Source organism: Melanostigma gelatinosum (assembly GCF_949748355.1).
Source record: "Melanostigma gelatinosum genome assembly, chromosome: 5".
Classification (NCBI taxonomy): domain Eukaryota; kingdom Metazoa; phylum Chordata; class Actinopteri; order Perciformes; family Zoarcidae; genus Melanostigma; species Melanostigma gelatinosum.
This window is the reverse complement of record NC_136638.1, coordinates 20,477,139-20,549,227: the sequence shown is the minus strand read 5'-3', so window position 1 is coordinate 20,549,227 and position 72,089 is coordinate 20,477,139. Positions and strand designations below refer to the sequence as shown.

Sequence of the window (72,089 nt, the reverse complement as noted above, 5' to 3'; positions counted from 1 at the left end):
TTGCGCTGAGCTGCCTGCTGCCATAAAACCAAAACAATGAGCTGAAAGTCACTAAAACCTTTCACAGAGCTGAGGTTTTTTCTTCTGTGGGTTTTGAGCATCACAATTTACATTATACAAAGTAATTTCATTCATTGTTTATTTACACATATTGATAAGTGCAGCTTTAAATCAATAACAGGGTCATGTTTTGCTTGTGACATTTCAGAGTCAATTTATTCACGTCAACCATTGACTTATTTGAGCACACAACCAATTCCTCTTCCTGGGCCTCTGAGGACTTGGAGCCAGAGCACCAGTAGTCCAAACTATCATCATTTGTGCTGGGAGTAAGAAATCACATGTGTCACAGTTTATGTTGGTAGTCGTAGCCCGGAGCAATGGCTGGTTTAGAATTTGGAACAAGCTACGAAATCATTTTCTTAGCGCAGCAGTCATTCATCTTTTTTCCCAGACACCCAGACATCTCAGGCCTGCTTCCTCTCAAACTGACGTGACCGGCAGGTAAGCAACATTTTCCATTCTTAGATCACATGTAGGTTTTTCTAATTGTATTTGAACATACATTAAAATGTAATCTACGCGTACGTTGACGTGATTTCAACATCTTGAACTTGAATCTGTCTTATTTGACAAAAACCTTTCTGTGTCATGTAAGGGACAACAACATATGGACCACATTGAGATTACTTTGTGTTAAGAAGGTTATCCACCAATTAAATGTCGGAATTGTCTACTGCATTATTTACAATGGGTAGGACAGCGCAAATACTCCCGATCTTTGTTGTGCTCCGACTGTGAAGTAGCTTCTTTGTTCATCTTGTCTCCTGAAACCTTTCTTCATAAGTGATCATTAAATGGCTGGTTGAGTGTTCAGCCACCAGTGAGCCTCAGTAGACGTGCTACAGGGCTAAACTGCCCCTGTGTCGTTTCACCTCAGAGGCTCAGCAGAGGACCTGTCAGGCCTGCGATGTTTTACAGCTCAGTTTGCAGACAAAACACCTCACAACCAAATCCCCTCAACAACATCTGCTGCCAATTTAGCCTAGGCATTCCTGCAGTCTGTGCTGTTTAATATTCACAGGGGTTAGGATCTGCCAGGACAGGGGTGGACGGGGACGGTAAGGGGGGTGGGACTGGCTTCTACAAGCCTTTGGTCCATAGTCCAGACACCATGAAAAATGAGGGGTTAACAAAGAGTGAGCTGGAGCAGGAGTGGGTTAACTGGGCTAATTTGCAGGGATAATAGTGGTGCTCATGGAAGGCCTTTGGGGAGCAGCGGTGTGGAGCACAGACCTGATGGTGCAACCACACAGGAAGTTTACAGCTTGGCCAAAAATGTATTTAATCATCAAACAAGGAGCTGGTGGCGTGGCCGGAGCCAGCAGCCATCCTGAAGATGAAGACAAATGTTTGGACAAGGGGACCAGACAGGGTACCAGATCCACACCTCTGAGGTTTCAGAGCATTGAAACCTCTGGTTTTATTGGCAAAGTCTGACAACAACATGTCAGAGGTGCATGTTTTCTGCTACTTTTGCCAGTAGGCTTGAGCAAGATATTAACATTATAGAGTACATTATATATATGTCAAATTATTCTCATGTGAATACCTCAAAATTATAAACAATGAACCTGGATTCATTGCAGTATCCTGCATACATAACGGCACATATGTGCTGCCTGTGTTAAGAGAGAGCATTAACCCAGTTATTTGATAATTAGACTCATGGCCTCCTTAAATATGGCCACACAACGTCCTTGTGAATTTCTATGGATGTATCCCAGGCACTGCTAACTTTAGACTGAAGAAATACAAACCAGTGTTCTTCCTTTTCGTCCAAGTTTATGTTTATTTCAACCGTATTTGTTTCAGTGGTATGCAGTTCTCATTTGTGGGAATATTTACTTTTCATCGTGTGTCGAGGCTATCAATAAGTCCCTCGATGTTTTGGGGTGAAATGGCATTTTATGTGAAAATAAATTCCCCCTATATTTTGCAGAACATGTCCTCGTTCCCAAAAGAATGCGCCCACCCTGTTGAGAGAACGGTATTTCAACTGGGGCTGTCTGATGACTCTCTGAAAGGGTGATGTGGATCGTGCGACACCTCCGCTGCTCTCTCACTAAAGGACACCCCTCGCCATGGCAACTGCATAAACATCTGTCTCCCCATTCAAGGGAAGGTCCTGAGGGAATATACAAGCCTGCAATTTATTACATGTAAGAAGAGACCCCGCTTGGTCCATATTGCTGCTTGGTGGACCGAGAGAGCTACATGTAATAATGTGGACATCAGATTTCACATTAATACAAAGTGAGCATCACATGAGCATGTGTGGAGGTAGGAACCGAACACAATGTGCCTTATAGTGAAAAAATGCTTATTCCTTGTCTTTGAGAGTTAGGCGTAACCGTTACGCCATAGCAATTTATACCACACTGTCCGTATGGTAAATACACCGCTAACTAGCAGCTGGTTAGCTTAGCTTATAGCATAATGAATGGGAACAGGGAGGGCAAATACATTTTCACTGTCTACATTTTGGTTTTTGTACGAATTAAACAAACATAACATGTTATTGACGTGTTGTTAAAGATATGTTGAACCTTTAAGGCAGGCTAGCTGTTTCCCTTTGCTTCCAGTCTTTATGCTAAGCTAACCAGCTGCTGGCTGTAGCATTCATTTGGTACAGACATGAGTTATCAATCTCCTCATCTTATTTTCTGAAAGAAAGCAAATAAGTTTATTTCAGACAAAATGGCACTCTTTCATTTCATTCACTAAAGTCTTCAGTTTATAATAAGACACCCATTACCAAGGGTTTATAAGTTCTAAAAATGGCTTTTTAATGTTATATTATATTATTCATAGTAAATGTAGTAGTAGTTCATAGTAACTGTTAATTACCCTTCATTAATGCCTTACGTACATCTTTAACTGTAGGATTATTAGAAAGTGGAAAATACCTGAGTCCTTTTCAGTGGTTTATTGATGACTAAACAGTCTGAGACAATATCTATTGTTACATATGGTAATTTATGTATTAACCCCTTTGTAAATGGTCTCGTTTTAGGACAATGGTACCTTAAAGTCAAGCAGTTTGTTATTTTATATAAAATTCATCATCCGTGTGTTGTTCATCCAGGGCCTTCATGTAACTTTCAGGATCCTGTCCGTTTCCCTCATCTTGTAGTTATGTCTAAACACATTTCAGGGATCTGTTGATACACGGCATCCAGGAGCCGTCCACACTCTTTAACATGTTTCGCATTCCCACCTCATGCCATGCGTTACATCGAGGAGCAGTCGGCTCAATGCTGACAGACTCCCTAAACATCGTCGTATGAGGAAGAGTTTCCTCATGCTGAAAATGAAATGGGGTGATTGAAAAAGCATGCAGGGGCCTCATTTTAAAAAAGTATTTATGACAATATGATGTATGGCCAAACACCACTATATACAGTAAATAGTGCAATTGATGTGCAGGACTTTAAAATGCTGATTATTTCTGTTACACGTGCACAATACTGATGAACATAACTTTGTATGACATATGGTCTTATGTCTAAGTTAAGGGCATAACCTTCCTAAGTCGTTTTTGTTGGGGAGTTGAGGAAAATGTAATTTTGAACCATTATTAGATATGTTGTATGTTAAGTCCCACAATCAAAGACACAGCCGTCTGATAAATACAAGAAGTATTTTTTTTATCACCAAATGGGAAGTCATTTTGATTGTCTGTTAGTATAAAAAACATTCAGTCCAATTATAAGTGACCATTAATAGGCTGAAAAACAAACTGGTTGGTTAAATCCACAGCCAGGAGCAGCTGATCTCTATCTCCAAGTCTCACTTGCGGTTGGCTTGTGCTTTCGAATATTATGTGGACTGCAAATGAAGCATATCTAATGGACTAATAACCGGGGGTCAGATATCCAGGTTGAGCACAGAGCTGCATTAAGGAGACACTGATCATGTCAAATTGTATTCCCTTTCTTTTCTTTTATGTGTTGTGTAATGTCTGTGGAGAGCTCCTGGTGGCTGAAGTCATTACAGAGTGAGTTTATAAGCTTTGACCGCAAAATTACTTTCACTGAATCAGACATGGCAGACAAACGATGCAACCAGTCCTCTGCTGTGGTTTAGACTGGAGCTGTTACTGCAACTTGAAAAGTGTTTCTAACTGTATTTAGACTATATACTGTGTAGCAGCTAAGAAGGATGGTCTACCTGCAGCAAAGGCTCTGGCGTGTACGGATACAAATGCCGGTCGGTCTGCCCCCTTTGGTCCAAACTGAAAACAACTGTTGTGTGGATTGTCATGACATTTAGTCCAGACATTCATGTCCACCTCAGGATGAATTGTAATCACTTTCATTAGACTCTGACTTTTCATCGTTCGCCTTCATCAAGTCCAAATTCCAATTGGGTTGATGATAAAATACCAAGAAAACTACTGACATTCCCATCAGCTGCACTTTGTGTTTAGTGCTATAATTAGCACGTTATCATGCTTACACACTAAACTAAGATGATGAACGTACTAAACATTATGACTGCTTAATATCCGCATACTAGCATTGTCATTGTGAGCATGTTAGCATGCAGATGAAGAAGAATCTCTCAGAACCACTAGCGTGGCTGTAGACTCTTAATCTTGTTCTATCAGCATAATGACCGAACCGTTTTAATATACATTTATACAAAGTCTTCACACGTGAACATATCTAGAAATTAAATCTTGAAATACAATATCTGCTCAAGGTAACAAAAGCATGATAAATGTTTTTTATGGTGATGTGCAGGTGGTGATCTTCATATTTCTTGAAGCATGAAACACTTTAGTTTGTTCGAATTAAACTGAAACCACAATCATCCCAAAACGTAAGCCCAACCAAAGTGCTTTTGTTTCGTTAATCCGACTGCATGTGTGACTCAGGATGTGCACCTCGGTCTCAGTGTCGTCTGCTTTCCACGACCATCCCAACCTCCGTCCCATGACGTCTGCAATATCACTAATAATAATAACCATGACAGAAATTAAGCTTCCTTTAAAACATATTTTGCAGAACACAATAGTAGTATACAAAGAGATTTTTTAGGAGACAGGGTTGTGGTTTCATCTTTCATTACTGTGTCAGCCGTGCTTGCAATTAATTGCTCTGCCGCAGAACAATAATTCCCTGAATAAAAATACATGAATGTGACAATAAAGTTTATCAACTGACATGTTTTTTATGAGATTATTTCGCTGACTGACAGCGACAGAAGTGTGGTATGATATGAAAACAGTCAACTCATTCACAGTGCAATGTTACACACAGACAAACTCAAATGTATCTTTTTTTTCTTGTGATGGATCACTGTGCTTGATATATTTTGTCACTGTTGTTTCCTGCAGCACAACATGAATAATAATGTGTTCTTTTTAGGGTTTGTCAACACACCGGAATAACGTAAAGAGAGCCCAAACATCGGTATTATCTGTTAAGGGAACCTCTGCTTCACTAGATAGTACTCAGTGGAACATGACAGGAAATTCTGGAAGGAAACAGATGATGTCTAGCAAAGGTCATGAGCTGGTTTTGAACCCGTGATGACAGGAACACATGGCGTTCACCTCCAGCCCGCTGAGCCACACAGACTCGTGATTTATCTTTAAGTTGAGAATGTGCCACTGAATTTCTCTCTCTATCTCCGCTAAGCCATGTGTTTGGCGCACACATACTTGGGGATTTTCAAAGTGCCTGGTCTGGTTTTATAGCAAGTCCCCTTGGAATGAGATTACTTTTTAAAATTTTCAGACTGTTGTTAGTTTAGCAGAGGTCATGTTTACATGAGTGGAGGAGCTGTTGAAGCGACGGCCCCATAGGCCAACTGAGCTACACGGCATGTCAGGACTTTAAATAGTCACAGTGATGTACATTTATTTTTATCACATTCAGGATCATTCAATGTAACTCCTCTGTTCAGATTAAAATAATTACAATTACTGTAAAATTACCCAATTTTCATAGAAAGCGCATGATATGAGGAATGTCATTAGCAAGGGGAGTCATGAAATATTCTTGTGAACTTATTTGTGGTTTTCCCTCGATGTTTATGTGTTACCTAATGTGTGTTGACGCCCACACATCTGACCTTTTGAGATCTGAGTCTTGTCAAAAAATCTCTAATCCAGGGTCGTCCTTATCAGTCTGTGTGTCCACTGAATACCACTGTGCCTTCCCCCGCTGTGGTTTCCTGACATGGTTGGCTGTGTGTTGTGTGGTCTGTAATGTTTTTTCCTGTTGCAGGCAGATGTTCTCCAGGAACAGTAGGAACACGTCCCGCCTGGACGTCAACTGCTCTGTGTACCGTACACCCACACTCAGTCACGTTAAACTACCTAAACACAAACGACAGCACGTTTAAGTCGGTCAGTTTGACAATGTATTATTATCTAGTTGGCTAGAGGATTTATATGGCATGTAACACATGTCATGTGTTCAAATAATTTAGTAATATGGTTCAGGTAATTGACGACTACGTCTGTTCCTTTCTGGGTCAGTTGTTGTAGGGTACAATAATTATTCTACTTGTACAACAATCTTTTTGCCTTTATTATATAGACGGGACAGCAAGACCTGAAAGGGGGAAAGAGAGGGGACTACATGCAGCAAAGCGGCGCGGGTTGGATTCAAACCCAAGCTGCTGCTAAGGACTGCAGCCTTGGTGCACGGGGGTATCATGTATTCGTTCATACCATTATAATACTGGTTATTTGTAAATATCAATACACAAAGGTTTTTTTTTTAATAAAATGTTGAAAACTTGGAAATAGTCTGAAGGTTGTAAATCGTTTTAATGCATCTAATCTATGATTTATATAATCTCTTAATTTCGGCTACATAATGCTGTTTTATTATGTGGTTGCAAAATATATATACTTTACACAAATGTGATTGTAAAAAAATAAAACAAACAAACATTAATATTGTGCTCTGGAATATTTTTCACTGTTTACAATCTGAATCTTGTTACTGTGGGAAATTGTGAAAAGCCGGGTCAGCATAAAAACTTCGCATGGCCGACCGTGTTCCCTGAGCTCTTTCCTAGCGTTAGCTGTTTCAATGCAGTTACCCTTTAACGTTAGCTGGGTGCTAATGACTAACTTGGTCTTCCTTTTTGTAAGGTAACCTTAAACTTAACCCTTCCAACGAGGTCATTTGTGATTGTTTGGTTTCTGTAAATCATACTTAAAGTTACAACATATTGTATTATATGTACATAAAGTAGAAAATATTTTATTATGCAGTCCAACCCAACTCAAATGTGAGCGTTGACGTTAGCTCACTAATATATTATCATTGAAAAGGAAGGTCAGTTACAACTAGACAGTACTTATAAATAAATACATTTTATTTAATCAGGCTGTACTAGGTTAAAGATAAATGTAAGACTGACACTAGCAGCTGGCTGTGGCTTTATGTATTATAATATTAATGGCATCACAGAACTAATTGTGTTGTTTTTTATTTATGTCCAGAGAACTCTCTTATAACGACTGTATTTTTTAAAAATTAAGTTAAAGTCTTATTGGTCTGCTATATTAATGTTATATTTATATACTTGGAAACACATTTCCAAGATGGTTGGAGGAGTCTCATAGTATTTTGGAATATGTGCCACAAATTTTATTACGTTTTTCAGGGATTTATCTTTCAGGAAAATGGATGCCTACCTCTGTGTCACAAACACGTTGACATGAGAGGGGAAGGGGACTGCCCGGCGTCTTTTGGAATAAAAAAAGTAGCATGAGACGAAGGTACAGAACACCAGTTATATAACATAACTACATTGTATTACCTTCATTTAGCAGCTTACAAGAAGTGCATTGAACCACATAAAAAAATTGTGAGTGCATCTCATATAAAAGCAGCGTCTGCTGTTTTCAGCATTAATCTGGCGGACCTTGATCATCTCCTCCAGCCCTCCTGACTCATCTCCGCTGTGTCTCCCTGTGGCACGGTCAGTGTGCTTTTGTATATTGCTGATGTCTGTGTTTACTAGCCTTATACGCAATGTTACAGTAATGTCACCTGCCGACATTACACATATACGCATACAATTCACACAACTATATGTACACACACACAGAGATTTACACAGAAACATTGTAGCATCGGAGAGAAAAGCCTTCAGGGTTTTTGTTTGATAAACAATCCAGTAGAGATAATTAGTTGATAAGACATCACTTTTCATTTACTGTGGGGACTAATCTGCATCTATTGCCTGCAAGCAGAGCCTCAGTCACAAGCTTTGAATTACCATCTGTTGAATTTTTAATAAATGAATGTCCTGAAGGAGAAATTGGAAAGTGCAGATTCGCTCTCGTGAGGATGTAGGGGCAAGGACAATTCTCTGATATTTGCATATGGCTTGTGCTTGCACTCTTGTGCACAGTTCTAATGTGGCTATATGGCTTGAGTGTCTGTCGAAACAAACTGCTGTCTGACGCTCCTGAAGTAATTAGTAGCTCTGACCACTCAGACAGCTGGCCAATTAAATGTGCTCGTGGCTGCTGCTGCTGCTGCTGCTTGATGGTTGTTGGGCTTCACACAGAGGTGTAGATGGGAGGACAAACTCATCTCTCCGTGGTGGGGGGGATAAAGATGCCAGGAAAGCTTGGCGGTGTCTGACAGTGCTGTGTCTGTGTGCTTCTCAACTGGCTGTGCGAGCAGATAAGAAAGGAGGCAGAGAGAGAGAGCGAGAGAGAGAGAGCTGCTGATTCTGGGTTTATTCCACAACCACCCCCCCCCCTCGCCTTCCCCCCAGTTCGTCTTTCTCTGTGCAGCTGCAGGTCTGGGAGCTGACCTGCATTAAGACATCAGAAACTGCCTGACGGGCTAAATGGAACGGTTTTCTAGAACATCTTCAAAAGCTTGGTAAACTGAAGAGTTTTGGCAGTGATTTAAGGAAATCTGCTATTGTGGTTTAAATGGAATTCACCTAATCTGTGTTGGCAGATTAGAAATGCCTGGACATCACCCAAATTCTTCCCTGCTAATTGATGTCTCCATCTCCACACGAATGCATTCATTAGACATGTACAAACGCATGTTTTTTCTGTAGTACTGAATGAATGAAACTCATGAGCCAGCATTTCTAAAGCCCTATTTCCTTTCATTATGTTACCTTTCAATGCACTCAAGATCGTCATATTTTAAGAACATAGAATTGTGTGAAGATAAAAAAAAAATCATCTCTCATTCCCACTATAATACACTTTGTTCTTACGACTTTTATATTTTTTGTTGAAGCATGCCTAAAGGTTTTAGTGTAGTCATTTAGCTTTTATAGTTTAATGTAAACCCTCTGATACTGATGGGAACATAGTGTTGGTTTGAGTGGTCTATCTAGTGGGCAGCTGACAGTGATTTGCTGATCCTGTGCAATTTCATGATGACTCTCATCCTCAGAGGCCACAGGGCCCTAGGAGCCAGCCAATCACTGCCCCTCAGCACTCTGCTGTTGGCAATTATAGGTCAGTATGTGTCACGACATCATTGTCTTTGCTTTGAATGGCTCACCACCAGTTCCCGCAGCAATCAGTTGTGTTTTTCTCTTTACTATTTAAAGTGGAACAGAAATCCAGTAACAACATGCCCACTGTATCGTTGTTGTTTGAGTTGTTTTTAGGATAAAGCTCCGTTGCCAAACTCCAGGCAAATGACAGTGGATGCAATAAAGACATTTGGCTCTTTTTCTACTTTTAAAAATAATCAGTCTCGTCAAAATCACACACTCTTCCAGTTTGAAGCTTCCAACCTCAGTCAAATAGATCTTCACCTTGATTAACTTGAGCATTTTTATGGGACCTGAGACCAGCTGGACATAAGTTTGAGTGTAAAGTTAACACTAACTGCTGTTTAACAACTTAGTTTCACACTTAACTCACCACTTTGTTCATTTGCTTCATCAACGCTGAGCCATATTCTCACGAAGTAGACTGTAATCAAGGCGAGTTGTCACAGGCTGTTGTGTTTCACCAAATGCATCACTTGGATAAAACGGGGCTGAAAGCAAATAATAAGCAGGGATGGAAATCAAGAGACCGACAGTAAAATAAATTATTGAAATGGAATTTGTGCAATCATGTGTGTGTTAGCTAACAACACATGTTTGTCTGTCCCATCATGAATAATTCAGCATTCATTTATTGATTGCTTCTGTTGTGGTTTGATGTGTTTTATTTTAATTTTTACCAATTTGCAGATGACTGTGGCGCATAAAGGAGGTGTATATTTTAAGAAATAACTTGTATGGTGCAGCCCATTATTGTACGTTATTGTACGTATAAGGTTAAACATAGTGGGGTAGTTACCCCACTATGTTTAACCTCAGCTACATTTGAACTTACAAATGCGACAGCCTGTTGCATGGACATAATCTATAACTGTGTCTCACTTTGACCGCTAAATAATTATAAAATAAACATTGAAATGTTACAGTTTTAATCATGTGAATGTTGGTTACTTACTTGGAATAATAGCTTTCTTAATAGTCTCAGACAAAACCATTCAGCGTCTCTCAGCAGACCCGACTCCTTCGAGCCTCTTGCCAGATCATGGAAACACCTTAAGGGTAGTGAGGTGACTCATGTTGTTGCTGTTGTGTGTGTGTGTGTGTGTGCGTGTGTGTTTGTGTTTGTTTGTCTCTTTAAAGTGTTCATGTGGCAAAGAGGTTTTGACCGTTAACGCCTTTGTGGTCGCATGGCAGCCCACAGAGCGAAGTGACGCCTTCCTGACAGGGTCGGCTCAACCCTCAGAGACGCGGCCTCTTCACTGGCCCCAACAAGATAATAGCACCGCACGGATCCCCTGATCAGCAGCAAACTATGTCTTTTAAATGCTTCGGGTGAGTGAAGAAGAGGAGTGAGCTTGACTGACACAACCTTGAATGGATCTCGTCAACAATCTCTTTAAAGTACAGCATGTGTTATCAGATAATCTGTGGCGTGCACACAGCTGATAAACATGTCGTTTTCGGGTGAAACCCGTATGGTCTGCTCACTCACTTCCTGGCTGTGAGCACGCTATGGATACATGTCTATGTAGTGTGGTTAAAGATAAGGCCATCGCAGAAAACCTCATGGACAACTGGGTGTTTTTGATATTTGTTTTAAAAGCTGTTTACATCCTATGTGGTTCAAATATAACATGTAGGAAGGCATGAGGCAGTTTTAATGTTACAAGCATCCAGACAATGGAAAGCCTTCCTGTGAATAGTCTTGCTTAATAAAAACGTTTAGGCTCACTCTAACATGACAGCGCAACACAGTGGCTTTGCACAGCTCTACTATGCCACATACATTCCCTGAGGGTTGCTTGTTTACCACCTCATGAAGGAGCATAACGATTTTACTTAGCTAGTGTCCCCATACCACTACATGGACGGCACACCTTCATGCGTCTATGATTCGGAGAGAATGGCAGGGCGATGACTGCCAACATATCTCTGTGTAATAACAAAGGAAGTGTCCTCTTGGCCTCCAAAAGAGGACACTTGAGAAAGGGCTTAAGGTTAACTTACGGAGGAAGGGCTAACAGTTTATATCTTAAGTTCATCCGTCATCAATATGTAACGTTCCAATGATGGGAAAGTTATGACCCTGATTATATTAGCCTATGGGCCGGTGCACTCGCTTTGTTCCCGGCCTGTGAGCTAAAGCTAATGTGGCTAAGCTGCACAGTGTATAGAGATGAATCCTGAAGGAAGTCTTGGCTCATTAACAAGGGACTCGAGTTCAGAGAGAGTCACTAGTCGCCATTGTCATGTTTTCAAATTGATGTTTCAAAAGGGCAGGGGAGGCTAAAACTCACAGTAAATCCCAAACACATGTACAGTAGAGAGGAAACTCTTGGCAGCTCATGCAGTGACAAGTTCCTTTTTCTTTATTTGACCCCCATAGCAGCTTTACATTTCTCTTCCAGCCCCCCCCGGTCCTGTGTTTTGTTTGGTGGCTGGCTTTGTTTTTATGACCACTCCAGTGATCCGTTGCCACTGCAGAGCTGCTGGTGTTAACACAGCTGAGGTGCATTACACACACTGTTGTTCCTGCCTCTTACCGGGATCCAGGCTCTGTTTGCAGTCAGGAGATGTTTTGTGTTGACTTCAGAAGGAGATGCAAGAATTCTCTCTCTCTCTCTCTCTCTCTCTCACACACACACACACACACACACACACACACACACACACACACACACACACACACACACACACACACACCACACAAGGATTGAGCCAGAGTGCGCCAACACATAAAATATCCTGTCACTGCAGCCTCTCTGTGCCGGGTTGTCCACCATTAAATTTAACGCAGGACCAATGCTCGGACAAAGATGGTGTGTTAGAGAGAGAAAGACACTCTGTGTCTCATCTTGATGTTTAAAAAGTTGCCACGGAGTGCTTCTTTTTGCATCTGAAAAGGACAAACACAGTGCTGAGCCCTGAATGTTGTAGCTATAGATCCGTATCTTAATCACCTCAATCAGGATTTCTGACCATTCACGGCTGAGCAGCAGCTTGTCCTGTCAGTCTGTGAACATAACGTTAGCTAACACGATGTTAGCTCAGCCGCTAAAAGGGAGACCGTTAGGATCAATTTCAACAATGTCTGATATTTTCAGCATTAATTGTCAGACATAACTTACCGGCAGCTTGTCATTATTACCACAATAAGGCAACTTTTTAGCAGTTCAATATCAATATAATTCCACTTTTGAATGTAATAATTAGAATCAGGAAAAAGTTGTCCCCAGTTTGTGTCTTTCTCGCTCCCCCCTTATGTCCTGTCATGTCTCCACTGTTGTCTGATAAAGGCATAACGTACCTAATACCTAAATGTGAGCTCCAGTAAATTGGCTTGGTTTCATTTGAAGTTCTTTAAAGTTTACTTGAGGTGAGATTAAAACGGAAACGATTAATGATTTATATTCTTTTTTTTAACAAAAATGCACCTGATCTTGACAATAATCGTTAAATGGAGCTGTAAGCAAAATACAGAATATATAGAATATTTGTTAGTGGCATAGCCTTGGTGAAAGATCGCCTTATTTTTCATCCATTTGAATTAAAAAAATTATTTTGTAATACTAAACAGTGTATAGCTTTCATTGTTTTGTTTATTGCCCCCTTCGCAGTGATTGTCTTCGCTCAAACACTGCAAACACACACCCTTTGAATCATGTACATGTCGCTACACAACTACAGAGTAACATAGATGAGAAAATAGCAAAAATGTAATCGAAACCTTCGCAACACCTGCTCCTTACATGTGTGCTTCATTTGCAATCTGTATAATGTGAGTCTGTGGAGTCCAGCTGGTTGAGCGACAGCAGTGAGCTGGGTAATATCCATCGTTGTGGGTTTGTCAGCGGTTCTGTGGGCTTTGTTGGTGGTATTGTGGGAGAGCCAACAGCAGTAAAGGATTTTATGATGTGGCAGAAGTTGATTCTGGGACTCTGTGCCAAGAGCAATCCAGATGTTACTCTTATGGTCTGTTTCTGTTGTATACATGTGTGTATCTATCTGTACATTGAAGTACCGAAGGCACAGAGCACCACGTACATCTGATGGATAAATCCCACTGCGTTCCCTTTTTCTCGCGCTGAAGGGATGTTGTCAATAATTTAAAGTACCTCGGGGGAGTTTGCTACTGTGTCTGACGCTCATTATCCACAGCACCTCGCTCATCATCCTGAAAAGTTTTATTATTTTTCTCACAACAAACCCAATATACCCACTGTCTCCTTCACCCACCCCCACCCCTCCCAGCAGTGTACTGGTGGCTGGCAGGCAGTGACAGTGTACAGGGCTGGAGCCACTCTTACAGATGGACCTTGAACCCTTTTAAAGGGACGTCTGGCCTCGCAGTAATGCCCCACCGGCGGCTCTCACTGCCCGGCTACAAACTGTAACTCTATAGCCTCATTGTCACGCTCCATATCCTCCCGCTGACCCCGAGCCCAATTATACAGCTGACCCAGGCTTGATGATATAACCTTGGGCGTCTTTTGGGGGCTGCCGGGGCTCAGGGGTGCACCTCTTGTCCATCACGACATGTCAGCTTTGTGCGTTAACCAGACACTTCCCTGAGTGGTCCCAGTGGGGCTTTGAGAGGAAGACTGGTTCACATGCAAGGCCCAGCACATTTAAACACATTGCCTCATTGAGGTTCTCTTTATCATGAGAAAGTAGCCCGTGTGATTTTTGTCAAACCTATAATTGTTTGTGTAAATTCTGTAAATATTTAGCATGCACCTCATATGTATAAAGAAATGATGAATCAAAGGATAATACATTCTTGGAGAGGTTTGGCAGAACTGTAAGTGTCCCAAAATAATCTTGAATATAAATGTAGACACAGTGCGTTTTCCTCTGCTGAATTATTTTCTGACGATCCGGCAGTACAAAACAGGAGGAGCCTCCATTGTATGTAGATATAACATGTATGCACGCTGAATCTCAGTGCCTCTAGACACATCCATAGTCTTCATGCATGCTCAGCAGCTGTGATGCATTACTGTGCAGCATGCTTAGTATGCACTATAAGCTCTGGAAAGACTACCTGTCAGTGGTGAAGTGTTCCTTAATGGATGAGGAGTTGATTTACATTTCCACAGGCGTGTGCATATACAGCAGCGAATGAATTTCTACACAAGATTCAATTGAAAGTAAACGTTAATGCCCATGGCCGTCAGGTAAACGTGTAGTTTGTCGTGTTTCAGGCCAGGTTCTGCTACGCAAAGTTAAATACATAAACAACTTAACTGGGCTGATTTGGAGTAAAATATTTCAAAAATGCGAGTAAATGTGAGGGAGCTGTTCACTTCTGTTGAGTAATGAGAAGGCAGATTTTTCTGAATAAAGCATCACATTTTGATTAAACAATTGTGTCTTGGCTCGTTGATGCTACTGCACTGTGTCAATGTTTCTGCCAGGTGCAGTTCTACTGAACTCTAACTCTATTATCAGTCACACTCTGCATTTAACTTCTGTCTGTTTTCAGTGTTTTGATAATGAGTGCTGGACCTATGATATAAAGTAAAGTTTGTATGAAATGCCTTCTTACAACTATTCGATTCGATTTAAATAACATTATCATGCGGACGTTCATGTCCCCCTTCAGGTTGAATTGTAATAACTTTGGTTTCTTGTTGCTGTAACTTTCCATCTTACGCATCATCAGCCCAATGTACTTTGTGTTTAGTTCTAATCAGCAAATATCGGACTGAGACGCTGAACATGGTGAACATAGTCTGACTCACCAGGTGTGGGCTGTGGGTATAAAGCTGCCACTGGCCGTGTATTTTACATGGCAATCTCTTCCCTCTCCGCTAATCACCGCTATCTAATTTGAGAGCAAAAGTAGTGTCGCTGCTTAGCATGGCCGAAGAAGATTGTGATTGGTTTAAAGAAATACAAACAAGCCAGAGTGTTTCCCTCCTATACCAGAATGCTAATGGTTCTTACAATGCCTGTCTTTAGTGCTGACTCTGTGGAGATAGGTCTGACTATGTGAGACCATGATAAACATTACCAGCTGGACATTAGCATGTTAGCATTGTCATTGACATTTAGCTCAAAGCACCACTCTGCCCCAATAGCCTCACAGACATGAGCATGGCTGCAGACTCTTAAGTTATTTCATTTTCCATTATCTAACAAGAAAGACATGACACAATGTTTTCTTAAAATAAGATTTTTAATATTACTTATTATCATAAAGATATATTTACACACTTTACAGAAATAGAAAATAAAAACACAAAGCTACGCATGAAAGGAAAAAATAAAATAAGTACTCCAAGAGCTAAAGCTTATCTTTTATAAATTAGAAACAAAAAGTTCAAATATGTACACAGTATTTCAACCATTTCTGATACACTTGTTTTATTTATTTATTTATGTCATTTATTTTTGCCCAGTTCAACATCAAAACAGAGACAGGGACTGTACATTTGGCCTGGTGAGTAATATGAGCACACACCATAAACAGAATATAAGTTTCAGGAGTAATACATTTTCCTTTTTAAATGGTATCTGCTTGAGATCTAGTAACACTGTTGCGATGGTGTGTAAGCCTACAGATTGCATCTGTCCTCACATTGTTCTGAATGGAGCTGATCTTGGACACCGTGGTTACATAGATGGAGAATGTGTCGTAATCAAGGCAGGAGGGGCCTGTGCTATTCTGGGTGTAGGAAGTCTCATTTTGAGGCTCCAAGATAATGACAGATCTTAGTCATTTCCCATGGGAGATAAAATCTAGTTATCCTCTGGATTGCCCAGCTGGTGGAAATGTGTGAATCCATTGGATTGAATATCAGCCACTTGATCTTGCAGACACCCACTCTGAAGGCCAACATGATACAGTTTGATGGGCTTAGAGATTCACAAAGTAAAATCATGGAATGTGTTGCTTGCCAACTCTGTTTCCGTTTCCACAATGAGTGAAATGTTTGTTTGTCATCTTTAATGAATTTTATCTGGTAGAGAACCGAGTTTAGAATGACAGTGGTATAAAAAAACAACATAAAAACCTTGTGTTCATCATTGTGTGTGGGTGTTGTGTCGATAGCTATTGGGAAACAGAGATCGACGGCGAAGCTAACGTCTCAAAACCTGCTGCTAGCTTATTCTCTTCTCCACCAGTAACACAAATCTAGCTCTCTGCTCATCCCCTCTTCTTACACACTCCCAGCCAAATGCATTTGGACAAAAATAACTAAACACAAAGGGGGCAAGTTCTTAGAACAAACATTTTTTCTACCAGGAAAACATGCTAACAAGTGCATAGGAACATTACTCAGGCCTTGTGATGGTCACAGAGAAGAGGAACTGGAGAGGAAACATTGAGAGGATAGGAATCGTTTCTCTTGTGTAAGCCTTGCTGGAAAAGCCCATTAAGGAAAATGGTTTTGCTCCCCTAGCATAATGTATTGGTTTACCATTTCAGTTTGAGCCTGGACGTGCTTGTCCTTCCACACCACAAAGCCCATTAACCTGATGTGCAGGGGAGGGCTGCGGGCTGTGATCGACAAGAAAAGAATGCCTGAAAGCTTTCACGTGTCCACGACATATTGTGCTGCAGACTACTTTTCTATTTTGTTACATCCACAAAAGATACAGCTTCTTCACACTGTATTCAACAAGTAAGCTTTGGACAACCAGCTAGACAAGAATCAGACAAAGAAAAATTGTCACAATACACTGGAAAACCATTCCATACCAAGAGGCTCTTGTTTTCAGGGTGTATTCTTCCAGCAGCATAATGGAATTGCAAAAGTGCAGCCTTTGCGAACCCACACAGAGAAGTCTTGGAGCAAAGCCGCGTCTATTTGTTGGGACTAGTTGACGCTGGAGGCTTTGGATCAGTGGGATTTTTGGCTTTTGATTTTTTTTGGATTCAACTGATAACCAGACCAAGATTAAAAAGAGTACTTTACATCAACATTGTTTTGCTCTGGTCTCTGAAAGGGCAGCATGGCTGGTGCAGATGGTGTGGATACATTCATGAAGAACAGTGCGGATACAGACGTTGCTCGGCTCCATAACAATAACTTCTGAGATGGGGAAATATTGATTTGAACCCCTTGTCATGATCCCAGTCTACTTCCAGCATCCAAACTCCAACGGCTTTGAACTTCCATCCCCAGCTCATATCTTCATACTGTCTTCCCCAATAATACATGAGACATCCTCAGCAAAGCTGTCTCACTCCCGAGGCGCATTAATGAAATCTACATCTCTGTCTGAGAGGGTATGAAAAAATAATGGTGGAACTGAAATTATTACATCTCCACAGTGCCCTCGGATTTAATACATTTTTAATCAAGGTGATCTCGGCTGGGTGGATTACCACTGTGATTTTAGATGCCCTCTTAATAAAAACTTCTCATGCTGGGACTGAGAAGACTCCGCTTTTGATTATAATATTTGCATGAGACATGGCGAGAGGGAAAAGGTGTTGGAAATCTAGGTTAACCTGCATGTGGCTTATGTGGGGGGAAATATGTGTGTTTGCTGATTGAATCCCAGTGGATTGAAATCCGATTTTCACCTAAAAACAACTACTAGGAAGTTGCTTTGCACACCTAAAACACAACAAACGATTGCAAGGTGGCTGCTCTACAGGTTACAGTCCTAATATTTTACATTATTACACACGGAATCAGCAGGGGTTTGAGGATTGGAAAAGGGGGGGAAGGGTGTGGTTTCAGTCTAAGCCAATTTAACAATGAGCTCAGACTAAGTGGCCCCGGCCAGCCTTGGGGAGATCCATCTGAGAAAGATTAACTCCAGGATTTAATGAGCGTAATGATCAAAGCCACAACCACCTGTGCTGTGGTAGGGCCGACTAGAAAGGCAACTCTACCCAACATAATGTAGGGAAAGGATCAGGACTAGAAACGACTGAGTCTGGATACATGGCTATATAGGTGAATACATAGAGGGAGAGTAAGGAAATATACGAAAATATGCTCATATAAGATTTAAATGTACTGTATGTTTGTGTTCTGTTAAATAAATGCACAAAATAGACTGCTCTAGTACAAGCCTCTATCACAGCACCCTGAGAAAAAGAAATAAAACGACTTAAACACAGAAATAAACACAAACAGTAATATATTCCAGTATAATGGAAAGGCATAGCATTTCGTTAGTGAAAGATTTCGGTCAAAGGGTCAAACCAGCCTTATGCTGAATATTAAAACAGCCGGAGCACTAGTGGTAGGCTGATTATGGTGGCATATTAACTGAGCTGATATTTGCTTCTTTTTTTTCTTTTCTTTTTTGGTCTAATTGAACTGTTCTCCTCACTAACATTGTCTCACAGGGGATTTCTGTTTGCAAACAAATGTTAAATGCATAATGTGTCAGTGTATCAAGACTTCAAACAGAGGTAATGTGTTTCTCCCTAACCTTTCATTCCGTCGTTCCTGGCAGCATTGTGGAAAAGGTTATTATTTGGCACTTCATTAAAAGGCGGGGCAGCCTGTCGGTGGAGCAGACCGCCTCTGCCAGTTAACAGTCGTGTAGAGTGGCTGCGCAGGGCAGCATTGTGGTGAGAAGGCTGGGGATTGGGGACAAGATTGGGATTTGGGGTCAAAGGGCTCATCCAAGGTGGGACATGTTACAGTAACCTTGAGCGCGTCGGTAAAACCCCCAAGGTGTTAGTGAGTTCAGAACCACCAAAATAGCTTTGGATTAAAGAATCTCCTAAGTGAAGGAATTATTCTGTCACTTAAATATATTGTTTTGACAAAAATGTGCTCTCTTTTCAGTCCAACTTAACTTTGCATGTGGACGTACTGTCATTTGCACAAAGCACCATTAATAATGACGATTAAGCGATGGTTATAATGCCATTCAGAGTACTTGCTCTTCCATTTGAAACACCTCAAATTGCTTTTCGAAGCAGACACCCATAGTATCATAAATGAACTTGATATTGGTTATTGTCAACTATTAAAACTGACACTGCCCTTCCACATAATCAACGCCCTCTTCCCCTGGTAAAGCCATTAAGTAGCTACACGGCAATGAAATCAGCAGGTAGCTGCAGTAACCTTGGATCTGAGAGATGGGAATGCCACACCGTGCACACCGTGACGAAGTGACAGATGCTTTAAGACTCGGATTGTTTTGACCGGGCTCCCTCTCCACCACATGTCATGCAAAGTGTGTGAGACACTCAGGGAGATCGCTATGATTGGGCTCTATTAAGCAAATGATAGAAAAAAATAAAAAAAAAACACTTGGGAGAAGACAGAGATAGATAAGTAGTGAGGGAGTGAGAGTAAGAGAAAGAGAGAGACAGAGAAATAGAGTCTGATAGCTCGGGCTCCATACCCCCCCACCCACTTTCCCTGCCCCCATTTCCTCCTAGAGCTGAGGGTGAGCGGCTTGTCCTGATTTTTTTTGTGGACAGAGTTGCTTGAAGAACCAGCAGGTGCTATGAACATCACTCTTCAGGCGGGGCAAACGTAGGCCCTTCGTTGCAAGGCCCCCCAAGGCAAAGGAAGAGCATAGAAATCAGAACCTTTGGGAGGGAGCTCAAAGCAGTGCCTGCAAAACAAGAAAATCACAGTGAAAAAGTGCCATCAGCATGTTTTTTTTTTTTTTTGTGTTTCCTAAAAATCCTGCAGACATTTCAATTTCCTCTGCAGTACGATGCCCCTTCGGGAGTTTCTAGCAGAGCTCTCACTGTGTTGTACCCTATGTTGTCTTGCACCAGCTGGAAAACAGTGAAGAAAATCCCAGGCATGTTCCAACCAGATTTCATGGTCTTTGACAGAAAAGAGCTGCAGGTAGTAAGAATAACAATTGTACGTCTCGCCTTCGAAAACACAAGCACAACATTATTCTACGCTCCGGGCACTGGATCACTCCTTAGCAATGAGGAAATCTTTTATCTTCCCTCGACCTTTTATCTTCCCAAGTTCTGTGATAACTTCACAAGATTTCAGAGGAGTAGTGCAGTCGGCTTTGTCGCATGACAACAAGGTTCATTCATTGATAAGAGCCTGCTCTTGTTTCAAGATGGCATATTTCTGTGCTCATGTAATGCCCCGAGAACTGATGTTCTATCCTTTTAATCTTCATGGAGTTGTTGTCTGTTGTCGTCCTTTGTGCTTTTGGGTTCACGGTATGATATCAGTGCAGCAGCCCCTTGATGTCACTCGCCATCACAGACTGAGTGTATGGGAACAGTTGCAGACCTGTTCTACATTGTTTTGATGAAAGGCTCATTCACTGAGCTTACTCACACTCAGGTTCTCAAGGGGTTTCCATAAATTGCCTGTGGCTTTAAATCTGTAATATCCTGTAGTTTTTTTTTTTAGACCGTCACTGGCATGGCTTAGATCTAAGTCGTAACATCACGTTTGTATCTGAGTCTACTCAGATGCTCAAAGAGGATGACCCGCCATCTTTCTTCTCAGAGTTGCTCACATCTGGAATGTGTAATGATGAAAAAGTCAAACTTTGCCTCTGGTGTCTTAGGGAATAAAAGATGAGCTGCTTTTGACACTGAAATGGGGGGGGGGGGGGTGTCGCTAAAAAGCACAGAGTTGGTGGATCAACACTGTCAAGTCAGTCATTGCGCGGTAATTAAGTTGAGGCCAGTAATGACGTAGCCACATACAGTCCGTCGGCCTACGAGTCTCACCAGCCCTCAGCTGGATGTCTTCATTGAACTCTAGCTTTCATCAAACAAACTGCATCTCCAGCTGCTTCCAGAGGTGTTTTTCCCATCAGCTCAAGCTGAAGAAGAAAGTGGGACACGCGAGGATTCACACAGCCGTTGAAATAGAATAGGAATGGAACCGACATTCCCATTCAAGTCAACGGAGCAGGATGATCAAAGCGGCTGCAATTTGTATGTGTGTCGTTGTGTTGGGACCGTTGTAGTGGGCCACTTGTATACGTGTACATTTATTCAGAAAGAATAAATCATACTGATGAGTTAAGCACAAACTGGGACTGAACTGCGAAGAAGTTGAACTCCTTGGATTGTCTACTCATTGGTAGTATTATCACTAAGACGCTGTTAACGGACAGCCTAATTCCCACTGTGGTCAGGTTTGGCATGGTATTTGAAGAAACCCTTGAATGAGGTCAACTATGAACTCAGAAAGAATAAGAGAAGCCAGAGTGGGAAGCTAACAAAAAAAGGGAAATCTTCAGCGTGTCGTGGTTAAGGGGGTGTTTGCAGAGACGGCATTGTGACTCACTGAGCCGTTCACTTTCACAGAGCTTCACAACTTCCTGAAGCTCCTTGTATTTCGTGGCCAGCAATCTGGCGCTGGCCATTTAAAGCTCTCACCGCTCAACTTGCAGAGAGGATTCTCACATTTTATTGGCAGAGCGAGGAAAGTTGGAGGACCCACGTTGCCCTTCAAGTGCAGTCTGCCCTGGCCAGGTCCTTACTCATTGTCTTCACCTTTGTGCTGAGCCTCTACAGTCCCGTATTGAAAGCAGGAGTCAGTTCAAAAGAAATCTAACCTTTTCAAAAATACAAGAAATGATAATGATCAAATATTCGGTCGATTGTAAAACCTCTGGGATTATTTTAGAGGAAACTTCCATAGCTTTGAACCCCTTTTCCTTAAACGGATTAACCATGCCTTGACACTCTCTGGCTGCAGCCTCCTCTCACTACGGCTCAAATTTATGGTGACCCTCTGCAGGTCAGTGTTGTATGGTCGGCACCTCCTGCAGGGATATTGTGTCTGGTTGTGTTTCCCTGTCTCTCACAGCGCCTGGAAGAGACATGGTAATGGGCCCCGCACTTCCTAATGCAGGCACATCATTTTACTGCTGTTGCCTTCCATTGACAGAGATGGGCTAACATTAGCAAGTAAAAAGAGAATATTAATCTGTATATATTGTAAATTTGATCACCTTGTTTAATTAGTTGCAGTATGTTTTTAGTTTCTCAATGAAGCTTGATCTGTTTTAATAGAAATACAGAGTTTGTTTTGGTTCAGAAAAGAAAATACAACTGTGTAAGCGTGATAAGTAAAATATTGTCTCTGATTTTGGATGAAAGAGTTTTCACACAAAGACTTGTTTTTACTTGACAGCAAGTTAAACATTCCCTCACAAGAGAAAGCGGTGCAGCTGGGAAACCCAACTCTACAAAGTGTTATCTTTGGAAAAAGGCATTTAATTTACAGAATCAGCTGGAGAGAAAGGATTTATGCTGGCTGAAGTGACTCGCAGGTTAGGTTTCTAAGTAGAACTGTGTCCCATATGAGGAAATACATGATGTAGCCTGAAAGACAACCTCTGTCTGTACTACTAAGGCATGCAAGCTGGTAGGCTAAAGTCCAATAATCTGCTCAGGCATGCCCTTATTTTCAGTGCCAACAATAACATCCTTGTGTTGGACGTGAGTCTGGCTGTAGAGTTTCCAGTGTTCCTGTAATAGTTGGAGTTTCCCATTCGTCATGGAAAACATCCGAACAGATCCTTCCAACAAAATCATATTCCTCTTAAAAATTCCTCCGTGAAATTGTGTTTCCCCTTTAGTCAGCAGCTATGAGTTAATAAATCGTGAAGTACTTTTGCTCATGTACCACTGAGAAACAAGTAGCTCTGACTTGACAGAAAGTTGGTCCAACGCTGCAGAGATCGGCGGATACTTTGTCATGAGAATCCACTTTTAACTGCGTGACACAAACCCCTTTATCACAGGTTTGATGGCGCGCAAACGAAACCGAACGAGTGTCTTTTGGCTCGACGGCTGTAAACGTACCTTGCTCTAGAACGGCATGGGCCCCTTGTGGGAAAGACGTGGCCGTGGGCGTCTCCTCTTCCAGCCGGCTGGTCTGTGGCTCTGACCGCCCCGCGCAGGGTTTTGATGGACCATTTTTCTCACCGTCGCTGCCTGTTCGAGCTCTCTGCCATGCTCTGTGGAGGCCATGGGACCTGGAGGACACACATAGAGGACAGACCAATTAGTTAACCTCTCCATTGAATGGTATTTCACAGCCTCTTCTCACCCAGAGTATCACGTTTTGATTATCAGCTACGTCTATCGGTGCCGATACGGAAAATGTGCAGCACAATCCAGTGGTAATGGATGATGAAACAAGAGACATGTATAGATAAGTGTGTGTGTGGGCCTCTTCAAGCCCACCCAGCATCGTAGTTCATCAAGTCAGTGTGGTAGGACCGAAGCACAGCAGATAGTCGAGAAAAACCCAAAACCCACGTGTCTCATGTCTCTGTCACTCTCCCTCAAGATTACAAACATCGCGCAGCACCAGACCTCGTGGAGGTGCATCCTGTCGCAGTGTTTGATCCGAGATTAGAGATGAGTTTAATAGCTCCGTGTCTGTGTGAGAATGTGTGCGAATGCCTTGGGTGTGTGTGTGTGTGAGTACGTGTGTGTTTGAGAGCGATCCCAGATGTTCTCAGTCAGCTCTCAATAAGTGTGGCCTGATCCCCTGAAGCCCCCTCTTTTCCAAATGGTTTGGTCCACCTTAAGTGTCTCTATGACCTTTTAACCTATTATAAACTGAAAGAGATTTGTTTATAATAAGAATGTTTTTGCAGTAATATCTTTATGTGTAATGGGATATTTAATGTGGGTAATCTTTCACACTCCAGCCAGTTATTAGGTCCAATAAAACGTGAGTAAAAGCAGAGGAGGAGTTTTTATTTGGATGTTAAAAAGATTATATATCCTAGTGGCGAGTCATTGTCTGTAGGACATATACAGTGATGCATGTTTAATTTTAATGAACAATTAAAAGGTACATCAACTTTTATTCATCTCATAAAGGATGTGAATTAATGGAGCTGTGTAGATTAAGTATTTAGCAGTTGATTTCTGTTGGAGAACTCAACAGAGGCCGAGATATCCTGATCTCTTGTTCATAGTATTGGTCAAACTCCAACAACACTGGATCCTACATTTCCCACAATGAAACTCCCTGCCATCTAAATAACTACTTTTTGACTTCTAGTTTGTAATGTAGACTTCTTATTAAACGTATTAAGTCTCAAGACCAAGCTGAGATAACCCTGATGACATTATGAGGGTTCTTTTTCCAATTAGACAGGTGAAATCGGTGGAGAAGCCCTTTTGCGGTGCACCCCTTTAAAATGTATTTTCATGTCCTATGAAGCCTTCTACAAGAGTTCTTCAGACACTAACCCTTCTCTCAAAAGAAACTACAAATCCCCATTGGGTATTTCCGGTCAAAAAGCTGATTGACATCACTCACATGGGGTCATGACATTCCTGTCACTTCTCCTTAGAGACACTGGCATCATTTTTAGAATTCCCAGGAGAATGACCTTCCTCTGGTTTACGAGGGCTCGGGTGAGGACACAGCTTGAGATAAGTCGGCCAGTCGACTGCAGGGTTTGTTTTGAAAAGCGCAACGTAGGACAGCAGCTGAGCAGCTTACAAAAGCCATGATGATGCTAGCTTCCCTGGTTCTTTAAGACTGTATTTCATCAGTTAGTGTCTATGTTGTGGCAGAGTAAAACCCGTCGGCTGCCTTAAAAACACTCAGACTTCTCTAATAGCCGAGATCAACTTGTTTGAATGGAAGACGGCTTTATTCAAGAGCAGATTTCAAAGCACCATTAGGAGGAAGGCCAAGTCTCTCTGCAGCATCTCTTAATTAGGGACCTTCAGCTGTGGCAAATAGAAGACCTTTTCAAAAGAACAACTCTCCATAGAAAAAGAGGAAAAGTCTTTCTCGCCCTCGGCTTTATTAAACAGTGGCGACTTCACGTCTGAGCTGGACAGATTGTTGAATGTTTTCAAAGTATATCCCTGTAAGGCCAGACATCTCAAGTTCCACATCCACACTAATCTTCTTCCACAAGCACGTTACACACTGTATTTGTGGGTGAACAGTAGGATAATTCATTTGCAGCGGGGAAAGTCTCTGTTCTGTTGCATATTTCCGCATCTAAAGCCCATCTTTGCCCCTTGGAGCACTAAGCTGCGCATTATCCAGTTGTTATTGTTCCAGATACACTGTGAATGAGGGACGTTGACACATTCTGAAGGCTTTCAGCTCATTTCTTTCAAATCCGGGGGGTTGAATGTGAATACACTGTGTTTTGAGTATTATGGGGGAGCCCTTGCTTCCTCTCGCCTCTGAAACGCTTTTAGCATTTAGACGCAGAACACACAGAAACACGGTCTTTGCTATGTGAGGTGTCGATGTGCTACATAACTAGTTTGTACATTGATTAATACGACTACGTCTGAAGTTGTTTTAGCTGTTTCATATGGTCACAGCTTAAGGTGGAATGAAAAGTCTGACATTGATCAAACGGTGCACACTTGTGGTCAGAATGTCCTCGAAGACAATCATGGTGAGAGAGAGAGAAGTTACGATTCTGCCTCCGCCACACACCCTGCCAACTGCTGCATGAAGTGAGCGTGATTATCGAATTGTCGGTTTTGGAAAGTTGCATAACCTGTCAGATGTAAACCCTGAAAAGTGGGGGTTTCAGACACTGTTTGACCATTTACAAGCACGAAACGTTAAAGCATACTGACACCGTAAATGTCTCACAGTGATACCTGCAGTAGATACACTGCTTCGCCCAACCGCAGCTGGTGTTTGAGCGATGGCTATAGTTTAAGAGGTGGCGCAAACACATGCATGGAGTCGCACGCAGTCGCTATGCACACAGCAAACATACACACACTGCAATGCAACATGGTAAAGTAATTACACCTCTGCTCACACAACTCATCTGCTGTTCCTCTCTCAGGGTGGCTCAGCCTTCATGACCCGGGTCCATAATGAGACGATTTAGATGTCTCCTGCCACACCAAGCTGTCAGCCACTGCTCGGCACGGCGGTTTGAAGGGAGAACATCTTGTGATTCTCCCCACAAATCTCAGCCCATGCAATCTGGCTGCAGGATAGAAAAGTGTAATGAAAGCTGCTAAAAATAAGCCGGGGCCCCAGTGATAACACTGGCAGTATAGATTAACTCTTGCAGCCTGTCGGGAAAGCATCTCTGTGTGACAGATATGACAAACAGCAACAGCTAGCTTTGTGTCTCTACCCCTCTGTAGAGGAACTATAGATTGAATGTGGCAGCGTCTGTTGCATCTGGCTAAGACCTTTTGATTGTTTTCATGGCAGGTTTATCATTGGTTAATGCATATTTCATCTCTACAAACAAAGATATATCTGCTATCTTATTGCTCTGAAATTGGTTCCAGTCCCTGTAGAATCCCATTTGATCTTTTCTCATGAGAGATTCCCGTGTTTACGTTCGGCTGGTAAAACAATAAAATGGCAGGATAACATATATCTTACAAAAAAAGTGCCTTATCTCTAGTCCTGATGACCTTGGAGCCCTGCTTTTGCCCTCTTTCCAACACATCTCAACACTTGGTAATTCCCTAATTAAAGTTTAATAAAGAGGGAATTTCAGGAATGCCTGGTTAATGCTTACTACTGCTGCCGCCTCCTCAGACAGGAGAGGGTAGAAGAGGAGAGATAGAAGTCGTCAGACAGAGAAGAGAATAGTTAACGGTGTGACAAACTGGCCAGTCTCCAGACTAAAGATGAATAGCCGCCCTAGTTTCACCACCACCACCACCACCTCCTCAGGTGATATCTGTTATGTTGTGTTTTCCAAATGGCCGACTCTCCGTCTTATTACGGCCCAGCAAATGGAATACTGACAGCTTATCCCTATTGATGCTGCAAAGAGTCCATCAGTGGAGCCCGGAGAGATGTGCATCTTCCAGCACTTGTCCGTCCAGTCAGAGAAGAGAAATGGCTGTCCTCTGGTTTAATGCCAAGTTCATCAGCTGCCCTCATGGCTGGCAAGAGCAAACTGCATATCACAGCGCTGTGTGTCAATGCAGGAACCCAGACAGCATGGCCAATGGGCCAAGGCGGCTTATTAATAGTTGTAAAGCTGATTTGTGTGTATCGACTGCCAAAACGACCACATAACAAATGTCTGCACTTGTGAATGCAGCCACAGCATAATGTTTTTCCTGCTAGTCTGACACGAGAGATTAAACTATACCAGGCCGTGAATTTTAACTGTAGCAACAAGTAAGCAGAGTGCTGCGTTCACGGTTTAGAAACTGTTGCATCAAATGTAAACATGCACAGTCAACCATGGCCACCAATATTTAGTCCTTGCTGTGTTTAATTGTCTCTGTGTCACGGCAAATTGATTTAGCTGTCCTCTTGAATCTTGTCTGTGTGTTTACTCGTCTTGCTCATCACTCACAGTCACGCTGATTATGAATCAATTGCGTGCAATCTCATTGATCCGTTTTCTCGGTTGACTGAGCGTCTCAAAAACATTTATTCTCTCCTGTGTTTCTCGACTGCCCCCTACGTCACTTGTCTGACACCTCTGCGCTATGGATCTTGCTCACTGCAGTTTGTACAGATGTATCTTGATGTGTGAACAAACAACTGGGAGAATGGGAACGGGTCGGTACTCTGTGTGACCACAGTGTGATTTAACTTCATATTTTTGGCATCAAAAACCTCATAAAGCTGGATGAGTAGTTCCTTTCACAGGTGACTCGGATGTGTTTAGTCTCGCTCGCGGCATTGTTCTACAGATGGTTGTTATGTAGGGAGGCCGATTTAGAGGAAGTGCGTGTGTGAAGATGAGTATGAAGTTACCAGTAAAGTTATAGCTGTGAACTTAGCAGTGCAGTGTGTGTACAGGTTTGTCGGTGAATAAATGCTACAACTCCTCAAGAATCAAGTTTCTGCATCTTGCTTGCCATTGACCTGCTAATTAAAGTTAAAGGGGCTAGCCCCGTAGTTAGCGACAACTCCAGCTGCAGGCTCACTTCAGGTGGGCTGACCTCTGAGGTGGATCAGCTATTCTCCTTTAAATGACAAGCTACTCCTCTGAGTTTTTCTTTTTCATATTTCTTTTCACTGAATCTGCTTTTATTGTAGGTTAAAGGTAATTATTAACATCCCTATCCCTGTACGAAAATGGTGAACGTGAAGAACGTTATACCTGCTAAACAACCGCATGTTAGCATTGTCATTGTGAGCTTGATAGCATGCTGATGTTAGCATTTATCTCAAAGAATGGCGGCAGACTCCCTTTTAGCACTATGAATGGACTAAATGCGAGACCCAATTAAAGCTTGCCCTCTTTTCACAGTTACATGTCACATTCACGTACCACACACACTATTAATACTGAAGCATACTCTGGCAATATTTCCATTGTAATGGTGTGGATTGGGTTTCTATTGCAACATAAAAGGGCTTGCACAGTATGATAAAGACAACAGCATTATTTGTGTCAATATGGGAAGTAGTTGTAGCTCATTATATGTGTGTGTGTGTGTGTGTGTGTGATCCTTATGGGTAACGGAACAATATTTGTGTTGGTGGGAGAGAAGAAGAATAAATACCCTGGTGTGTGTAGCCATGGTTATTACCATGACGTTGGAGGAGCAGGCCTGCTGTCTCCATCGAGTGCCTCCCTCCTTCATTCACGAAAAGTGTCTTTACCTATAATGAATCCCTCTATGCCATTGCCACAGACATTCAAACCCACACAGCCAGACAGAGACATGTCACGGGAAGAAATGCTTCCCACTGCATAAGCACATTAGGGGATCAGGATTATTTAGCCATGGATGAGATGTGTTAATTGTGCCATATTCAAGCCAAACATTCCCTGAACCTAGAATAAGCCCCGGCACTGCTGCAGCATCATACAGGGGATTTGCTCGTTGCCTGATGGCCCCCCCACACATTCATCCTGCACATATGGATCGGTGCCTAACCAAGGAGGCAGTCCCTCGTTGTTCAGCTTTCACAATCCAACGTTTAGTGTCGGAAATGCTGCTTATCGCATGCCTACCAGTAAGTCTGGTCCTTGGCAGAAACTGGTACCGATTGCTTGACGACTTTCAGACCACGTTACCATGGCAGCCACTATGAAAGGCGCTCAGTTTGGAGCAAAAAGAATGACATTGTCAGCTGAAATCGAGCAGGTTCTCAATTTACAGATTTCCCCGCACACTGTCACACAGTCTGAATCCCTGATTAGCCCTCTGACTGTGACTGTGATGTTTTTAACCTCCTCTGTGGGCCACCGCTCTTGGCCTCTGAGTGTTTCTCTCAGAGGGGGTTTGTTTTGGTCGTGAGCACTTTCTTTTATTTCTGTTGGGGGACTGTTTGATATGCAGCATTGTTGTATTGTGATAATGCGTGGCTTGTGGCTGAGTTGAAGGCTCGCTTTGTCTGTACAAAGTCCAGTGAGGAAACCAAAAGTGCATGAAAAGTTACTCCCATTGCTGCAGCTTTTAAACTTAACCCCTCGTCCACCCTGCCTTGAAAACAACCCCCACTCTCTCTCTGAAGGTTCAGAGCAAATTAAAAACTAACTGTGCAGCCCTCTTGTTTCTGGCTTTCTGCAGATGTCCCTTTGAGTCAGTTATATATACTCCTGAATTAGAGAGTGTATGAAATGATGAGGTGTGAGACTGCGTGCTCTGCTATGATCAGAGCGCTGTGAGTTCAAAGGGCCGACAGCAGCGCTGAGCTAATAAAGCCACCGACTCCCCTCACCACTTGACTGCCTGATGGTTTATTCACAATCCCACTTCAGTGGAAGGGATGAATTTGTGGCTACCAGGTTACTGCAGGTTGGAGCAGACTGAACATAAGCAATCGGAGACGCAAGGCGACATTTCTCCTCACAAATTTCCTCGAAGAGTGTCAAAACTGAGGACAAGGCAAGGAGAGATGATGGTGGCTGAATCTTTTGCGCATGGCAGGTACAGTCGGTAGGTGAGGGTACCAACCGTTGCCCTGCTCTCTAGAGATTGCATGTCAAGGGCAAAGGGATCCCCCAACCATGCGTTTCCATGGGCACGCTAATCGGATGTGAAACGCAGTCCCCTCCCTCTCCTGTGTCATCACTCCCCCCCCCATGCTGTGAACCTGCATGCCATCTCCCATTTTTAATGTGGGAGAAAGAGAGAGACCAAAAAGGGAGAGAAACGTCACTGTGCAGGGTTCACTGCAGCTCTTCAAGCCTGAGGGGACCACCGTTGCTCCCTATAGCATATACAGTGCTATTAAAGGAAGATAGCAGCAGCATTGCATCAGACTGTTACCTCTCAAGCAAACTGAAGAATACAAAACATGGCTCTGACACCTAAAGCTTAACCGGATAGATTAACTCAACAAAAGATATCACTATTTGAGATATTGATATATTTTGGTATTTGGCAAATATGTGCTAAATTACATGTAAGAGAACAAAAATTAAGGTTTGTGCATTCAGCTGTGTTCCATTGTTGTGCATTCCTTCAGGCATAACTCTTCAAATAAATGAAAAACAAAACATCAGTAACTCATTTTCTGAGTATATCATGATATTTCTTCAGAATTATTCATTTTGACAGCAGAATTTTCTAAAACTACACGATACCTCTAAATGTAGTGCTGTAGTTGAATAGTAGAATAAATGATTTATGAATTATAAAAATAAGCGAGTAAGGTTAAATTAATATGCTTTGTAGCACAAACAACAATAGCATTGAGATAAAAATGTATACAATAATACAGACAAATATTGAATTTGGCTAAGGTGCATTATTCATTATGAATGTCAACGTGTGATTTGTTTTAAATTCCCGTTAATTCTTGCTGTTCGGATGTTACGCTTATTTTACTTCATTGTCTGATGAATGATGTCAGCTGAAACTGAATTTTATGATTAACATACTGAGCATATGGTGTGCAGGAGAGAAGCCCCTTTGCCTAAAGGTCACGCAATAAAACGTAGTAAGCTCTCACACATATTAGGTGAGGAAATACAATTTACGAGGATTTTCCCTGACTGACAGGTTCAGCTGATCTGTGCTGCAGGTGAGCAAAAGGGTTTATTGGCCCTCTGTGGTTACAAGGTTTTCATCAACTGTTGGGATGAGCCGTTTGCCTGATGTGGTTGCATATTTATGAATTCTTTATCTTGTTTTGCTCTTCTGTTTTTACAAACATCTGTTCATGTTCAAGAGAACGGCGGCCTCCCCTGAACACTGTTTGAGACAGAGGGACACAGCGAGGGGCTACCAGTCAGTGGCAGATCATTGGACTGACCAACGTTTAAGCGTGGACCTGCATGTGAAAATAATCTCCACAGGGAAAGTAACATTTGTAATCAAAGACGGAGCGATTGTGATGAATAATGCACGATTTCATAAATGAATGATTTCTGTGTTGTCACATAAGGGTCCCAGTTCTGTGGAAGACGGAAGAGATCTTACATTTCTGAGCATTTCATTAAGAGGCGAGAACATGAGGTGCACCACAACTTCCTATACTTCTCTGAGAATAAAGCGACACGCACATGCTGATGCCTAATGCTTGGAGTTTACGCAGATCCCAGTGGGGGCGTCACCAAATTAACTCAAAATCGACTAAGTCCCTATACACCATCCATAGCCCCGATCCACACAGCCATCTTCACGGCTATGGGATCTATTGTCTGGCTTATAGAACTGCCTAACAACAGCCAGCTGGGCAGCGCTTTCAGCCATATAAAACTCTCTCTGATCCATGATGGCACCGATAGAGATTTGACGTTAATGGTGACAATTCCCCAAAACCACATTTATCTAATTCTCCCAGGTAATTCACCTCTACTGCTACATAATGTTTTAGCTGCAGTAAGTACGGATTTCTACCACAAATGACATCTCTAAAGCAATACACCAAAGTCATATTTCTCCATTCTGGGCTCCTACAAATTGAGCATGAAAGTAATTAAAGCACCTGCATTCCTAAACACCGCACTATTTATTCTGCGGCCTGGCAGCCCGTTAATAAAAACGTCCACTCAGATCTTGATCAGGAATCTGATCTGCCGGGACTACCGCTATAAATGTAACACTTAATGTTCAAAAAGAGAGTCATAAATCACTTTAATATTGGTCACTGGTGGAAAACAGAGCAGTTTTTTTTGGGAAATATCTGGCTCTAATTAAGTTGTAAGGAGCGCCCCGGGCCTGAGGATAAGGTCTGGTGATCACATGAGGTCTGGTTAACACAGGACCCCCTTCCACACACCCTCCACCCCAAACCTCCAGGTTGTGCCCTCCAAACTCAAAGGGGGGTCTGGATTGCAAGCGACGTGTACATAAGGAATCAGAATGGAGTCAGACTTTAATTTAAAAGTAATTTAGCATATTTAGTTGTTCTTTACAGCCAAGAACAGGACTCAATAATAACGATTGCCTCGGGCAAGTAAAAAAACATGTTGGGCTTGTAAATATAGCAACTCAGTTGAATTTAACACACGTTTTATTTCCGGAGCTGATGTTGGAAGTAGCTAAGGAGTGAGCCCTCTCGCTTCCTTCTCATCTCCGTTGACAGTTGCACATTCACAGTACAGATCGGGCACAGAAAATGGCGGCGGGTAAAGACAAAGTTTATGAGCTGAAGAGCAATCGGGCATTTAAATGATCCTGGAAACAGGAGTTTAGTTGGGTGACATTAGAGGAATTATCTAAATGTATCCTAAACTATGACAATTAACTTTGCTCTTTGTTGTTATTTGATAACCACTAATGGATAAACAAATTTAAATAGGGGCAAGTACAAATTGACTTTGGGCAAATAGAGGTGAACCCGGCAATAAGTGTCATTGTTCCACATATGAATTAGAAAGACAGACCCGATCACCAGCTGTGAGTTTTTGGATGTAGCCATGACTTCCGGCACCATGGGAAACTGACACAACCTCTCAGCTCCCACATAGCTGCCCTTTGATTTTTCTGTCCCTTGGCCTGTCTTTTACTCGCCCCTTTTGCTTTTCCCCCCATCACTGCATTTGCTCTCAAGGGAAGATCTAAGTGAGTAGATTTATTCATTCAAAGGGTTCTGAATTACATTACAGCAGCCCAGCAGTCACATATGCCAAAGTCTTCGACAGCTGAGCTCTCCGGGGAGTGTTCGCCCAAAGGTTAGCCTTATATCCCTACCAAATGAGCTATGATTCTTCACTAAATCTCTTCCTTAACTCCCACCCACTCCAGAGCAATTGTGAGTGTCATTCACCAAGCTCATGTTGGTGATATTATTCAGATGTAGAGTGGTTTATGACAGAGAGCCTTTAAAAAAAGATGAAACTCCTCCTTGAAAAGTACAAACAGCTACACTGAGTTGCGTTTTATGAACCCTATAGGGGTGGACACGATGGATACGATCTTTTATCGCTGTATATGTAGTTGTATATCATGAAAGCAAAAATATTACAATAGAAAAATTGTTAATAGATAGAATTACCCCACAATCCAACGTTTTGGGCTGATCAGACTATTTAAATACCTGACAAATCCAAGTACCTCATCTCAAAAAAGTCCTTCTTATTGATTTACACGGACTACAGTGGCTACAGGCCAGCAGAATGTGAAGAACTAGAAAACCTGGTTGAGCGTTCATGCATTATTCCATGCTAACCTTGTAGTGGAAACCTTTAAATGCCCATTGTTAAACCCAAGAAACATGGATATCACTGTGTGGGTACTTTGACATAACAACAAGCTATAATGCTGCTATTTAAGAGGCCAAACAAGAAGGAACAAGAAGATAACAAATCCCTCTTTACTCACATCCCATGTGTGTGTGTGTGTGCACGTCTGTGTGCATATCTGTGAGTGTGTTTGTGCTGTCTGCAGCAGATAAACTACACTGATGATGAAGGCTGCTGGCTCTATTTCCAGGTTATACTTCATGAAGAGGAAATCCAGGTTCCTGGATTTCATCTGACACTGTTGTGTGTGTGTGTGTGTGTGTGTGTGTGTGTGTGTGTGTGTGTGTGTGTGTGTGTGTGTGTGTGTGTGTGTGTGTGTGTGTGTGTGTGTGTGTGTGTGTGTGTGTGTGAGAGAGAGCCATGAACCCAGCTGGCGCTCACAAGCTCCTGTCCCTCAAAAAAGAAAAGGAAAAGACTCTGTGATTCTCCATAATCCTCTCATAACCTTTCCACCGCTCCCCCATTGACACCGATGTTTGCCCACTGTTAATATGTTATGCCAGCACATCTGGAAAAGTTTAGCTGCTTTTGTTCTCTCCACGGCCACCATAATCACGTCCACAGGCACAAACACCTTCTTTACATGAGAAAACCTTACGATTCAAAGCTTCCTGGTTTCGTTTGGTTTAAATCTATATATGTTGTTAACTAAATGATCACACCCTGCTTGGCGGCGTTTTCTGCCCTTAAAGAGCGCTGCTCTTTTGGGCTGTACTTTGACCCGTAACACTTGGTTGAGCATGTGAGCGAGGCGAGCTACAGTACAGTATGCATGCATGATGGTGCCACAGAGCAGCCAGCCCCAACAATACATCAAAGTTGAATTTGGAATAATAGCACTGTTGACAGCTCTCATAAAATACCCCCCGCCCCGAGCAGACGATTTCCCTGCCAGATAATGGCTCTGATCTGGGCCTCGTGCCGCGCTCACACTCACAACTGGCTTACCTGTTCAAGCCAGGCCTCACAATTACCTCTGCCTGTGTGTGCGTGTGTGTGCGTGTCTGAGCCAGCTGCTGTTGTTTTTATCCTGTGCATCCCTTGGTGAACATTGGCAGGGTGTTTCCATGGCAGAGGAAAATGTAGCTTTGATATCTTTTGCGAGGCTGTGACAGACACGAGGATGTTTTGAGACTGTTTGTAAACCAGTCGTAAGAGTTACACAGGGAGCTAGAGTGATCGACCTCAGGATGAATTATGGATACCACATTTCTAAAGCTGGAGCCCACTCTTGAGCCAGAGTGCTTTTCAAGGATGGGTAATTGAAGTGTGCTGCTAAAGGATGCTAATATTACATAGAGAAGGCCACAGCAGCTCTTTTAGTGTACTAAATGAATATTGTAAGTAGCATTAGGTTGTTGAGTTGAATTGCCTGTTGCACTAGGACTTCTTGCTAATGTGCAAATACATCCATAAATACAATCATGTACACTTCCCCACCCTATAGCAGTCCGATTCTGTTCTATATTCATTGCTTCCTGCAGACACACACACACACACACACACGCACACACACACACATGCTGTCTCTGTCTCACTCTCGGTGCATCCCTCTCCTCTTTCTCAGACACACATGTCCACACACAGATGCCTGAGAGAGAGAGAGAGAGAGAGAGAGAAAGAGAGAGAGAGAAAGCCCACTGAACTGGAAAAGCGTTTGTCTCAAGATGAAAGGCTTCACACCCACTGCCTACATGCAGAGCCTCTTCCGACACCTTCCCGCGACAGCGCATACTGTAGCAGAGGCTTGTGCTACGCAGGCACACTCCAGCTAGCATCCCTTCCCACACCCATCAACGCCGCAACACACTTGCATCCCTTCCTCTCTTTCAGTCCCTTTCTCTCTCTTCCTCTGTGTCAATGGAGCTCTGATACTACAATAGCAGCTAGGGAACAGAGAGGCACATAAGCGGCATTACTTGAACAACGTTGAGACGGATAAGCTCCCGTGAAAGCCCGAAGGCACAGCAGCCTTGTTTTCCCGGTTTGCTGGTGTATAGCACGGTGGGCTCTCAGGCGTGGAACATGCTTAGCCACATGCAGGGCGTGAAAAACGACACTGACCATGATGCTAGATAATTGCTTCCCATTTACTCATGTGCCGAGAGCCTCAGACAAAAATAGCATGTCGCTGGAACAAATGTGCTGGGAAGCATGGGAACTGTGAGTGCTGTGGCCGCGGATCGATGCACAGAGTGGACAGCATCTAGCAGGCATAAAGTCTACAGAGCATCTTACAACCCGTCTATACAGCACCTAGCAAGATATAGCCTATACAGTCAATATCTCCCTTTGAGCCAATATATTCTAAAGATGTAGTGTATACATCTCCTTATAATCGTAATCTATGCTACATCTTCTCTTTATTGTAAGCAGCATCGTCCACATGGATTAAATACAAACACAGTGTGTCTGGTTGTCTTCTAAACCACTGTAGTTGGTAGGTAGGTGATAATCCCAAGAATGGTCCAGACATTTACACAGGCCTAACTGTTGTTTTTTCACACCACAATGTTACCTGCATCACATCTGCAGGCTCTCCATCGTTCTCCAAACTAAAACCTCCCGGCTACATTTCTCAGAACCCATTTTTGACCATGTGAACAATCACGAGATGAATATGCCCTGCCCCTGTATAATTGTCCTAAGTCAGTGTTTTTGTTCCAAAATATGAGACATTTTAGATCCACAGTGGAATTGATATCTAGTCCAACAATGGCTCCAGAGACACAGCAGCACTTTATGGAAATCTACTGTGACAAGGCATCAAGACTGAGCCCCTCAGGAGACGATCCATGCATCTGGGATCTGTGTTGCCCTCATCGATGCGTACAACAATTACAGTCCTCATTATCATCACCACAGGAGGCACGCACGCATATATAGGTGCTGTGTTGCCCCGCTGCACAATCACAGTCATGTAATAATCATATAGCACCGGGGTCAGACGGAATACATGAAGCCATACATTTATCTGGTTCACTCCACCTTACAGAACATGTGCCAAGCATATCTCACATTTCATAACAGCCACAACAGTCACCCATACATCCAGCATCATCTATCGCTCAGGCATAGCTCCACACATCAATGTATATCAACAAAAAAACCTCTTAATGTTTTCATCCCCAAGTCTCAGAAGCTTACATGAAGGTGAGGCAGGGAGGAAAAATGATCAGCCTAAGCTACAAAGCACATTCAAGTTTACCATAAAAGCCAATGGCAGTACAATAGCAGACAGTATAACCACTGCAGTGCAGTACTGTACACAGCCAGGTGCTGATATTCCTGCCTTTTAGAGCCCACACAAGGCTAACCATGCTGGGCAACTGATCAACTACAGATGCCTGCACGAGCACAAGGCAAAGAGACAGAGAAATAGAAAGCAGAGATAGAGACGACCGGCGACGAGCCGCTCCTGTACTCACCAGCACTGGCAGAACACAGCAGAGACACCAAGAGCACAATCACCAGCGTCAGGATCTTCACATTCATTTCTGCACTCCCCTCTGGCTCTCCGCTAGTCACTCGCTGATATACTGTACTGGTGTGTGTGTGTGTGTGTTTTGTGTGTGTGTGTGTGTGTGTGTGTGTGGATGAGAGGAAGGGGGAGAGCAGCTGAGCGAGCAAGAAAGAGAGAGAGAGACTGACTGTTTGCTCCCCTGTGTGTGAGTGTGTGTGTGTGTGTAAGAAGTGACTGTGTCAATTTGTGGGAATATGTGTGTGTGTGTGTGTGTGTGTGTGTGTGTGTGTGGTGGCTCCCTGACTGTGCCTGTGTATTTGTCTAAATGCGTATTTGTATATCAATGTGTGACAGAGCCACTCCAAGAACGAAAGGCACGTCTTTATCCGAGCTCTCCCACGGAGGTGTGTGTGTCTCTTCTTTTCCTCTGTCAGAAAAAAAGCGGCAGCATGAGACAAGTTCAGTGGAGCTGTGAGCGTGCTGGAAGTCAGCTTGCAGGTCTGTCTGTCGGCGTGTGTGTGTGTGTGTATGAGTCTAGTTGGTCATGTGGCTTATGTATCATTGACTCTGTGGGTCAAGGAAAAGCCCCCCTAACCCCACCATCATCCACCCCTTTTCCACAAACATGCAAGTGCACACGGCTGAGGAAAGAGGAGGAGAGCGGTAGCAAAGGGAGGGATTGAAAAGGGGGGAGTTGGGAGGTGAAGGGTGGGGGTGCATGCAGGTTTATGATAATATCCAAACAGATGCTCTTGTTGAAAACTCTTTGAATTCAGACCAGGGCAGATTGCCAGGAATCCAGGAATCAAAATACCAGCTTATTAGGGGAAGTAGATGAAAGAAGGGAAGGTGTGAGATGAGGTTCATACTTTCCTGCTTTTGTATCTATGCCAGCTGTATAGAACCTTTCTTCTGCACACTGTTCTTTACCCTCAGAGGTGCTGAAGCTACGGCTTAAATCATTGGCGCTGTTTGAAGTTAGTGTGCTGGGAGTAACCGCGGGAAACAACGTCAGACTCGATCACGTTGCTCGCGCTGCTTGTTCCCCTGTCCCTGAAGTCATTTGTTTTATTTTGCTACACTGATGATATTCTTTCCACAAACAAAAGCCGCAAGAAAACCGCCACCCTGCAATGGCTATAAAATACATCAATTCTTTTTTCTATTTGTTTATCATACAATCAACAGCAAAGGTTGCATTTCTTGCTGTGAATTGTGAGAACTGTAAGCAGGCACTAGAAGTACAAGAGGTTTTCTTGTCGTGTTTAGTGACATCAATGCAACTTCCCCTCTTGAGAAGAGAATCGTTCGGGAAGGACCATGAATTGTGTATGTTTTGAACTACAGAATATGTAAAAGAAACACTGAAAGTAATTTTATATTTCGCCTTGATACAATGAGTCTGCAGATCTGGTCCAACATCCCGTAGGAAACTAATTACTGGTAAAATACTTGAAAATATGCAATTTAATCATCTTAATACAGGGTTTTTTTTATGAAATATTCTTGGTGTGACTTCAGTTCACTTTGGGCTCATAGATCTGGGTCCCCAAAAGGCTGAAGTGACACATGATGGATGGACCGCCCTTTGGTCACAACCCCCCACCATAGTCTTCCACACAACCCCCTTTTTTATGTGTTGTCACTAAACAGTCACTTTGGTGGTGTAGACCTGAGAAGAGGGGCCCCGTGACCCTCGGCTCTGCAGCTCCGGCTTCACACAGCCCGCCCATTGTCTCCCTAAGGCTCCAGGTCCCAGAGGGCAACATGTCTGTGCCACCCACTTGAGATCCGACAACAAGAGCACCTTCCATTTTTACATGCAGCACTTGAAGCCTTCACTCCATGTGTAGAAAATCCTCTCACCTCAGGGGTGGCCAAGCCCCCGGGGGCTAAAGATGCTTATCCAAGCTTGTCCTTTTTTTAGCTGAAAGATAATTCGCCCCAAGTGCCTTTTTAAAATAATCTGTTCACAACATTTTCTCAAAGGTGCTCGCTGATCACTGACAGAAAGCATGACCGATTCTTTCCAATTGTACTTAATGAGAGACAGAGGGATTATAGCACCATTACCAGCCCGTTTAGTGGGCAGGAGTAGTTAGGAGTGATTCAGAATTCAATCTAATTCAACATTCAAGGACAGTTTCAATGCAATGTGGGATAACTGCCTGCAGTTATTTTAAATGAACAGTTAATGTGGGCATCAAAACTCAAACTGAGGCAACTATCCAGAATGTGTTCAATTCAGGTGCTAACTGTGATAATTTATGACTGTGCGTTTAGCAGTCATTACAATGTCCTTTGGATATGGATAAGAATATGTGAGACATTGTAAAGTTGGCAGTACGGACTCAAACATTTGCAATCAATTAAATTGTCTTAGCGTGAAGCAAAGCCTTCAATGAAAATGTAACAGATGGTGTTTCCTCAGACTGTATCTGTGTAAGTCAGGGGAGGATTGCCTTTTTGCATCCAGGGATGTGGCAAGATGACAGAGGGCAGCAATACAGCCACATGTGCCTCAACGCAGGAAACCCTTGGTTGTTTACAGGAAGTGTTTGATGAAGGAATGCGGTGCGTGTCTGTGTTCGGACACGGATGACGACTTTTCCTGATTCCTGAGTTTTTAATACCAGACAGACATTCCACAGATAAGTGTAACACAGATGATGGAAAAGATATCTCTGCATTTCCTCTGAGTTTTCTTTTCAAATATTAGTCAGACGGCAGGATCTGTCAACAGGTGGCCTCTCAGCTGGGGATAGATTTGTCCCCGGATCTCAGGAAAGATATGCGGCATTATTTACTGTATTCACAATTCATATGTTTCCTGTTTATCATCCGCTTTTATGTAAAGCCCCTGATTTCTGAAATGCTAACGAAGTGTGCGGATGTTTGTTTGCATTGTTGTTTTGATGATTGAATGAACAGTGGCAGGCCTCTCGTGTTGTTGTTGTTATTGTTGTGCAAAAGTGAACTCCACGCTTCCGTGTCCGCTTCAATTTCCAGGGCTTCCGTCAGATACAGCGCACGCTTTTTATTAAAATGGAAAACAAATCAAACCTCCATCGAGATAAGAGTCACAGTCAGCAGCTGGAGCGAACGCACAATGTCAATGTGAGATCAGGTCGTGGTTGCTAAATAGCTTCTAGATCAGTAACGGGAGAAGAGAGCGGGACATCTTCATCAGGACATTGCGAAGTCTGTATTTTGTTTTTGAAGATATGAGAGAATCTGAGCTGTGTTTTGCGCGTCTGAAGCTTTAAACAAATGCGATTCTCCCCTCAGGCGGCCTGTGCTTCATATCATGAAATGTCAAGAATCAGAGGCTTGGTGGATTAACTTATCTGCCTTTTAATCGTGACATTATCAGCAGCACTGCAAATTCAGCTGAGAAATGCCGGGGATAGCCAAAGCCCCCCTGGAAGTTAGGGCTGTTTGTGGTTCTCATTCAGTCGTATATTCACATACTCACATGTTCTGTAAATTCAGACTTGCATAAATAGAGTTCCTAGTACAGTAATCATGAAATGACTCTAACTGCTGTTAGAAACCCCGAAATGCAGCAGTTAACAATTACCTTAAACAGGTTTGTGTAAAGCACATTTTTTGAGTTTGTCTCCTCTAATGTTGAACAGGTTCTGAACTCAGTCATGAGCTGAGAATAATCACAAACCTTTGACATCAGAGTGCTGCAAGTCCAAGGAGGAAAGCAATTTACACCGCACTAATCATATGAATACAGATTAACTTCGCATCTTCCTCGCTTCTTCTGTCTACTTTGACAGATTCATCCTCAGTCGTTTAATTTCAAGTCCAAAACAACCAAATAGAAAGTTTTGGAATTATTCATCACGAGCTTCCAAATGGTTTCCACTGCTGCTCTTCGCCTGAATTGACCAGGCAGACGATCCTCTGGGACCGTGTGCTGTGGTGCGTTGCGTGACTCTCAGGCATCTCTGTAATCAGTCAAGTATGGCTCATCAGTCTTTGGTAACAAAGTGGCCCGCACGTCGGAGGAAGATGCGTTGTAAGATGACCGTTCACCGTAACCGTCGAAGATAAAGAGGCAGCTTTTTATTTCCAGGGAGCTCTTTTCATTGGCGGTTTTATTCATCACAATATCCCTGTCAGGTGACTTCCATCTTAGCGGATTTGCAGGCACAGAGCTGCAAATTGTTATCCTGTGATTTTGCACCTGCAGAACGTGTGTTTTAAAAAAAACCCAAATCTATTCACATCTCAGTGTAGGTCTACAAATCATGAAACGTTCTTGTATTTTCATACATTTGTCACTCTAGTTTGCAGCAAGGGCAGGATCAGACTCGGAGAAACACGCTTTCTACCCTCATAAACCTGTCAAATCCAGATTCTCCAAAGATATTGTAAAACAACAAATAAGGGAAGTCTTTTGAATTTGTCTTTTCGCCGACGTCTAATCTGTAATGAAAATCTACTGAGGGTTTTTCTCCAGGTGGCAGGTGATACCAACCCAGCTTCTGACATCCCTCCCTTAGAGCTCTATGTCCCACTGATAGTGTTGATTGTCTCTTCAAGACCCAGAAACATTCTAAAGTTTGACTCCCTACCTTTATCTTTGCCGCACTCGTTGATTTATATGGTATGTCCTGCAAAGAGAAGGGAATTGGTGGCGGCACGCCAGCTTTTCACACGCTGCCATGCACATAAAAATATACCAATCTTCTGGTCCCTGAGTGCACTATTCTTCAGGAGTGTTTTTTTTTCTCAGTGTAAGAGATGATGATCATCCACCCTTCCTTCATTGTAATAGAGGATGAAACAGAGTCAAAACAAGTTGAATGGAGGAGGTGTTGTATCCAAAGTGGTGACTGCTCTCTTCTCCTGAAATATTGTTGCCGTTATCAGAAGTTTAATCTGTCTGGACAGTGGCATGTAGTTTGTAAATGGCTGATTTGTTTCTCATAGATGCTGTTTTTTTGTTTTTTTAAGAGCTAGGGGCTGAGCATGCCGCAGCTTGGTCTTGCTGACATACAGTGAGATCGAGAAATGTGACTTGACAGATGAAAGATAAGGAAAAGTTTTCTGGGCGAGAAGACAGACTTTGAAAACAGACATGAGGTGTGTTTGAAAGCTCACAAAGCCGGAGTCTGTGCCTCCAAGTGAAAGAGCTGGAGATCAACGTTTGTCGGAAACCAGCTCACTGAACCTTCGCTAAATTCACTTCTTTCTTCCGCCTTGATGGTGAAGGTGTGGAATGTTTTAAGAGAAGTGCACTTTTAAAAACAGGTTCACATTTGTTATAAAAACAATCTTTTTTACATGTAACAGAAGAACATGAGCTCTGAATCCCCTTTTGCCATTTAAGTATGTTTTCATTTGTGCACCTTGCTGTTCAATTTATTTGATTGTTCTATGTGCGTATGTCGACACATTACTTGAACACAATAAGTCCAAAACAAATCTCACCACAGCTTCCACCTATAGAGAAGATGATCTGATTACATTTTGGAGCAGAAGCTTTCCATATTCATGTAGAGAATCCAATCTTCTTGAGAGGTGTGGTAAAGTATATATTTTTGCTATTGCCAACAAATCTTGTGAAAAGACCAAAACCGGCAGTGCATTAGATTGCAAGCTTAAGTCTCTGGCTCTCAGCCCCTCGGAATATTAGATGTTTCTCTACCAAAAACATAAATCTCTACTTTACCTGACTTGAGTTTAGCTCAGTTAATTCATAAAACGGCTGGGTAGTGTCTTGTTTTTGTCATTTAAAACAGCGACTTTTTGCCACAAAACCAATTATTATGTCAAGCACCGTTATTCGATTGGCTCGCAGTGTGAATTCAATCTGTGCACATTTTTCACATTGTGAACTTTGTTACATTGATTTTTGACTTGCAAATTAGACCAATAGCAGGCCATCTTGGCAGTATTGACCTTTGAATGAACGGAGACGTCGATAAATAAATCTTGATACCACCGATATTCTTAGAGACGATGACTGCGGCATGTTGACGAGGGAATATCTAATTAATACATGAAACGGCTAAATTATTGGTATCATTAGTAAAGTAGTTTCATATATTATGGTGATTATGGTGGAACATTAAGCAGCTCAAATGTCTCTTGTTCCTACAGTGATTGATTTTTTTCATACTTACAGACTGAGTAATGGTGTACTGCTTCTTAAGCCTGGAATACTTTGAAATGTCACTGCAAATAAATGGAGGAAAAATAACTCGGCTGACTCTTTCAGTTGAATGTGAGCAAGTGAAGAAAAGTGAGGGTTACTTTCGGAAAAAAAGTGGGGAACTGAGTGTTTTGAAGTCACTGTTCTTTTGTGTCTTATCTATCTCTAAAGTTTCTCTTTGATGTCTTGTCACCTTCCCCCATTTTCAATTCTCTTTGCTCTTTCCGGGAAGAAAAGCTCCACAATCCCTTTTTTTTTTTTAAATTACCTTTTTATTTTTCCGATACGTGCAATCAAAGTAAATTATTCATGCTCGCACAGACTATGAAGTTTAAGCAGATCTGGTGAGTCTTTCCACAGCTGCTATTGTTATGAACAGAAAGAGGGAAAGGGCAAGAAAAGGCAACTTCATTAATGGCACATTATGTTTTATGGTGGACTTGGAACTTGAAGTGTCCTGTGCATAATTTGTTTCTGTTTTATGTGACCCCGGTCCCCACCTGCCTCGGTTTGGGTAGATGAAGGGCATTTCTCGACATGAGCTTTGAGACCCATTAAGGAGGCTTTTATATGTACCTCAATGAAATGCAGATGGAGAGAGCACCAAACTGTTGAGTGAAAGCTCATATTCCTTGAATTATTTTCATCACTTTGTGGGTTACTACACTTGACAAATGGTAGGACACCATATTTATGGGTGGCATCAAATACTATATTGGAAAAGTTAAAGAGTTAGTGGTGCTTCTCCGCCAACAAAGCCTGCTTGCCATTCAGGAAAAGAAATACGGTCGTCCCTTTGTGCTTGTGGCCATTTTAAAGAAGTTAAATACGACTGTGAAGAGTCTAAAAGAACAAAAGAGACAAGAGAGACAAACAAAAAGGGAAATGGATTCAGCGAAGGATATGCTGTCCTTTGTAGCTTTGGCATGTTGGCAGCGCTTGATGAATGGACGTCTCCTCACAGGGAACGCCTGACCTCTCTCAGTCCCTACTCGACGTTTGGTGTTGGGAATTATATTTCACATCATTTTTATCTATGAATGCACACAGCCATAAATCTAAAGCAGACGTGTGTTCCATTAAAGAAGAAGGATAACGTTTTCCTAACTCTATCTCTCTTTACTCTGACTTATGTTTGGGGTCAATTGAAGAGTTCCTGCTATTTGGTTTCACTAACTGCCAGACATTGTTTTTCTGGCATTAGATCTGACAGAGCCCAACAAATGGTAAATGCCTCAGTATAAACTCTTCCCACCAACCCTCAAAACACGTGTACACACACAGCCACTCCAGCACATCAACACTGTGAAGCTGGAGTCTTTCACACCACAGCCATGCCTTTCAGTGCTGTCGACACGTAGCCACATACAACACATTTTCACTGTAACAAATCAGCGAAACATTTCTTCGTGCTTTATTTTGAGAAGAAGAGAATACAGTCTACAAATAAATGCATTCAGATAAATTGCAAAATTGTAGAGAGTTGCTTCAGGGGACCTTCAAAAGTAATTGTAAGTAAATGTTTTGTGGTTGCTCACAGATTTTACCAGTGTTTGTTCATGTTCTGTTATTTTGCTGTGGAGTAATCAAGCTCTCCACTCGAAACAGCTTGAAATCAGCATTTTTTGAGGAAGAATTTGATAAGACGTTTTCCTTTCTTTTTAAAGGCACCTTAAGGCACATTCTTTGGTGATTAGAAATCAGTGCACTTACAATACAAGCCCACTTCAAAAGTCTACTTCTAAGTTGGATTAAGCTCTTTGATCTTCTGAAGTTATGAGTGTGGCACTGATGACCAGGCTGGTATTTGTACTTCTCTGAAATGTGTTATGGATCTCGCTGTACTGTGTGTTGGCTTCTGTTTCTCCTGCCTTAGATTTCAGCTGTTGGAATACGTTTTACATTCCTATCAAACCATGAACGCACACTACGAACTCCACGGATGAACCCAAAGACACCTACGTCACCGCCCTGCCCACAGATATTTGGGTCAGCAGTCTGGTAAACACAACAGCCCAGCATAGAAATTGTGTCCATATTGGCTGTTTCTGCAGCACACAATGTATTTCCAATGTCAACAGTCAGTGCCAATGTGGTGGAAGTTATCGGTGTTGAGGCTAAGGTGGTGTATGGGTTTGTAGCACGTCTGACTTTTGTTCAGGAGACGAGAGTTTGCATGTTTTTAAAGACCTGCATAATGTCCTTCTGCTCAGAGAGATCCCTTCATAATGCATTTCCAATGTAAGGGATTGGGGACGAAATCCAGAGCCGTTATTGAGTGAAAAATATATTCTCAAATTGATCGGCAGTTGTTGTGAAACTTTGTCAAATTGAGTGGGTTTCTTCCAAAGTTATAACAGTTTGCTTGAGTTTTTGGAAGAGCTTTGGTACAGGGTGAAATAAAAAAATAAACCTTCACTCACAGTAGAATTTACCATAGTTATAGCTGCTAATGAAACCCAGCTCAATAGAGTTGAGCACACGTTAATACACTGTCGGTTACAGTACATCACATTACCAACTGTTTCTAATCAAAGTAGCCAAAATCTGTTCCTATTTAAATACTGTGCTCATTCCAGAAGAAATCTCTACACTGCAACACTCGGTCTTGCTTCTGAAATGTGTTGTACGGTATCTGCATGTCTGGATTTCAGCCCCGGCACCGAAGCTATCCGACAGCTCGGCCTGAACCATACGGGCTGATGGCGAGGTGACCGAGTGACCCTGGGAAAAACGGCGCATGATGCTCGGTGTGCCGATTTCTCCAACATGGCAGCACATTCCCCTCTCTGATCACCACTCCGGCTGGTTAAAAGGAGAGCAGGCAGCTGAAGGGTTTTGCCCTGCTCGTCCTGATGTGTTTGTGATCAAATGAGCGGTCGGGCCCCTCGGTGCTCACTCATTATCTGGACACTGAGCCTGTGGGAGGCTCTTCAGCTCAGATAAGACTGGTATGCTTCGCGTTTGGTGTCACTTTAAAGCGCACAGTGCATAGAAAGTGACGCTGCTCTTTGTTTGAAAATCATGTTTCACTCAAATTTGGTGACATTTGTGCAACTGTGCGTGAGTAGTCAACATTGTTGGGGATACATGCTTTTCCGCTAATGGCAAGTTTTGAGTTATTTCTACTCAGTAAGACTAATATTAGAGAGAAAAAGCTTCGTGCATCATCTCCCTGACTGATATCATTTAAGCTTGATATGAAATAAGCTCCATTTTCTGGTTTTGTGACGCGTTTTCAAACCTTGTAAAGTCATTTTCACACTCTGTCTCCCCTGGCAGCAGTTGCAGTGTTCCACTGTGGTTTACTGGAATGGTTTGTTTGTTGCACATGAAAGAAATAGGTCTGAGCTGTTTTCTGCAGATGTTTATTCACTGTGGCACTGCCTCAGAAAAAGTCCATGAGAGACCGCTCTCTCTCTCTCTCTGTGGTTGGCAGCTTGTAAATTAATGGATTTATTTGGCGGGGGAAGATTGCACACATCACATATTTGGAGCAATCAAATCAGCAATTATCTGGTTTCAAATGTCATGTTTGCACCCAGCTGTGACGAGCTCAACTGTCCTCTGAGAAGTCTGGCTGGATTTAATGTCTGTTCAAAAAGGCTGATTGCCTGGCATCATGACTAAAGTTAATGCAAAGCAATCATTTGTCGACGCCACAGAAACACATGCTGTTGTTATTCAAATATATTATAATCTTTCACGTATTTCATGATAGAGCTCGCATCTTTCTTCAGTTAATCCATGATAGAGTCAGTCGCGGTGCGGACAACATAAATTACGGTTCGGATCGTATTAAAGACACGGATCGGATCCCAGATCGTAATAGCACAAAAGAAAAAAAGGGAAAAAATATAACTTTTTTATTTTTGTAATTGGTAGTTTTATTATATGTTATACGCTGCTTAATGGTAACATTGCCTTGAAACAATTGGATTTGTTCAAGTTTCTCACCAACACTACATTTGACGAGATTACATTTGAACACGTTACGATAACGTTATAACTTACCTGAACGCATCATGATGTAACTGAATGGAACCTTCGTTAGCAGTTAGTGATGCTGCCAACACGGATTAGTTGTTTAAAATGTCACATTATTAGAGATCGGCGAAGTATAAATGCTGATGTCCTGATCGCATATTTTACTGAATATTGGCGGTTATCGATAGTCAGTAAAACTTTATTTCACACTATGATGGTTAACGTTAAACCTTGTAATTAGTCTGCGGATCACATGCATGCTGAACCAAGAGGGGGATCCGTACGGATCGACAACGGTCCTTGACACCACTAAGAGTCATTCATTACTGTAGATCTTTGGAAAATAACTGATGCTTCTCTCAGTCCCTTTTCACAGCCGCCATTCTGACACGTGATAGCAGGTTAAACACAGGTGTAATTGATTGGTCCCATTCTATTTCGTGTGTCACAGTCATTCCAGTAGGCTAGCATTCTTAATACCAGGATGCTGTCCCACTTAAATAGAACAAAGCCATCACTAATATAATTCATTACCTGCATTTACCTTGCAATAACATGTCAAAATGGCTGTGGTGGAAAGGGCCTACTGGGGTCGAGAATGTACAATTTGGGAAGAATGTCCAAGCACCAGTGGGAAGCAAATCAACCAAATAGCAGGAGATGTAATATATTCTGTATTAGATTACACATGTAGGGTATGTACTGTATCATTTGTTTACTGTGCAACATGTTCAATATTTTCTTTAAAGCATTCAGTCAAATGAAAGCTTGCTGAGAAGAGAAATTATGAAATAGAATCCCTCTTTTCTGGTGTCTATTTCTTCATCAGTGGGAAGACTGGGAGTTTTATATATGTAATGTCAAAGGTAACCCGTGGGGTTTTTGACCACTTGTGGTGCCATATAGAGCATTTCTTTCATTAACGGGTGCACATTTTGTATATCCTGCTACACTAGCGCATGTAAGAGGATGTAAGTGATGCAATTACGGTAACTTACTGACTGCAGAGGGCAGTAATGCAAATGTGTAACGCATTAAAGCTATAAAACATGAAGAAGAAAAAGAAAACAGGACAAAAAAAACAAATAAAAAAATCTTACCGTGTTCCAATACCCAATCTACCATACCACATACCAGAAATGTATGCCAGAAAAAGATTCAGTATCTCCCAAAATGTAGTATGTCAAATGCAGTATTCCAAAAATCCCATCGTCCCATCGCCCATTGTAATTGTAAAAGAAACTGCCATTTCTCTCAAGTTAATATGTGACATCCCTTCGGTCTCAAGGTATTGCAAGGATTGACAGCTTGTTCTGCTAATGTGCCAGAAAACATGCCAATGAGCCAACAAAAGGAAGAAAAATAATAAGAATGCTAGCCAACAAAAATGTATGCAAGCATTGCCAGTTTCAAAATATAGCAGAAAAAACACTTTGCAAAGAAATAAATACATTCAATATGAATAGCTACTATAGTGGAGCTTTACCCACTAGTACTGTGGAGCTATGATGAGCAGGTTCCTGTCTTTTTTTAGTACATACGCATGTGAACACACATGCATGACACTTCCTGACAACAGTGTTATCTATTCTACTGACTGACAGTTGCCAAGAAAAGTGGAAATGCTTCAGGAAAGACAGGGGAGAAAAATACTGCTAGAATACAAACAAGATGTAAACAATCACAATATAAAAGAATGTCTTCGCTAAAGGAAGAAAACACTCCTCTATTACTGTTGATAAAAGATAAGTGGAGGTTCGCGTCGTCTTGATTCAAAATCTTTTGCTGCTCTAATGCTCAAGCAGGTACGGCATCGCATGCAACAGCCCAAGGGCAATCAGTGATGGGGTTGGGTGGACAAAACTTTGGTGAGAGCCATCTGTCTGCTATTTAGTCCAGTGCCAGAAGTCATGGCTGCTTAATTCAAAAACTGTCAGGGAGTGTCATTAGGTGCAGCCATTTAAAAGCTTCAGATTTCATTAGCCAGAGGAAGGGCCACATTACCCTCAGGATTAATGTCAGGTTTTCGCGGTTCAATGCTGCAACAGTGGACTGCATTAATGTGACTGGGTTGACCCTCTTGTTTAAAAACACCCCGACTCATTAAGAATTATGTGGCCCAAGAGCAGCCCCCTTAAATAGCTGGTGAATTATGGACGTTTTGTACCAGCAGCATTTCTTTTACACCTCAAAAATGGCCCACCACTTCCTGCTAAGAGTCAATTTACCGAGCACAAACTCTTCAGCTGAGGGGAGTCATCTGCCATTCCACAGCCAATTGTTTTGTTTATACCCTTTAAGGCCACATTGCTCCCAGAGTTGCATCATCGTGGCTGTTTCATAACAAGTTGCGCTCCTCACCGTCTCGATGATGTGGGATGGGCGTCGTGTGTCGTCGAGGTGACACCATGCTGAACATGTCCTGTCAGGAAACCTGAGCTCACTATCTGGAGGATGACACAGAGAGCGGAGTCACGCGTAGTGAGACGCCCACGAAACGATAACTCACTGAGGATGAGCCGAGTCATCACTCGTCCTGTTTTAATTCGTCAACACGGGCCCTTCAGCAGCCTATCATCCGCTTCCTTCCATCCAATGACTCCAGACAGGGAGTTGTGTTGGTCAGACGGTGAAAGCTCCTTGAATTTCAGCAGCTCGCTTCTGTTTTCTTTCGTGCAGGAGGTTTTCATACCATATTTAACTTCTCTTGCCTAATAACGAACATGAAACTGTCAGCACTGGTGAAGAGAACAAGACTTAATCGAGCAACGTGCCGTGCTCTCTGCAGTTTTGCTACATCATCTCGACATCTACCCAAGGCCAGAGGCTGTGAATGTAATGTGTTCTGTCCTCCTGAGGGGCAGCAGCACTGGTTTCTGGGGGGGGGGGGGGTCACAGCGCCTCTGTGTTTCATCACTTACGCATTCATCACAATGTCGCCCAAGTGCCTGCGTGTCAGGACTCTCAGCGTACTTCACCAGGTGTGAGAGTGCTCTTAATTTTTGGGCTCTTAATCAGGAAATGATGGCAACCAGCCGTGATTCATAGTGCGGTCTGGTTGTCATACTATATATATATGTTGAGCTCCAGAAGCAGCATCTTGAAGGTGAAATTTATGCTCCCACTCCTGAGAGCTATACTTGCACCGATGGGATTTCTTTCCTCGGCAGAGTGGAGGCCTGAGTTCACTTTCCAGGAGTTTTGACAGCCCTCAAGAGGCTGAACAATATAAATGTTTGAAAGGCAGTTTGGACTCAATTCCCTTTCATCTTCTTTTCCTTCACACGAAATCTGCAGACTGTTTCCCGCGTCAGCCGGAGGGGGTTAGACCTTTGTGGAGGAGCAGCAGTTCAGCCATACCGCTGACTTGGCAGCGAATCAATTTTTTGCAATTAACACTTTGTTTATGCGTTCACTTTGGTGCCACAGTGGGCTCTGAAGTAAGCACATAATCTTTAAAGTGGGTCGGGGCATCACCGTTTAATGTCTTTTATTACTCAAGTGCAGCTCAGTCAATATCTCTGTCGCAGCAGAGGATGTCAGACAAATATGCAGTCGATGTGTTCAAGTTCAGCCTTTAATACCTTCCAGAAGTAATATCAACCATAGAGTGTTAGCACTGAAATCAACAGGATATGATAGATGGCACACACTGTACTGGTACATCAGTACAAGAAACGACACCATACATTGGGAAGAGTTATGCTGTATGTTTAAGGATGTGGTTTAAAGCATTAGATAGCTGCCAGGTTTACGTCTCTCACAAAATATGTGGCCTTTGCACTGTGATGTAGCGCCAAGGCTAATTTACACTGAATCTAAACACGGCAAATATTGTACTTCTTCTAAATATAATTATTATAGACCTGAGAAGACCTTTCTGATTCGGTGTATAGTCGACCAACCTCTCAAAGGATCCTCGAGTTTTTAGATTAAAACTCCATCCTATGTTGACAAAAATATACGGTAATCAAAACAAAATTGTCATGCTTCAAGGCAAGTTCATTTTCATCATAACTCCCTTGTGATCGACAGAAAAAAACGAAGCTGGATTAAAATCAAACAGCAGTATTGTATTGTATTGTATATTGTAAATGTGTTTGCTTTGATGTACTGTGCATGTCTGTAACTGCTGATAGACTGGGAAAAGACAATGTTGTGAATGGAAAGGACCTTGACCCAGTTTAAACAACAGAGCTGTGCCGTGGGAAATGAATGAAGGACAATTTAAAATAGAGGTGAGATGAAAGAAATACACCCAAAAGCGAACAATGGTTGTATTTTCTTACAGCTGCCTATTATTCAAAAGTGTTGCCAACAAGTAGTGTACTGTACACTTCAGTGGAAAAATCTTAATGATGACTACACTTAAGTGTGAAGAGCATATTGAGTTTTCCCTAGGAAGCCTCCCCGGTGCATCGTTTGGAGCTGTGCTGTAGGCAGTCACTGCAGAGACTCCAATTACTGACCAAGTCCCACTTGGCTGGCTTCTAACTGTGACCAGCAAATTAGAAAGCGAGCAAGGGAGAGAAGGGGGCCGGAAAAGCATTTAAAAGGCAAGACGAAAGTTTTTGGTTGCGGCGCGATACCGGCCTGCAGGAAGCCAAAAAAAGACGTCAAGCAGAATTTAACAAGTGCATTGCCTGAGCAGAGGGGAGAGATAGGCAGCTCTTTGTTCACGAGTTGGACACGCTCCAAACGCCTGCTTCACAGCATGTTCTTCGATAATCCAGCAACGAGCAGCTGATTTATGACCAGCATTAGTGTTCGGACCGAACTTCCTGAACAAAATCTTTCACCATAACCAACACAATAACAATATCTAACAAAAAAAAATTCAATTTTCCGGCAAAATGTTGGGTAACACCTGTGAAAGTCAAGTCAACGTTTTGCAAAGAAATTAAAAAAATTAAGGAAGATTTTGTGGTTCAAAATGATGATGTTAATATTGGTCATTTGATTGTTGCAATCTCTGTGTGGGCAGGCCCCAAACATTTTTGTAATTTTATCAATAAATGCCTTATTATTTTCTTCATTGATCAAAGAATTGTTTGGTCTATAACATGACAGAAAGCAGTGAAACATTTCTCCATTAGTTCTCTTGAAATGTCTTGTTTTATCCAAATAACAGCCCAAAATAAAACATATATTTTGTTGAATATTACCAAAGAACAAGGTAACGATAACTCGGTAAAGTTTGCAATTTTTGTTTTCAAGATTATAATTACGATTAATTTGTTGTAAAATGAATTCACTCGGGCTGTCTCAATAATTCACAAAAACAATATTATCGCAATATCTATAAGAAAACAATAAAAAAAAGCTTACAGTCAAATTACCTTTAACTTTGTTTGCTGTCATTTTGTCCCATTTTTGGAAAATGAATTACACTCAAATTAGGAGTGTAGGGAGGTAGAGCGAGAGTCTGTAAACTTACATATGATTTAATCTGTGCCTAATAACAAGTGGTTATTGTTGTAATCATGACGAGGAAGGTCCCCTAATCTTATCCAAGTAGTTATTCTCACCCAAATCATGATCACGTGCTAAGGCAAAGTTTTTTTGACTAAACCTTCAAACCTTAACCACAGTGTTCAGATTAGAAAACAGCGATGTTGTCTTGACATTGGTGGCGTCAGATGAAAAGATTTCATGTAATTTGGACCCACAATGTGTTTTCTGTTTCATTTGAGGGTCTTTCTGTGGGAGCCTGTAAAAAAAAATCCCATCTTGCGTCAGTATTCACTGAAGCACTTCCAGCACGTAGATGTCCGTCAACCGCGGAAAGCACTCGGCAAGCGGCATGAGGCTTTGATGCTGTTTTCATAAAAATGGCCAAAAACATTTCAACTTTTTAAAAAAAAAATGTAATGTGCATAATATTTGCAGGTTCCTTATGATTTTTATCTTCTTAGAAAAACAGTGAGAATATTTCTCATTTGCTGTCTGCATTAGTAATAACAGCAGAAGGAGGTCGGTTTAAGATTTCTCTCATAGAGTACGTGCAGATAAGTGCATGGTGTGTGGTGCCGGGCCAGAAGTGAGCGTTGGTGAGGCAATAGTTCCCGTCTTTGAAACACTTATTCATATGTTTACATCTGTAGGAGTCACAGTGGCATTGAGCCACAGTTGTGATGTAAAAATTGGATGAAAATAAACTGTTCAGCGCCTGCAAACAAAACCAATTATCTCAGGATTCACGGGCCAAGACCAGCTGCCTGTTGTAAAAGAAAGCAGAAGAGCGTCGTCTTTTTTGTGTGTGTGTCACTGAGCACTTTCAAGGGATCCCATGCACTTTCAGTCCATAACTTATTTCTGTTCTTCTACTGTTTTGACGTGATATCGTGTTTCCCAAGACAGGAGCTTGTACACTCGGGAGGGGAGATGGATAAGAGTGGATGTGCCAAGTTTGACATTTAAGCAAGATTACTCTGTTCCCTCCAAGCAGACACACATTAAACAAGTAGAAGATCAGAGAAGCAGAAAGGCAGATGAGAGCTGTGCGTGTGTGCACATCCACATGGGGCTTAAGAAGCAGAGAGGACAGCTGGTTCACTCATCACTTCTTTGACTTGTCTTGGGGTTTCCAAAACCCCCCAGTGACAGATTGTTTCTGCTGGAGAGCTGATGTGCACTGTTCAGTAACTGGTTAAAAATGGACCACAGGATTTTCTTAAGTAGTTGAACGTGTTCTATTTTTGTACCATAATGGTGTAATGAACAACAAGGTGTTAAACTCAAAAATAATATGTTAATAGTTACTGTGTGGACCTGAGCTCAGGGTGGCCTCACAAAATATGATTTGTGTTGCTGTTGTTGACCGTTCGCTAACCCCTGCCTGTCAAACTTTTCGTTCTCACACATTGATTGCAATGCTGTTAACATTGATAACGGTAGCAGATTCATATCGGTTCATAAGCTACCTTGCAGCTGTTGCTGAGTTTATTATTAGTTGTAGCTATCTAGCTATAGCCATATTAAGCTAACGTTAGCGCCATGAGTTGGTTGAGATTGCTTTTTCTGGGTTGACTTTTTAATGTTTACAACAAAGGAGAATCTTGTAAAGGGGCTCTTAAGTAGATGCAAATGCTAAAGTTGCTTTCATGAGGGAAAAAGTCAGGATCGGCATCAGTTGATAATCCATGCAGGATAAATGAAAATAAAGAAATAGCATTGTTTACTTGTATTTTTAGTGTAGAGCCAGTTAGTCCCAACATTTTACACTCTTTGGTTACAACACAACCTGGCATGTTTTCACTTTTAAACTCACAATATAAAACGTTTTTTTAGATGAGGACCTTTAACTCTTCATAAATAATGTAGCTCAAGTATGCACATTGGCCTTGGAGGCAAAGTGGGTTGGTTCCCACTCCAGTCAGTAAGCTCCTTAGCCAGACATGCTAATATTTGTAGCTTAAGACAGATAAGCACTATGTTCAGTCAGTTTGTTGCACCTTTCTTCAAACTACAGCCCCATGTGCACAGCTTCAACGTGTGGAGAAATTCAAAACTTGGCAGGCCTGCTGTGCCTAGTTTGGTTGCTAAGCTCTGATTGGACAATCTCTGTTCGGGGGAGGAATTTAACAAACTGTCAATAATACAAAATACACTTCTTTTTTTACTGCAACTTGCTGTAAATAAGCAGATACTATAATAACAAGCATATATATACCAAGCTGTACTTCTTACTGTCATTGGCATCTATGTCTGATCAATCAGCACGTAACGTTTCATGTATGCAATGCTATCAAAATAAAAAAAGGATGGCATACTTTCTCCTGTTCGGACTAGATCTTTGTCTTTGCTCGGTCCACATCTGCACTTTGGTCAATACCAGAGCTGTCGTTTTTCACTCCCACTGACTTGGTGACATTTTGATGAATCTTTTGTCTCCTGGTGGTATATGTTTCACTCTCCTTAAAAGGTTCAAACTGGTGTTTACCTTTTCTGTTGTAGAGAGGTCTACAATTCCCTGTTTTTTCCCGTGGGAAGGTTGGAAGAGAATCTTGCTTTTATGAGGTTAAAGGAGTAAAGTAAATTGAGATGTCTGCAACTTGGAAACTAAGTTCTTGCTGCATGAGAAAATATACTGCAGACATTTAAAAAAAAAAAAAAAAACTCTCCAGAGTTTGTAACATATTCGATGCCTGATTTGAGGGGACACTGCAGGTATAGCAGATGAGTTTGACTGACCTGTTCAGGTCACCACTCTGTCTGTTGTCAGTGCACCTCTCCTAGTGATGAAAACATCCTATTGGCTCCTCACGCATGGCTAACTCAGACCCATCACATCAAATCTGTCTCTCTGGGCCTGCCAGGTGTGTGTGTGTGTGTGTGTGTGTGTGTGTGTGTGTGTGTGTATGTGTGTATGTGTGTGTGAGTGTGAGATGGTGTTGCAGATGACGAAGTGATGGACGAGAGGTGACATACGACCCCTGAAGCAGCCAAGGATTAATGGCCTCAACAGGCGAGCTCCTCTAGAAGGATGTGGACGTGTAATAAGGACTTCCACCGGCCACAGTGCATCCATCCATCTGCCCTTCCGGATACTCGCTCCCCTGCAGCTGGAGCTTCCAGATGTGGAGCCACCTGTGGAGAAAAGGACACTGATTTCCTGCCACAGATGCAGAGAAGATTCCTCAAATAATTACCCTCTTGACTCAATACTCGCCTGATGTTTTTTGTACAGGGAACAACATTTTTGAGTCAAGGGCACCTTTGGTGGTCTGAGCAGAGATGGTGTTCAGGTGGGGACGGCGTCACCGGTGGCGTGACAGTTTACATGGAAACTGGGGAGGCGAGGGATATGAGACACTGCAGGGACCCCAGTCAAGGTCCAGAGGAATGAACATGAAACATTGAAAATGTCACTGGGGCATTCTGCCATTTTGCACTTTGAGAGAGTCTGAAAAGGTTCAAACATCAACTGAGAAGTGAAAGCGGCAGCTATGAATATGAGTCACCTGCATGAGAAAACATGTTGAACTCATTTCAACCCCTTCTAGTTCAGAGGTGGTAAAATGTGTATTGAAACTTATTTAAGAGGTATTTTTACAACTTTTAGCCGAGTCCCTTTAACTAGACTTGGCTACATGTTTTGACAAATAAACACAAGTTTTTTTTTTACCATACCATTAAAAGGTTAGTTAAAGAAATAATTATCTGTTTTTACAACTGGGGTATTATATGTGTAGGTAATCTATCATTGTAAAGATCTGGGACTGCAGCACAAAGCGTTTGAAACAAGTCAAAGGGAGCGAGAAAGATGAGACTTTAGACATCCATCACAGATTGCAGTCTGAGCTGCTGTTTTGACTTTGACCGAGTGTACTTGCCATATAGTTTGTGCGCACCATTTTCCTCTGCAATGCCAGATTATTACCAACAGTTCAGATGTGCTCACTTTCAGTTTTACCTCCAAATAAAGTGGTTTAGATCGTTTGGCTCCTTCACAACCTGTATGATCTTCAGCGTGTTTCTTGCACGGTCAGACATCATTCTGGTGATGTTTCAATGTCCCCAAATCTCATTAGTTGCTTAGAAATGATGGCCAGAATTACTAATGTATAAAAGACCCCAGTTGTGATCAAATGGGATGATCAATAAATATATGAACACAGGTATAGCTTGAGGCTTTTCCTGCCAAAAGAATCTGGCTTCCAGGACAACACCCGGTCGCTTTCTTCTTCTAAATACGACGTGTTTGCCCGTTGCCGCTGTGGCCTCAGACAGAAAGGATGAGATGAGAGTGCTGCCATTGCACATCAAGAGGGCCGGGAGGCAAAACACCTGCTGTCACCATCTCCCACTCTCGAAACCAGCGTGAACACGCAAGGTCAAATGGCCGGGGCGGCACTTCATGTCCCCCATCCATTAGATTTTCGGATGCTTCGCTTTTCACCCAAGATCAAATCACTTCCTGCCAACCAGATTAGGTGTGCTGGTGGGGGGGCGAGGAGACGGCTCGCGGGCAGATATTAAAAAGAACCCATGCTGCTGACAGGTCTTTGAACAGGAACGAGCTACACTTTCAGGAGAGATTGTTTCCCGAAACATTCTCTGAAGCAAATCTGACAGAGAAATTGTCCTTGTGACTTCAGTTGAAGTCTGTGTTGCTTCTCCTTCTCCTTTGATTTAAGTGCAGATTTGCTGGCGTGACTGAGGTCACTTTAAGACTCTGTGGTCCAAAACTCAATGTCAAAGTGTGGAGTCACATTGGAAAAAGTTGCATTACTGCCTTGCAGCCAATAACTACCGAGGTTTGGTATTTAACTAGTCTGCAGTTTAAAGAAAGGCTTTCACTTGACGATAGTTTGTAACTGTTGAATTTGCCATTCTTCTTCATAAAATTAAGAATAAATTCTGCAAGCATGTTCTGCATTAGCACAATAGGTTTTGAGAGAGAACAGGTTGTTGATCGTAAAACCAAAGCATTGGAGTTGGAAGACGCTATTCTGTTTTCATCGCTATGAGTGATCTATTATACCTCGTAAAATAATTATTTGATCCATTGTTATAATAGAAAATTTAAGAAAACCATGGACTTTGTGTTGAACTCTAATCAGCTGCTAACATGTAAGTTTACATGTAGCTTCATTATCAAATGTCAGCTTTGCTTTGATTTAAGGAGGCTTATATCCTTTTAAATCAGCATTAGAACATTATGTTCCCTTTGTAATCTTTGTCTAATCTAAGTATTCCAGCTCTTCCAATTGGTCTTAATCCCAGAACCAATTAATACCTCTTAACTAGTTAATTGTTTAAATCCAGACACCGAATAATGAGTCCTGTTTTCCTATTCCAGGTCTTGGGGAGCTCACATGGGGGTCTGGCTGACCCGTCATCTGTCCCGTTGTCCTAAACCCAAAACAACGCCCAACCATCAGACCGGCCTTTGGCCACTTGAACAACCTCAAGCAAAACAGACTCATTGTAAAATGGAAGCGTATGTTTGGCTAATGAGGCTCAGCTGTCCAGTCGGTTTCACTCATGTATATCTCCTAATCTGGTGGTGGCTCTCTAAGGATAAGGGGGGGGGGGATTTCAGAGGCGATAAAAACAGACCGATAGCAAAGTGCGTGGCGGAGGCCTGGCCCACGATGTCAGTGTTCGGGGTGTTATTCCCTGCCATCTGTTTCCCAGGCGGCGGTCCAGCAGTGCTATGTTGAATGCACAGGCACGAGGAGTAGAGAGCAGCCCACCAAGCCAAACGATTGGCACTGCCGCATTTCATATTAACATAGCAGTGTGTGCCGGCCTCCCCGTGCCTGTTTGGAGGGCCGAAATGTGTTCGGTTCAAGCTACACACAGATATATATATATATATATATATATATAACAAATAAAGCTCTCTTAAACTCAGACTGCCCATCTGTCTATCGTCTGTCTGTTTTTCATGTTGGTGGCGCTCTCTCAACTCAAAGAAAAAGGACTGGCACAATCACACAATTTGCTCCACATTACTGAGCTATAAAGTTACAGAAAATGGAGATTATTGAATTAGTGCAAGCACAACTGTTTGTTTTCACCCTGCACTTCAGCTTAAAGCTGTCCGTCCGTGTGAATTTCCCACGAGAAGCCACTTCCGCTCCCTTTTAGGAAGACGAGCAGGACGGTAAGCGGCGTCAGTGTTTGGTGACACGGCAAATGCCGTAAATGGCATATCATTTTCTGTTTGGGTATGTTACCCAAACAACAAAGGAATGTTATGAGAGCAGTGGGGTCTCATCGCTCAACCTATTTATGAGAAGGACTCACAAAGGTCCGAATCACTCTTCCTCTCTGTCTCTGCTGTCACCCTCAGGAAAAGTGAGCACGCCGTAAATCACCTTGGCAGCCCTGTGTTTTGAAGCGGCAGACTGCCCGTAGCCAGTGTCATTTTATAGGTTGTTATTTCACTCCATGTCGTAGAGAGAAGTAATGCTGCTTTAAATGCTGATGTGTTGAATCAAAGTTGGGCTGAATGGAGGGACATTTACAGAAAAGACAGCCCAGAGTTCACAGGAGAACTTCAATCTAACCTTTGTCCAGAATCTGAACCTCGAGGAATTTGGCTAATTCTTTTATTATGGAAAGTGGAGGCTTTATTGCATTCTTCGAGGATGTGAACCTGAATGTTTAAGTGTTAACTTGCATGTGCGCTCTATATACAATGAATTACTTTGTGTGAGGGCTCATGGGAGAGGTTTAGAGAGGGTTTTGGTTTGGACCATTCCTGCAGAGAACTGTTCTGGGTGTGAAAGTGAAATCATAAAGAAACTGAAAATAATTACCACATTTTGAGTATAATACAATTTTAAAACTCAAGAGACACGCATATTGATTTCCTCTTTTTCTTTCACATATGCACATTAAGCTTCTCTCTATGATTTTGTCCCAAAACATTTAGACATGTCTCATAAGTGCGTGTATGCTCGCATGCATAAATCTGCACAAATCCCAAAACAGGCTGTACATAAGCTCCAGAGAGAAAGAACTGGATTATTTCTCCCTGATGCCCTTTGTTTGAAGAAAAAGGTGTTGACTGACAGCCGAGCTCCTGGACCCTACCCAGCCAGGGTTCAATGCGGATGCCTCGCTAATGAGGTCGACCGAAGGGATTATAATCAGACAGGGAATATTAGTGTTCTCAAGTGTCAGTCAAGACGGGAAAACCTCCCAGTCTTGCAATGTCAAAGCGAGCTTTTCAGCTTCCGATCGGTTCATATTTACCATACAACAACACACAGCCACGCCACGGTGTCCCCAGTGCAGCTTTAAGGCGTCTCGAGCCCGGCTCGTGACAGTTAATGGGAGAAGGAGTTATGGTGGGAAATCTCACCATGGGTCCAATTCCAAGACCCCGGTGGACACCGAGGGCACTCGAAAACGTACAAATTATCTCCTGTCGGCTTTTTTGGCAGTAAAATGTGGTCATTTTAACCTCGCAGTCATTAACCTCACAATGATCATTCAGCAAAAGGTGGTCTTCAAGCTGGGACTGAATCCTCTCTCTGCGCTGAAATGTATTAATGGGCATCACGGTTGACCCTCTCCAACCTCAGCGGCACTCACCTCACCTCTCCCTCCCTGCTAAGGCCATTTTAAAGAGCCAAACAGAAAGAGAGATGAGAGATGGAAAGAAAAACATAAAAAAAACATTTAAAAAAACACAGACTCACAAACACAGACTCACAAGAGCGATGTGACATATGGAAGCCATCACAGGCCTGGACTCCCATCTGTGTCGGTAGTCGTGGCCTCCTGGCACCCACTATTCACTGCGCAGGATGGGAATAATCCAGGGCAGAGGGATTGTGATAAGAGGAGTCTTGAATCCCTTGAGGACCAGATTTTAAGTATTGGGGGAGAGCAGGGATGTTGTGAGGCGCAAAAAGCCTGCTGCCGTTGGCAGAAAACAGGACAGCTCAGTGGGGTTCAGCTGGGTTTCGTAGGGCTCAGTTTCTCACGTTCCTCCCTTCAACATGTAGCCTAAACACGACTGAAACGGTAACACTCACACTTCCTTGTTCTACAACAGCCTGTAAAAAAACTATAAATGTTAGCGACACATTCCTCTGCCATGGAATTTAAACAGTTTGTGGTCCGTAGCAAACGTGCGTTTCCTGTCCTGCAGTCGCCGAGATACATTCGATTTATTTGTGTTTGATTTCTGTTTGGATTGCGGCGGCAGTTTTTTGGCAAACTGGAATGAAACTAAATGAAAGGCGTAATTGGAAAAGGAAGTCGGCTCCTTATCTTAATTTACATGTTTGCATTGTTGAATTCGCCTTAAGGAATGAATTTAAAGTGTGTTATTGTAGCCTCAGAGTTGAACGGAGAGGTAATTTAGGAGTCTCCTGACCACATTCATCCAGCTTCATATCCTGGTTCACTGCAGATCTAATCAGCAACTTGAATGATATTTGCTCCCTCCAGTCATGTTCTATTTTGATCTCCCTCTAAAAATGGCAACATATGCAAATGATAGGAGGTCCTTAATCAATCACGGTAAGATAAAAGTTTATGCATGGCTGGAACAATTTAGGTAGCAGAAAATATTCAATTAAGCATCAACAAATCTGAGGAAATCTGTTTTTTGAGGTTTTATAAATCCTCTTGACCCGAACGTCTTCTCCCCTGCTAGACCTCACTAACTGGTGATGGTAGGCCGTGGTGCTGTATCAATCTGGGAGTGAATGCCCCTCAACAATTTCACAGGCAACAACACACTAATTCTCTGAATGTTCACACTTCACAAGATTCAAGGAACTACAAAGACCCTTGAAATTGATCTTTTTAGAAAAACAAATGAGCCCCATGCTTAGAATTTCAAGCAACAGAATAAATGCAACATCTGATCTTGTGTGACAGTGCGGTCGGGCCTCTTGGGTCGTCCACCCTGTACAGCTCAGTGCTGCCCCGAGGCCACAGAGGGCAGGACCCTTCAGATTTAACACCTCCCAGACATGAACACATGGGATTTATTAGCGATCGAGCCCATGTGGCTGCATGCAGACAAAAAGTCTTGGCCTTTGTCTCGAACAGAGCAGAAAAGTTGTAACTTTCCGTCCTTTTCCTTTCTTCTTTACCTGCATTTCATCTGCCTCCCTGCTGCTCGTCCATCTTCAGTGGTCTTGTGGGAAGCAGGGGGAGTCTTTTCAAGCTTGAATAATGTGGTTCAAATAGCGTGCAGGATGATGATGGGGGAGCACCTTGATCTGGGTCATGCCTTGTTTGTTGTGGCGGCTTTACCTTAGCCGATTCCCTCCTCACTGCTGCTCTGCTTCAGTCAAAAGAGAGAGCAGCTGCCTGACCTCTTTTCAGGCTGGTTTCTGTGGTCTGGATCCTCAGCATCATGTCCCGGCCATCTCCAACAGGATGTAGGCGTCGTCGTCACTGCGGTCGACAACACTTGCCTCATCTCCCGGCCGCTCGCTGTAATCAAGCGCTTTTCTTATCATAAGGAAGTATTTCTGCAGGAGATATTTTTTTAACATATTCATTTCCTCCAGTGCAAACAATAAGACGACGTCCTCGGATGGGGAAGGGAGCATGCCAGTGCTGCGTGCACCTGGAGGTGACACAGCATGCTGTGGTACAGTAATGGAGTCATCCATCAACGGGCCCCATTAAAACACCTTGACAGGCCAGCTGAGGCCACTCCAGTGGCCATGGTGACCAGTCTAAAGGTTGATGTTTGTTCTCACACAGTGGCTTCAGAAACACAGCTGAAATGGATCCGTTCATTTGTTTTGCAGTGTTTATTATCGTGTCATGTAGAAGCAAGTGAATTCACAAAACAAGCAGAAAGTCAATTATCGAGTGACTGGAGAGCTTGCAGATCATTTTATTTCATATGTTTACATGCAAAGAACTTACTCGATTGCCAATATTAAGCTGATCATTTACTACTTCTTATGCTGTCGTTTCCGTCCGTAGTCATTTTTTAGAACAGACACTTCTGATAGAATTCATTTGACCGATCACAAGTCCTTCTGATTGTTTTAAACATGTCTCATATGACTGGGTAAGATCTGGTTGAGGTTTTAACTGTTAGAAGAGAACAATCTTGACAAAAACTGCAGTCTCTGATACTGAAGTCACACCCTTTGGACCCATCCATTCATCCTAACCTCATCTCTCATACCTTTTGCAGTAAGACAACATCAAACTACTTCTACCTTTAGTACTTGTTGTAATTTTTATATCGCTGGGCAGCTAGTTTTCACTGGGCAGAAAGTGTCTCGTACAATAGTCAGCTAGTTAACTTGTGTCTTCGCATGGTTTTATATGAACTAACATTATGGTTTGAGGATCCCATATTAAACAGTGCAGCCCACCCAAAGTAAATTTCGAGAAACAGTCTATATGTTTGTTCAGTTTAGACAAAGTCTTTCTTTTTATTAATGGTCCATGGTGTTGGACCCATCTAATAAAACAGAAATATTAGTTTAGTCTATATTTACAGCCCAGCAGGTCAACGATCCTGTGTCTAATGAAGACAAATTAAATCATAAATCAAATGATTATATTTTAAGAACTTGTTTGTCGGCAGTGGCGTTTTTCTGTCCTTGTTGCAGTTTAAGAGCTTTGTTGTTGGTTCCCTGCACTTCAAACTCTCTGAAGATTCACTCAAGCTGAGATCGAGCGATTATGTGCAATTTCAGCTCTCAAGCCCATCTCCAGCAATCACCATGGCGATATATAAAATGTAGTAGGAGTCAGACGGCAGACACAGAAAGTGGTAATATGTTCCCTTTTCTGCTCACCGCTCTTTGTTCTGAAGTTTAACTCATTTATAAACATACATCCTTCCTCGAATCCTTTTCACAGATTTTTTTATTTTTCAAGACAAAGTGAAATTGAGAAACAGTTACGACCGGATAGCTTTAAAATGTTGTATTGTCTGTGTGGGACAAACATTGAATCCCTACAGCCCTGTAGAGGGGTGTTATTCCTGCAGTTTGCCATCTTTATTTGTATTAGAGCCCAGCTGAAAAAGTCCCACCGAGCCCCCAGAGTGTAAACTATCTTTGACCAGTGATCAGGATCCTATTCAGACGACCGTATCTCCTCCATCTGCGGCGTGTCGACAGGCATCCTCCTGCATTCCAGTCCTTTTGTTTGCAGAGGTAGGGGAAGGACATTAATGATTCTTCCATTGACTTAACATCCTTGGAAAGTCCGCCTTGGCCTCACACCTGCTGCCTATGAGCCTCTGGAATCTCTGCTCCATCACTGTTGAGGATGTGCTGCTTGGAAAATATGCGGGCTCCTCAAGGCCCTCAAGTTAGCGCAGCATGCGTCGAGGAAACGGTGAAGAATGTCAACCTGGACATCGCCTCCACATCCACAAGGACAGCCAAGAATGCAGCCATTGTTTAATGAAAACAGGCTCCTCATCGCTGATATTGAGCACCTGTAGACTGAATATACTTTAAAGCTCTATTGTATTGTCGCTGTCCTTGTTTTGACTGGACTGTGGAGGCAAAGGTCAAGAGTGATGGCAGAGGTGAGATTGATTGTGGTTGTCGATTAACATTGAAGCATTATGTGTTGGTAAAGTTTGCCAACTGAGCTGTGCAGCTCTCTGTTTCGACCCTGTCAGAGTTTTAGCATCTGTGACGATGAAAGCCAGATGATACCGAACTGTATTTTACTTTGACAGCTGGTATTTTATCCTTTGGCCATAAGAGCTACTACTGTACTTGTGATCATCACTGTTACTGATCTACTTCGTCCCGGTTGAACTAGCTCAGAAAAACAAAGTCAGACAGTAAAAAGACGCTTTTGAAGTAATGTGCAGCACTAGTCTAGAGCTAGCACTTAACAATAAGGACTTATTTAATATGATTAGATGCACAGGACTCAGTACCTGTTTAGTTACGAGCCCCCACACCAGTGCATAAAACATCGACACCTGTGTGTCTGGAAGCGGTTTGTGCTTTGAGTCCAAATAAAATGTGAATCGCTCTCTGAGAACTTATCTTTCCTTCACTTTGAACTCCACTGTCTGTAACACTGCAGACATAAACTCCAGGGGAAAAGGCATGTTACGCTCTGCAGGCCGTCGCCACAATTGCTGAAAGGTCAGCCACACAATCAGGAAATTCTTCATGATGGGTTGCAACAGCTCAGCAGGAGTTCAGATTCCCCGCTGTTCCAGTGTGTTATGCCTTTCCTTTTCCTCTATGACCCCCAGACCCAGTTGGGCACCACACTGCTGTGCTGCAGCGATGTCCTGGAGGATCTCAGAGGGGCCTCTGGTAGATTTATGAGCACCATGCTTATGTTTCGCCAAGGCGTCCTGCTTATTTCTGCTCCACTGTTAGAGACTACAGGTTGAGATAATGAATCAACAGACAGGACCGAGGTTATGGATCCACAGAGAGCTGCTCCTCGCCGGTCACCTGGTTTGACCATTTTGTAAAGTTACAGTTGTTGTTCTCTTTTTGTTTCAATTTAGAAAGAATTACTGTGTAGATGAGACCCAAAACAGAAAATACTTTAACCATAAAGGTTCACATAAAGTGACATTTTTAACTGCCATTGCCATGAAACTTGGCTGAGAGATTCACATCCCCCTCAGGAGGGATTGTAATAACTTTGGTGATCCTTTTTCTTTATCCATCTTTTTCTCCATCAGGTCAAAATTCTATACTTTGCCTTTGTTAAAAGACAAAATTCCTGCAAAACTAATGGCATTCACACCTTTCTCAGCTGTGGTTTTCTTTTGAGGCACCAAAAAGTCCTCTATGCAGGAAAATCACATTCTAAACTAAGCTGGTAGACACTATACCTTTAAACATCAGCACGTTAGCATGGTCATTTTGAGCATGTTTGCATGCTGACGTTAGCATTTAGCTCGAAGCACCACAGCATAGAGCCTTGCAGTCTTGGTGTTGATTCTATGGTTAAAAGCAAGCTACCAAATGTTTAAGCTTCAGATGTGAAACGTACTACCGGGCATTCTCTATCTACTTACAACACATGACACACATATGCGCAAACCTCTGGTAAAGTTAAAGAAGAGACAAACTTGAACTTCAGCCTGAAGCTTTACGCAACACTTAACATAACTGTACCATAACAGATAAAATATGTACACCGTTTGTGTACTTGGAAATGAAATAACATATTGCAACTTAAGTGTTAATACACACGTGTGCTGTATATACTGTGGGGGATTCGCTCAATTTCCTTGCAAGGTCAGTTTAATCAAAAGCATATTGGCTCTGTTACAGCCTGTACAACAATGGCTCAATGCACCCCTATATCTGACTTTTTTTCGCCTCAAGCTCTGAAATGCTGCAGCATCAATGACATGTTTCATGGCCACAATGCTTTCCCTGTTCTTTCTTTTTCAATGGTGTATTCGGCGATATGCTTGGTTTGTCAGACTGTCAGGGGTTGGCAGTTTTTAACGGCTAAAATAACATTTGTTCACTGTGATAAAGCCTGGAAATGGGGGCTGGTTTAATCACTCTAAATTGGAGATAAGGGTGCAGTGAAAGGTATAGCTCAGTAATAGCGCAGCTAAAATGTGCTATGAATAGCATTTGTCATCAGAGATGGGAGAAGAAGGTGTTTGAGCTCACAGACAGACTGGATGATATGACGACTTAGGTCAGCGAGTGCATGCCAACTGCAGCAGCTCCATTTTTCCATTGGTCACTGCTGACACCCATAAAAGTCCTGCACATGACAGGGTTGCAGCCGGGTCTCGTGGTTTGTTTTTATTCTCCTTCCAAGAGAGGTTTTAATATCAGAGCCTCGAGCTGAAATCCACATGGATTGTATTGTTCTCTCATACTGAAGTGACAAGTTACGCCAACTAAAAGTGTTCTTTTTCATTGTGGTTTTCAATAGCATCAGATGTTTGGATGGTGGAATGATTTGTAGCATTTACATTCATATGAAGCATTCAACACATTGCATATTTTAGTTCTTTTCTGTCTCCATTTTATTCATAAATAGATAAGAGAAGCGTTTTCTTTCCCTATAAAACGATGACTCATCACTGATATTAAGACTTCATCCTTACTCAGAGGTGTTCTGGCTTACTCACAAGGTATTTTTCTTGTTACCCAGCAGTTTCCATGAAAGATGATATTGATATTTTACATTCTTTCTAACTACTTTCTAACAAACAGGAAAAAAAAGAAGAATTTTCTGAGTTTCCCCTCTTTTAAGTCTTTCCCTGCTTTCTAAATATATGTCGCATCTGCATCAAAATAGCAGCTCGTGGGCTTAAAGCTCGCTGTGACAGCAGCCTCGGCTCTGTTTCAGCTTAACCCCTAACCAGTGCATATAATGGGCCAACTTGACTGGCCAAGTTTGACATGCAGTCCTCCCTTTGTAATGGGGGTCAGAGCCTGCTATGGTGTAGCAGTTTACAAGTGTCAGAGGGAAAAAAAAGAATTTCTGGGGACAAGGCAAAAAAGACGCCGCAACTGAGAGGTGCCGGCCTTTTTTCTTCGGCTGCTGTCTGTTCGCAGAAGGGCAGAGGCCTTATTCTGTAGGGTCACTAGGTCAAGTTAGGCACCACACTAATCCCTTCACAAGCCTATTATGAGCTCCTGAATGTTCGGGCACGGGCAGAGAAATACTTTAAGTCGTAAGTCGAACCAAAGCTCTTGATATATTGTTATTGTTTCTGCAGCCATATGCGAAACTTGAAGATATCTGGTTTTCCGTGTAGCTCAGCCAAGTTTTTTGTATTTAATGCTTTTTGTTCGTAGCCATGCTGGCTCGATTTTAATGTCAGTGCAGATAGTCATGGTCCACAAAACACAAATTGTAATACTTTTGGTCCCCTGAGTTTTCCTCTATAGCGCCACCAGCAGGTAAAACGTTTTTGTGAAATATCTCAAAATCGATACAATGGATTGGCATTACATTTATGTACTGTATGTAATGTGACATGAATGGTTCACTGTCGACGTATTCCCCTGACGATGAGGGTTACATTTGATTGGTTGCCATGAGGTTTGGTTGACTGACTCAATAGCCGCTAAATGTTGTGCTATGTCCAACAGCTAATCGCTAACTTTGTCTGTCTATTTTTTTTGTCTGAAAATCTGCCTGCTAGGGCCAAAATGATGTTGATTAGAGCGACGAGTGAGAACAGGCCGCAATATCAAAACAACAAACTGAAACACGGTGAGAGGAGCCGCAAAGTGGGTTCATCACTATGAATGACGCCATCAACATCTCACACAGTCATTTCCATTGTTATTATACAAATATTGATTACATAGCCACTTTATGCAGAATTGTGGCTCATTAACCCTGCAGTCAGCAAATGCGTCCAATGATTTCTCATTCGATTTTTTTCCCCATTTGCTTCCAACCTGCTGTCTCGAATTTACTTAAAACTTATCCATGATTAGGGATTTGTAGAAAAGAAGAATATCCACTTCTAATCAAGCAGCAGGAATTTAGCCATGATGTCTGTGAGGGCTCCGAGAGCTCATGTGTTTTTGTCTGATCACTTTGTCATCCACAGAGATTAGCGAGCACAATGGCTTTCCTCCACATGCAGTAACATCCTACGTAATTAAAATGGAGCAAATTCCAAAGTGCAATTAATGATACCAATTATAGATATCTTTGAACAAACAAGTTGACACAATGACAGATTCACTGACACAGACACACACACACAGGATATCCGAAAGTAAGGAAACACTGTGTGTCAATAGGAAACAACACAGCGTGAGCCGGAGTGTGTCCCGTGTCCCTGAAGACGCTGTGCACTTGAACCAGGTGCTTTCCTCTGTGTATTTTCCTGTTTACTGAATTGCTTGCCTTCTTGTTTTGGGTATTTTCTTTTGGTCCCTTAAGTCAATATCTTCCTGTGGGCAGTGTAGCTCTCGCCTGACTTCACTGCTCTTTTCTGGCCACCGGACGTCATTTGAAAAGCTCAGAATATCAGCAAGGGGAAGTCTGACGGGGTCCGGTGTGCGGTGCATTGTTTTGAAATCATGCTGGTTTGGGCTTTAGTTATTTCTGGAGCCACAGAGCTGCCTCCTGCACATCAGCTGTATTCAACTGTAACGTAGTTATTTTCCTCCTACTCGTTCATCGCCAAATGAAACAATGCCATTTCCAAGGACTTCCTTCAAGTATATATTTATTTCTTCTCTCCGGAGTGACAACTTTATCAGTGATTCACACACGGGAATGTTTTTTCAAACTGCTGTGTGAAATAGTTTGATTGATTGTAGATTTAAGCATCAGAATTATTGATGTATTTCATGTTTTATTTGGACAAATACATTTATTATCAGTGAGAGAGTGGCCATCTCTCCACGTTTTTAGCAAGCGGCAACCTCTGATGCTGAAAAATGAAGCCAATGCGGAAGCGAGAAAAAGTTCTTCAAATGTCCACTTGAGTTAATCCCTATAGACCCGCATGTTAAAATGCTCAAATTTGTCGCAGTAATGAACATTGTTTACAGCCTGTTCATGACAACTGTATGGGGCGGATTTTATCGAACTCACTCATTTGAATTATATTAAGGCTCAAAGTTATGCATTATTGAGGGTTTGAGCGACAGGTGGGTGCCGAACCAAGTCGTTCATCGCTGGTGTGCTCTGCTGCGTCACCCACGCCCGCCTCAGCTCCACCGACAATCCACCTCATTGCCCATTTTTGGGATTTGCCGGGAGTTAGCCCATGTTGTCACTACGAAGATGACGACAGCCAGAGCCAGAGCTTCACAGCAGCTCTTCGTGAACCGATGGGTGACGTCACAGAGACTACGTCCATATTGTACACAGTCTTTGGTTTTTAGCCACATTTGTGAAGTGTGTTTCGGTTGCAAATGTCGGGCTGTTGGTTGGTCGACCACTTTGGTTCTACCGCAACAACTATTTTACAGACAATAATGACATGGAAGCTTCCTGACTTTTCCTGCTTCACCGTGAGGTTGACATCTTAGTTTTTTTGTGAAATGTCTCAAAAACTATTCGATGGATTGCCTTGAAATTTGGTCCACGCATTCATGAACCCACCAGATGAATTATAATACGTTTTGTGATCCCGTAACGTTTTATCTCGCACCATCATCAGGTTGACATTTTTATTTGTTCCATACTACTAAACTAAATGTAAATCAGTCAATACTATTATACGACAATACACTTATAACACTTCCATCAGCATCAGCTGTACTAGGGCCGGGAACATTCTTGGTAGATATATTTATAACATCAATGCTGTATTTTGATTGATAGCCTGCAGATAATGGTGTCAAAATGTCGAATAATTACAGCCATGATAACTTGTAAAATCCTTTCTGAGAGTATTATAAACCAGGTGGTGTTTTAGCATCTGAGAAACCTTAAAATTGACCAGTGTGTTACTTCAATGCACAAAACACTCTAGCTGTCAGATCTGAGAGTACTTTAAATCCTTCAAATATTCAGATTCCTGATCCCTTTCTTGACCTCAGGTTGTGATATTGCTCAGATTTGGTTCCCTCTCACTATTAGTGTCTGGGTTACTGATTGTGCCGTCTTTGGATGACCTTTGTTTTAACCTGTTATCTCACCGTAGACCCAAGAATGCACAAGTCACATTCACACACCAATACACATAACTCTGTCTGAGTTTGCTTTCACAGCCCAAACCTTTGCTGCTTTCATCCCGGCCGAAGACAAACACTGATAACGAAGGATTAGTCGGCTGACTCTTAATATGTCATACACTCACTCCAGCTATCAGGCCTTTATCAATTGAAACCTGCTTCTCTGACACTCATCTACTGTACTCTCCCCTCATGTGTTTCTCCCCTCGCCTGAAACAAGTCGGGTTATTCCCTCAGCGGTTCGGAATTTGACACTCGGAGAGACAAATGGAGGAGAAACAAGTCTCCCTGGTGGAGGTCCAGAGCCCCCGAGTTTTGGAACCGAGTTTTGGAACAAGACTCTGTCACCTCACACCAAGCACACACTGTTATCGCCCTGCACTCTGCCAAACATACCACCACCTCACCAGCTGCACTTGGATCAGCCAGCATTTTTTTGCCTCCCAGAACGACAGCAGCATGTGCCCTTGACAGAACAACTGAATGAGCCAGCAGCTTGTTGCAAAAAGTAAAATCAAGTACAGAAAAACTATTGAAGTCCAACTTTGGGAGATAAACAGCTTTAATGTTTGCCATTACTTCTTGAGTGATACTGGAAATTCTACACTGAACTCAGTTTCCATCAAACCAAAGTCTCATTTCCCAAAACCAGGCTTTGAATGTGGGCATGGTTTTTGTCAAACAAACCTAAAATATTGTGTTTTCAACCTCAGCTAAACATGAGATTCACCATAGAACAAGTCTTGAGCTGAAATTGTATCTGTGGTCAGTAGTTATTTGACATTTCATCATTGAAGCTGTTAGTGGGCAGCAATTGTGGGGTTACTACAGGCTTGTTTTAGTTATTCAAGGTTATCTCAATTTCACCAAACGAAACACTTTTAAGTTAATCCTTTTCACAAAACCTCTTAGAGGTTCATGGATTCTTTCACCAAGTACCTTCTGACATGTTACATCACCAGGCTTCTTCTCAACAGTACAGTATTTACACAGTAGGTACTCATGAGGGTCTACGGTCTGTGCAAAGTAGCAGATTGCATGTGATGGTCTTGTTAAGGAACATAACTCAACCATGCCACAAAGATCTGCAAAATTGCCTTAACCATGCTATCTCACAACCTAAAAGTCGATTACATTATTGAAGACAGACTTGAGGAATTGCAGACTCCAGCCATTTGTTCCCCACACGCTGCTTTACTGTAAAATGTGATACCTCTTCATTAATCCTGCTGATTGGAGCGCAGCCCAGTAGGATGTATGCAGTTTGAGAGCTGACTGCATGGCTTAAGTTTGTGTG

At 42.4% G+C, this 72,089-nt stretch overlaps 1 protein-coding gene across 1 annotated transcript; it reads right to left on the bottom strand.

Moving 5' to 3' along the window:
- Positions 1-19,947: 19,947 nt before the first annotated feature.
- Positions 19,948-37,941, bottom strand: apln (apelin). The gene is made up of 3 exons (XM_079268460.1): positions 37,524-37,941; positions 23,312-23,484; positions 19,948-20,118 (listed from the first exon to the last, which is right to left on the bottom strand). The coding sequence occupies exons 1-2, from the start codon at positions 37,588-37,590 to the stop codon at positions 23,318-23,320; spliced, it is 234 nt and encodes a 77-aa protein (XP_079124586.1). The 5' UTR covers positions 37,591-37,941; the 3' UTR covers positions 19,948-20,118; positions 23,312-23,317.
- Between the last annotated feature and the right edge of the window lie 34,148 nt (positions 37,942-72,089).

Coding starts and splice junctions, on each gene's coding strand:
- apln (XM_079268460.1), bottom strand. CDS start 37,590: ATGAATGTGAAGATCCTGACGCTGGTGATTGTGCTCTTGGTGTCTCTG. Junction 23,485..37,523: donor GCTGTGTTCTGCCAGTGCTG/GTGAGTACAGGA, acceptor TGTGTCCTCCAG/GTCCCATGGCCTCCACAGAG.